This window comes from Tasmannia lanceolata, unplaced genomic scaffold (genome assembly GCF_043159265.1).
Source record: "Tasmannia lanceolata isolate RefF3 unplaced genomic scaffold, GAP_Taslan_0.1 ptg000002l, whole genome shotgun sequence".
Taxonomy (NCBI): Eukaryota; Viridiplantae; Streptophyta; class Magnoliopsida; order Canellales; family Winteraceae; genus Tasmannia; species Tasmannia lanceolata.
Window position 1 is genome coordinate 5,926,891 of NW_027518679.1, and position 72,089 is coordinate 5,998,979.

At 44.9% G+C, this 72,089-nt stretch overlaps 2 protein-coding genes across 2 annotated transcripts; both read left to right on the forward strand.

The window, feature by feature from the left end:
* The first annotated feature begins 12,260 nt into the window (after positions 1–12,260).
* Positions 12,261–13,554, forward strand: LOC143882291 (uncharacterized). Its single transcript, XM_077385813.1, has 2 exons — positions 12,261–12,789; positions 12,885–13,554. The coding sequence occupies exon 2, from the start codon at positions 12,906–12,908 to the stop codon at positions 13,380–13,382; it is 477 nt and encodes a 158-aa protein (XP_077241928.1). The 5' UTR covers positions 12,261–12,789; positions 12,885–12,905; the 3' UTR covers positions 13,383–13,554.
* A 10,414-nt stretch (positions 13,555–23,968) lies between these two features.
* LOC143887722 (uncharacterized) lies at positions 23,969–24,748 on the forward strand. Its single transcript, XM_077391887.1, has 2 exons — positions 23,969–24,261; positions 24,349–24,748. The coding sequence occupies exons 1-2, from the start codon at positions 23,969–23,971 to the stop codon at positions 24,746–24,748; spliced, it is 693 nt and encodes a 230-aa protein (XP_077248002.1).
* The last annotated feature ends 47,341 nt before the right edge of the window (positions 24,749–72,089 follow it).

Consider the following 72,089-nt stretch of genomic DNA (forward strand, 5'->3'; position numbering starts at 1 on the left):
AAGATATATCAATTAAGCTCATATAATCTAGATACAAGGAATAAATCAATGAATTGAGGTATCTAGAATGAATGTCAATGATATAACAGTTGAGCACAACCTCTAAACTAACACATTCACTAATTAGTTTAAATGAGATACTTTGGAACCCAAATCCCTTTGGTTCCATCTAAATTTGTTTGTGGGAGTGTATCTTTTCTTATCCAAACAAACTTGTTAGATTTTACAAATCTAAGCTTACACCTAGATTTGTGACGTCCAAATCTACCACAATAAGTACGTGGGTAATGATTCGTAGATGAGGAACAAATAGAATCACAAGACTTTGAAATTGAGCAAATATGCTTATATTTTTCTTCTTGTAGTCTTTGATTCTTAATAGAGAATTCTTCATTTTCACAAATATATATATATTTTTCGAGAAATTCAATGTTAGTGTTTTCAAGGCTTTTAATTTCTTTCTCAAAGGCATTGCATCTTTGAAATAAGTCAACATTTTAATTATAAAAAATATGCTCAATTGACTTAATTTTCCATTTCTTTTCAAACTTTCATTTATTTCCAACTTCAAATTTTTCAATTTGAATTTCAAAATTGGAAATTGAATGTTTGAAAGAACTTTCTTTTGCAAAAGATTTTTGTGAAGTCTCTTTTTGTCTAGAAATTTATCATTTGAAAAGTGACAAATATTTTTCTCAAAAGTGTTTTCTAATATAATCCAAATATCTTTTACATTGATGCAATTTGAAATATTATAAAAATTGTTTGGAGTTAAACCATAACATAATAAAATCATTGCCTTTGAGTTCTAGAAAAATACTTTTAAATCATTTTCAGTACATTTCCTTGAAAAAAAATTCCCTCTTCAATGACATCTAGGATGTCAAAGTCTATGGATTTGAGATAGGCTTTCATTTGCACTCTCCAGGCTCTATAATTCGTTCCATCAAAAAATGGAAGAATTAGAGCGGATCGACCTCTCTCAAAATCCATTTGGATTGTCATGGATCTTTTCTCTTGTAGGTTTTAATCAAAAACCTCTTTAAGAGCCTAAGCTTTGATACCAAATGAAATACAGGTGTGAGAACCCAAGAGGGGGGTGAATTGGTCAACTAGAAATTTTAGGCTTAATTAAGGGAAGATTAAAAATTAATCCATTTAATTAAGCACTAATTAGTCTAACCCTTGTTCAAATAGGTATATCAATAAAAGCTAGGATTTAGACTTTCTAATCATTCACATTTAACTATCCCTTGTCCAAATAAATATTATAAATGCAATTAGGGTTTATACATTTAATTCAAGTGCATTTACTAACCCTTGTTCCATTAAAACAATAAATAAGTTAGGGTTAGAGATTACCAATCACCACACGTGCAAGAGAAGGAAACGAAGAGAGAGAGAGACAATGAACACAAGATTTAAGTGGTTCGGTCTATCACAAGACCTACTCCACTATTCACGTCCACGCGTGAGTTCCACTATCTCGATCCTCCTTCAAGCCCGGATCAATGAGCCATTACATGACCAAGCTTTTCCATTCTCAAGGGCCAAAGCGAAGACCATCTGCACGAAGCCTTACAAGGGATAATCCCTCTTACATGTCTTCACCTTTCTTCACGGGCTGAAGAGGAGACCCTCGTCTTCACCTTTCTTAACGGGCCGAAGAGAAGACCCTCTTCTTCATAATTCTTACCGGGCCGAAGAAAAGACCCTCAATGAAGAACAAATAAAAATAAAAACTCTCATGTCTCTTGATAGGCGGATTACAACTTTAAAAGCTCACAATCACTGCAAGAAAATACAAATGTAAAGCCCTACGGAGTGCCTCCTGATAAGATGTAGAAATGAAAGATTAAAGAGGTTTTTACTTTTGAAATAAAATGTTGAAGCTCAAAGAGAAATGGGATTCGATCTTTCTCAAATGTTCAAAAACCTTGTAGAGATATGTTTTAATCATGTATATATAGTGTATTTGAAAATATGACCGTTTGGGGTAAAACTATAAATAACTGGCTTGAAAAAGTTAAGCATAAAACACCCCAACGACTAGTTTGCTCGACTGCGGCAGTCGACCGGGGTACAGCGGTCGCCCGCCCCTATCGAGCGCCCTTTTATATTTTTAAATTCCTTACCATCGCGGTCGACCGGCCCATGGCGGTCGTCCGGCGAGGGCTACTTGTTCGCACAAAAATTTAGCTCAGAAACCTATCTCGGTTGACCGACCTACGGAGGTCGCCCGCCCAAATCATGCTGCAAATTTCTATTTCAAATAGAACTATTCCCGGGGTCGCCCGGCTTGCCCTGGTCGACCAACCCGATAAATTTCGAGATGTCCTGGGATTCCAGGTATCATTCCGCGGTCACCCGGAATATTCCGCTCGACCGGCCCTGTGTAAAATTCTATTTTTAACTTTAAAGTTCATGGGCTTTTTGGCCATGGTCTTTGGGCTAAAGTCCTAGGTTTTCAAACACATTTTAGGGTGAGTTAATGGTTTTCAAAGATGTCAAAATTTAAGTATGAAAACCATTTTGAAAACCTTTTGAAAGTGCATTTAAACATAAAATCAAGAGGATTCTAAATACATTCTAAAAATAAGAACCATGAGTCTTCTTGGAATATCTTCACTCCTTTGCACTTTCTTGGACTTCTTCAGCTTGAGGTGAACTTCTTCAACTTGTCTTGCTCTTGTGACATCCTCCAATCTTCACTGCATGTTGTAAGGTACATGAGGAGTCATCATGGCATGTTCAACTCCAAGCTCCTTCTTGACACTTGCTTAGGAAAGTTGTGGGATCTTCATGTTGAGCTTATTGACTTGCATATCTTCAAATGCAGATGTCTCCAATGTAGGTGCAAGCTCTTGGTACCTTTGCTCCTTCATGTGTTGTGAAGAGTTGTGTAATGTCGATTATGACATAAAATTCCTGTATACAACCCAACACCTCAAAGCAACACATCAGTCCATAAATGATAATCCATTTAGTTTGCTAGCATCAAAATAAGAAGGTAAGGCGAATGATTAACCCATGGGAATCCTTGGGCTTACACTAATTTTGGTGGAGGCTTGGAAAGAGAGAGGAGAACACAAGTAGCAGAGGGGCGGAGAAGTGAGGCTAGGGACTCTGCTTTCTTTTTTTGAACCATATCCCAGGAGTCTTCGGCAGACAAAGGATAATCCTTAAAGTTTTCCATGGAGCCAGAGGTCTCAAGAGATGCAAATCTATTGTCATGGATGAGACTTGATTGAGTAGAGTTAGACCCAGGGGCGTTTACTGATTTATCACACGGAGCTGGGGGTTCAATGGCTTCACAAACATCAGCAAGCTTTATGACTTTAATCTCAGCATCAACGATTTCTCTGATTTTAGGTTTCCAAACTAGCTTGGTCGACATTTTCTGAATTTCAGTATTATAGCTGCAATTGTCAGTGCTATGACTAAAGTCTTTCTAATGGATGGAGGGCGAAGGCTTCCAATCATATTCGACAAGTTGAATATGAGATCTAGTTGGAGATTCAATTGTGATAGAATCTGGGAGGTTCTTCTCAACATTTACTTGAACACAAACCCTGGCTACATCAAACGAGTGGCTTCTACTGTGTGTGAATCCATGTAAAGAGGGCGGCCAAATTTGCTAGCGATCTTGCTTAGCCCTCTATGGGTCCAGAATTTAAGATGGAGCCAAGGGAATTTTATCAAAATCGGAATCTCAGTTAGCTTTGCTCTTTCTAGCTTCACTTCTGGCGTCCATTTTTGAATAATCAGAGCTTTCCCTCCAATCGACTCTCCTCCTGAAGGGGGAGAATGAAGAACCTTTAAATAGTCTTCAGTTGAGAGGAATTTGAAAAGGAAGAAACCATTGCTAGGAGCAAATAGCTTGAAATCACCCATAAGGTTCCATTTGCATTGGAGAACGCTTTTGAAAGAGACAAAATATGGACATTTACCAGGAAAGTAGCCCACAAGTGAGTTGCTCCATTTGTTCTCAACCTCTAAAAAATCATCATCTTTAAGAATCACCTTTTCTTCCTCCACATCGGGACCATCTTCATAAAAAAATCCAGTTCAGTGGGTACTAGGGAGGGGTCATGATTTGTGAATAACTGCTTCCAAGGGGAGGAGACCCCTTCAGGGACCATCTTTTTTTCATCAGAATTAGCAACTCCCTGCTTCTGTGATTCAAGTTTCAAGACATGGATCCCTTCTTCACAGGTTTTCCTTAAGACACTGTGTTGAAATTTATGTTGAGAAGATATCTCAATTGAGGGAGGTGGGATATAAACCAAGACAGGTACTTTTTCCTAGGATTCAAAAGAGGATGGATGGGAATTCTCCGAAGAAAATGCAAAGGTTCTCTGATCATGAGAAGGGCTAGGAGTGTGTTTATCAGAGATGGGAGGAGAACTGGGCTTGTCCCCGTCAAATAAACGCAACAAACGGCTCCAAAAAACTCAAAGGGATGAGAGAGTTATGTTCTGTTTAGTAGCAACATGGAGGTATAGAGTAAAACATCCACAACTCTCTCATTTTTAGTCCAAATCAAATGAAATCTGTCTCTATCTTCTCATCTTGAAGTTTTCTTTGAAACGCAACAAACTACACCAAAGAAGTCAAAGCGATGAGAGAGTTATGGTCTATTTAGTAAAAACATGGGGGCATTAAGTAAAACATCTAACACTGTCTCATTTTAAATCAGAATCAAGTCAAATCAGTCTCTATCTTCTCTTCTTGATGTTTTCTTACAAACGCAACAAACAGATCCAAAAAGTTAAAGGGGTGAGAGAGTTATGGTCTTTTTAGTAACATGGGCCTATAGAGTAAAACATCATGAACTCTCTCATTTTAGGTCAAAATCAAATAAAATCAGTCTCTATCTGTTGATCTTGAAGTTTTCTTTCAAACGCAATAAACGGGTCCAAAAAAGTCAAAGGGATGAGAGAGTTATGTTCTGTTTAGTGAAAATATGGAGGAAAAGAGTAAAACGTCAATAACTCTGTCATTTTAAGTCTAAATCAAATGAAATCATTCTCTATCTTCTTATCTTGATGTTTTCTTTATAACGCAACAAACAGCCCAAAAAAACTCGAAGGGATGAGAGAGCTATGGTCTGTTTAATAACATTGAGGTATAGAATAAAACATCCTTAACTCTATCATTTTTAGTCCAAATAAAATGAAATCAGTCTCTATTTGCTCATCTTTGAATTTTTTTAAAATACAACAAACTGCACCAAAAAAGTCAAAGGGATGAGAGAGTTATGGTCTGTTTAGTAAAAACATGGGGGTATAGATTAAAACATCCACAACTCAATCATTTTAAATCCAAATAAAATGAAATCAGTCTCTATCTTCTCATCTTGATGTTTTCTTACAAACGCAACAAACAGCTCCAAAAAAGTGAAAGGAATGAGAGAGTTACGTTCTATTTAGTAAAAACATGAAGGTACAGAGTAAGAAATCCACAACTCTCATTTTAAGTCCAAATCAAATGAAATCAGTCTCTATCTTCTCATTTTGATGTTTTCTTTCAAACACAACAAACGAATACAAAAAAGTTAAAGGGATGAGAGAGTTATGGTCTGTTTAGTAACATGGAGATATAGAGTAAAACATCCACAACTCTCTCATTTTAAATCCAAATCAAATGAAATCAGTCTCTATCTTCTCATCTTGATGTTTTCTTACAAACGCAACAAACTGCTCCAAAAATGTTTTTGGGATGAGACGGTTATGGTTCGTTTAGTAACATAGAGGTATAGAGTAAAACATCCATTACTCTCTCATTTTCAATCCAAATCAAATGAAATCAGTCTCTATCTTCTCATCTTGAAGTTTTCTTTAAAACGCAACTAACTAGACCAAAAAAGTCAAAGGGATGAGAGAGTTATTATTTGTTTAGTAAAAACTTGGGGGCATAGAGTAAAACATCTACAACTCTCTCATTTTAATTCCAAACCAAATCAAATCAGTCTCTATGTTCTTTTCTTGATGTTTTCTTACAAACGCAATAAACGGATCCAAAAAAGTTAAAGGAATGAGAGAGTTATGGTCTACTTAGTAACATGGGCCTATAGAGTATAACATGAAGAACTCTCTAATTTTAAGTCAAAATCAAATAAAATCAGTCTATATCTGTTGATTTTGAAGTTTTCTTTCAAACGCAATAAATAACTCCAAAAAAGTCAAAGGGATGAGGGCGTTATTTTCTGTTTAGTAAAAGCATGGAGGAATAGAGTAAAACATCAAAACTCTCTCATTTTAAGTCCAAATCAAATGAAATACGCAATAAACAGCTCCAGAAAAATGAAAGCGAAGAGAGAGTTACTGTCGTTTTATTTTATTTATTTATTTTTGTTGAGTAAGCTGGGGTTAGGCAGGACCCCGACCAGATATATAAAATAAATAAGGAAAATATACATGAAGCGAGATAACAACCCCCTTACAAACAAGGGGGGACAACAAAGCAACCACACAAGGCTAAGCAAACAAAGAAATAGCACAAAACGAAGGAAGGACCAACATAAGAAAATTAAACCCAAGACAGCTTGAAAGAACAAAAGGCAGATAACAAACATAACCCACAACACACAATCTGGACAAAACGATGCCAAACCAGACATAAGCGAGACCAGGGGCCACAGCCAAAATCCTCTCAAATCTTGAATTTTCCAGGAATGAGACCCTTGAAGGCTGAAGGAGATCTTAGACCAGGTAGGGAGGGAACGAAAGGGGAGGATTTTCCCTTCCTCTTTGGGACTAAATGCCAAGAGTCTCTATTGGAAGAAGACGGAAAAGATGGTGAATCCTTCATTGGATTGTCCAACAGACCATTGGTACAATCCATATTTGAGATCTGATTCCTCTCTTCCTCATCAAGAACAGAGTATCTGTTAGATTTGCTAATTGATGAACTCGGCTCAATTTTCCCTGATGATTCTCTACTGCCATTGCAAGGAGGAAGGGAATGATCTTGAGGGGTCACAGAATCTATGGCACTTTCATTTTGAACATACTTGATACCATCTTCGACCTTAGATTTTTGGATAGGTCTCCAAATTTTTTTAAACCGCTCATCCACTGGATTTGGGGAATGATGAGAACAATCCTCTGTAGAATGACTAAAATCAATGCAAAAAGAATAGGCCCTTGACTTACATTCCTAAAGTATTTTTTGAAGTTCTTCTTCTCCCTATGAAGTTTTAAGATTTGTTGAATCGGGCAACTGCTGACCGGCATTTATTTTAATGCAAATCCTTGAAAAATTAAACTTGATGCCTTGGCGGTGTAGGTATCCGTGTATAGTGGGGTTCCTATCAAGCTTGCAATCCTACTAAGACAGTGACGGTTCCAAAACTTCAAATGAAGACCTGGTGATGGTGTCTGAATCCGGGTCTGCGATCGCGCGGTCGGTAGAGGGCCTCCGCGGGGTCTGCAATCACAAACAAAGGGGGTCAGGGGGTCCGGGGTGGGTCCCGGACGACCACTTCGACACCCAAGTCAGATCCTTCGACCAATCAATATAAAGAACAGAGAGAGGGGGAAGGGAGTTTCGATCAGGGTTACCAGGGGCAGCACGCGGGCTCTTTTCTGGGTGTGTGAGTGAGTGGGTCGGAGGGGACTAGCAGGGAGAATAGGATCGAGCTCCTAGCCTCCTCTGTTGTTTCCTCGCCTCTTTTTCGGTGTCGCGGAGCGGGGAATCGGTTCCCTCGTCCTTTCCTCTTTCTTTTCCTCTTTTCTTTTCCTCCTTTCTTTTCCTCCTCCCTCTGCAGGGCCAACCTCCCTCTCCTTTTAAAGGGAGGTGTGCGGCTCTTTTCATCATTATGGAGGGAAAACCTTCCTTTGCAGGATTGGGCCGTCCCTCTGTCTTGCCGGCGCGCGTGGCCATTTCCTTTCATAATTTGTGATGATGAGGTCTGGACGGCGAGAGGGCGACACGTGTCATGAATGTGTGATCTTTGCCGTTTTCCAACGCCATTCTTCATGATGGTTGGGCTCTGCTCGTGCATGGATGACACGTGGCGATATCTGGGAGCGTAGCCATATTTGTGCCCCATCATAACTCCCCCTTACTCCTTTGGTCCATTGAATGGGCCAAGGGAGTAACATTTTGTTTGAGTGAAGTCATGATGAGGGTATTTACGAGGGCTCCGGGGTACGAGGAGACGTGCCGTTTTATCCGGCGGCTGTCCTCGGGAAGCGGTAGCGTCGTTAGGGAGGTCGCGTTGTTTCGAGGCACCAGGATTTCCTTCCCGAGTTTTTAAAAGAAGGGAATTATCCTGGTGCCTTTTTTTGTGGCTCTGCGTCGTTCTTCTTCTCTCCTTCTCAGTAGGGGTTCTTTTCGTGTCTTTTTTAGCAACATGTCTGGTTCTTCTTCACGAGTTAGGGGCAATGCCCGTTTCCTCCAGGAGTCGTCGAGTGACCCTGACTTGTCCTCCAATCCGGGGGAGGATCTCGTGGGTCGTCGGAAGAAGGCTAGGAGGGGCCCAGGTCCTTCCTCGGGCTTCCCCCCCCCTTCGTATTTCCTCCTTGCCTAGGGAGGACAGATTGTCTCGGTCTCGCGTCGCCAGGGAGTGGTCGTTTTTCTCTCGAGTCTATCATCAGGGAACGGAACTGTGCGGCCGTGTTTCGAAGATGGGCAAGGAGATCGAGGACTTGAAGCGGGAGAATGAGGTTTTACAGAAAAAGGTTCACCTTCTCAACGAGCAGCTGTTGGAATATGAGGTAGACCCCCTGCTGGACACCTCTTGGGAGGGGGAGGGGAACCCTTCGGGAGAGGAGTCGTTCTCCGATTAAGCTTTGGGTTTCCTTATTTTTCTGCGTGCTCATCCCTTTCTTTGTCGGGGATTTCTCAGGCCTGCGTGCCCTGTGCTGTGTTTTCTTGTTTCCCTTTCTTTTTTGTAGGCCTGTGGGCCAGGAGGATGTGAATGGATGATCTTTATGAATTGGTGCCGTGTCCTTTTATGCTGTTTTTTTTTTCTTTTTTTTTTTGCATTTGTTTGATAGGGATTATCTTTGTGGTAAGGAATTGCGACGTTCTGACGGAGCTTGCGAGGGGTTCCGAGCCTTTCTCTGGCGCTTTTAATCTCGTTTGCTCATTGTGCTTGCGCACCGTGGCCTTCGCATCTGGGCTCCGGGCCTCGTCCTTTTCTCCCTTTTTTTTGTGTAAGTTTGTGCTCCGGGCCCCAAACCTGCGTGGGGTCGGGATAGCGGTGCCTGTCGACTTCGTATGGTCTTGTTGTTTCCCCTCGCCTTTCTTTATGGAGTTTAAAATTTATATAGGTGTGGGGGGCGACACGCGACGTGTTCTGGGAATAGCGCCGCCTTTATGTCACTTCATGATACTACTTTTAGTTCATTGATTGGTCCCGGGGAGCGGGCTTGCTTGCCTGGCCAGAGAACATTGTGTCTAAGGCATTTATGGGAGCTTTGGGGTTCGAGAGGATATGCTGTCTCGTCCGGCGGTTCCTTCCCGAGGAGTTGCCATTCAGCGGCGCCGCTTGATCATTCAATAGGAAACGAACACGCGGATGGCTACCGCTTCATTTTCCTACCCCAGGGCTCCCCATAGGGTTTTATAAGGGGTGAGCTCTTCTGCAGATTGTCTTTGTCCTCCGTTTTTTTTTTTGTTTTTTTTTTGCTTTCTTCCGGCCTTTCTTTGCCAGAGATGTCGTCGTCTTTCCAGGGTCTATCCATCAGTGGTGGGGGGAGAGTCTCTACCGAGGGGAGTCCTCCCAGCAGTCCCGAGGGTAACCCCGACGGGTTGGGGCCCCTGCAGACGTTTCCTGAGAGAAACCCGCCTCCAGGGTTTTCCCCTCGTTCTCCCCTTCTTCCGTTTCACGAGGGGGAGTCCCATGAAGCTTTTGTCCATCGCCACCGGTCTTTTTTCTCCCATGTCTATCGTAGGGAGATGGCGGTTTGCAGTCGGATGATTGACATGGAGCAGGAGATCGCGGCTTTGCGGGCGGAGAATGAGCTGTTGAGGAATCGGGTGCGCTGGTTAAATGACCAGGCCCGATTCGCTGAGAATCGCACCTGGGGGAGCTCTTCGGAGGGAGAGCAGAGTGATAAGGAGCTCTCTGATGACGAGAACTCTTTTAGCGGCCAATCGCTCTGAGCAGGAGGTGGCGGGAGGAGTAGGGTTTCGGAGGGAGCTTCTTCTTCTTTCTTTTTTGTTAGGGGCCTTGGGAGTCCAGGCCTGCGTGCCTTATGTCTTTATTCCTCCCCTCTCTTGTAGGCCCGTGGGCCAGAAGGAAGTAGTTTATGAATGGCTCTCTTTGTTTTTGTTTCCTTTGTCCGTTTGTTACAATCTTATATCTTATGTTTGCCTTCTTCTTGCGTGTTTTCCACAATCTTATGAACGTGGTTTTTTCCATCTTGCGGAGATGTATGCCGGACCCTTTTGACGGGTTCTGAGCCTTTTCCTTATGAACGTGGTTTTTTCCATCTTGTGGGGATGTATGCCGGACCCTTGTGACGGGTCCGAGCCTTTTCCTTATGAACGTGGTTTTTCCCATCTTGTGGAGACGTATGCCGGACCCTTGTGACGGGATCCGAGCCCTTTCCTTATGAACGTGGTTTTTTCCATCTTGTTGGGATGTATGCCGGACCCTTGTGAAGGGTTCCGAGCCTTTTCCTTATGAACGTGGTTTTTTCCATCTTGTGGAGATGTATGCTGGACCCTTGTGAGGGGTTCCGAGCCTCTTGCCATCGAACGCGGTTTTTTCCGTCTTGTGGAGATCTATGCCGGACCCTTGTGACGAGTCCCGAGCCTTTTGCCATCAAACGTGGCGGGGGTCTATGAATGGCTTGCTGGGGAAGTTACTTCGTGGCTAGGGGTAGAGACGTCCTTTCCGTATGGCGCTTCGACTTACGGCGGTTCCCTTGGGTTTCCCAATCGGCGCCACGTGTTCATGTCCCATCGGATATAGAAAGGGCGGGAGTTGAAACGACGCGTGTCTAAACCCTAGCCCTTTTAAAGCCTTTTTGGGGATTTCATTCTTTACTTTATTGCTTCGTCTTCCTCGGGTGAACGGGATTTCCTTCGCGGCGATTTTTTTTCACGCGTTGCTTATTCACCAAACTTTTTCCGGTGAGTTCCGTATCTTTTATTTCATCCACGATTTGATAGTTTACGATGTCTGTTGCGACTGTACCTCATAGCCCTTCTTCTGAGTCGCTGGAGGTGGTGGAGAGGGCTCTGCCAAGAAAAAGGAGGCGGTTATCTTTAGAGGGTGGGGGCGTCGTTTCTGAGGATGTACAGCAGCCCAAGGAGTTGAGAGATAGCTCCAGGGCCCTCTGGGTCATCGGTGGGGGCCGCTCCCTCAGAATCTCTGGCTCGAGTTTTTTCTACTCGTGAGGCGGAGGCTGGGGATATTCGGTCTGGTGCCGTTATTTGCCCCGGTCGGGTGGCGTGTTTCAGGAACGCTTTGGGAGAAGGGGCGGCGGAGAAAATTAGGAGGGAGTTCCACATTCCCGATGATTATGGGATTAGGGTTCCTTCCTTTGTAGAGAGTGTTTGCGGGGGTACCACTGAGGAAGAGGTAGCTTTCTACGTGGAGGCTTTTCGGACGGGGGTTAGGTTCCCGCTCTTGGACATTATAGTAGAGGCCCTTGAGTTTTACCGGGTGGCTCCCTCCCAACTGGCGCCTAATAGTTGGCGTACTCTCTTGGCCTTTGTGGCTAAGGCGGGCCTTCACAGGGTTCAACCTACCCTTCCGCTGCTCCGGGCCTGTGTTGCCCTTAGCCCGTTGGTGAAGGGGGAGGACAGCTGGCTATATCTGACCCAGCGTCCTCGGGTGAAAATGGTGGCGAATTTGCCTTCCTCCATCAAAGGGTGGAAGGAGGAGTATGTGTTCATCACCCCTCCGTTGGACGCTGGCTGGGGCTTTCCTCGCTCTTGGAAGCGCTCCGTTGAGTGGCGAAGGAAGTCCCTCTCCGACGAGTCTGACTATAGCAAGTTTGACTTGGGGAAGCTCTCCTCCGGGGAGGCTATCGACGTTTCCGAGTTCAAATGGGAGAGGAGCCTGAAGAGGCTGGGCTTCCTGGGAGTTGTGGAGAAGAGGGCCCGTTGTACGGGCGAGGGAATGGGGGAGAGTTTCGCCAGTCCTCGTGGTGAGCCCCTCCCCTCTTTCTCTCTTTCTGTTTCTCCTAATTTATTTTATTTATTTATTTTTTTTTGGTTGCTTTCCCTCGTTCTGAGCAGTTGGTGTTTTCCCGTTTTTTTTTTTTGGCAAGAGGTATGTCTTCTTCCGGTGACGCTGGGAAGGGAAAAGGGGTAGCGGTAGTGACGAAGGGTCTGACGAGTCAGAAGAAGATCCCTTCTGATTTCATGGCCGCGGCCAGGTTGGGCCGGTGACAAGCAAAACTCGCGACATCCGTGTCTTCTAGCCCCCCTGTTCGAGCGATCGGAGAAAAGGGGGCGGCTAGGCTTTTTCCCTTGGAGTCGGAGCCGTCCGCCAAGAGGGCTGCCTCTTTTGGCGCTCGACAAGGTGATGTTGTTCGCGTGACGCGTCCTCCTGTCTTTGCGGAGGACGTGCCGAGTCGAATGGAGGGGGCGGTTATGACCAAACTTCCTCTGGAACGAGTGGTGCCTCCTCCGCAGAGCTTCCAGGCGCAATGAGAGCTGTTTAAGCCTGACTGGAAGATCGGTGTCGAGGATAGCGTTCTTGCGAATCCCCGGGTTGGGGTGGAGCTGGGGGTGACAACCGCCTTTCCTGGCGACGAGGCTGAGTTGGAGGGCTATGATCGCAGGGCCCTTGGGGCTCAGTATTTTCAATCAACATCTTGCGTAAGTACCGGGCGACCGGTTTTCTGTTTGTACGTTTTTCTTTTTGTCATTTGGAGAACGCACGTTGGAAATTTTCTGATAGGTTGCTTTTGCAGTCCCAGAGCTATGCCAGGAGGATGGTGCAGTGCCTGCTCGAGGATGAGGCTGAGATAAGTGCCTTTGCGAAGCGAAACCGGCGGCTAAGTGAGGACTTGGACAGAGCCCGGGCGGAGAGAGCGACCTTTGATGATACTGTCGCTCAACTTCGGGAAGACCTCTGGAAAACCATGGAGGGGAGAAGTCGTGCGTCGGACAAATTGGCAGTGGCCCGGCGAACACATGCCCGGGAGCTAGCAGAGACGCGGGAGGAGTGGCGTGGCTCAGAGGAGTTCCTTAAGGCTGCGGCTGCGTTCAGCGTGGATGTTGAGATTGATGCTTTTGCTGAATGCCGGCTGCGTGTCCACGAGGTTGATCCTTCCTTTCCCCTGGACAAACTGATGCACGAGGCTGAGGCCGATCCTCCGTCGATACTAGCAGAAGCACCGGAGCTGGTCGATGAGGAGGTGGCTGCTCTGGTGGATCCTGTAGTTACCGAGGCCTCTGAGGGCTCTTAGTGATGCCAGGATGTCTTTTGGATCTTATATTTTACCCTCTTTTTTTTTTGTGGGTCTGTAATAACTTTTGAATTCTCCTTCTTCTTCTCTTCTTTTCTGCTTTCTTCTTCTTCTTTTTTTATATATACACGGTGCGCTCTAGGTTATTCGAGCCTTTTGAATTTTAATCTGATCGTCGAGAATGTTCCTGGTGCACCCCGTGGGGTGTCTTTTTTGCGGAAGGACTATCTTCCCCTCGAGTGATCAGTTCGGGGTTAATGGGTCCCGCCTGCCCTTTTAGGGGGAGGTCTTTTCTTCATGGGGAGTGTTTTAGGGTATTCTCAGGGGGATTGGCCCCGATGCTACCTCTGTCTCGCTCCCTGTCTTCTTTCGGGTCCCTCGTTTATCATGGGCCGGAAAGTGGAGATACGTATGTCTTAAGTAGAAACGCTATTCCATTGATTCGTTTAAGGAGAAAAGATACATCTTTGCCTCTAAAGACATAAAAAGAAACAAACAAACATTCGTCATGCTTTTAAAGAAAAGCACGGAGCTTACCTTGTTCTTTTACTGGTAAAATTCTCAGAGGTTGTCCATGCTCCAACTTCGAGGGACTGGGGTCCCGTCGAGACGTTCTAGCTGGTAGGCCCCGGGCAGAGTGCTCGAACGACCCTGTAGGGTCCTTCCCATTTAGGTGCGAGTTTTCTGATGTTGCGGGGGTCGGATACCGCCGTACGCCGTAGTACGAGGTCTCCGGGTTTTACCGAGCGCTTTCTTACCCCGGGCGTTGTAGTACCGTGCAACCTTTTGCTGGTAGGAGGCGGTTCGGAGAAGGGCTTGCTCTCTTTTTTCGAGCACGAGATCGAGGGTGTTCCGGAGGAGCTTGGAATTTCCCTGTTCATCATAATTCGCGGTGCGGAAGCTGGGGAGGCCAATTTCCAACGGAATGACCGCTTCGGCCATCCTTGATAATGCATCTGCTCGGTTGTTCATGTCCCGTGGTACTTGGAGGATCTCTACCCCTCCCATTCCCTGCAGCTTTTCTTTTACCTTATGGAGGTATCTCTTCATTCTGGGGCCCTTGGCTTCGTATACGCCGTTCACTTGGTTGACGACGAGCTGGGAGTCGCATGGACTTTTAACTTTCCTGCGCCGAGCTCCGCGGCTAGACTTAGTCCTGCCAGCAAGGCTTCGTATTCAGCGTCGTTGTTGGAGGCTTTGAAATTTAACCTGAGGGCGTATTCCAGTGTGAATCCTTCTGGGTCGTGGAGGACCACCCCCGCCCCGTGCCCTTTTTGGCCTACTGAGCCGTCAACGTGCAGGGTCCAATGAACCTCGTCGCTTTGTTCCGCCACGTTTTTGCTAGCCGTCTGTTTGGTGGGGCCGTCGCCGTTTTCCGTTGTCGCTGGTTCCTCGGCCAGGGCCGTGGATTCCACTATAAAGTCAGCGAGGGCCTGGGATTTAATGGCTGGTCTCGGGCGGACTTGTACGTCGAACTCTCCCAACTCAACGGCCCAACTGACCGTCCTACCCAAGGTCTCCGGTTTCTGGAGAATTTTCCTCAGGGGTTGGTCGGTGAGAAGCACAATGGGGTGGGCCTGGAAGTAGGGGCGGAGCTTTCGAGCGGCGCTGACGACTGCGAGGGCGAATTTATCTATGTTTAGGTACCAGATTTCTACACCGTGGAGAGTCTTGCTCACGTAGTACACCGGGTGTTCCTTTTTGTCGCTTTGTTTGGCCAACACCGCACTCACTACCGTGGGGCTGACGGCCAGGTATAAAAATAGCTCTTCCCCCGGCTCGGGTTTGGCGAGTACGGGCGGTGTCTGAAGGTATTGCTTCAAAGAGTTGAAGGCCTCTTGGCAGGCCGGGGTCCATTCGAACTCCCGTATGTTTTTTAATTGTTTGAAGAAGGGTTGGCATTTTTCTGCCGATTCGGGCATGAATCGGCCGAGGGCCGTGATTCGACCTGCGAGCCTCTGTACTTCTACCGCTGTTGCCGGGGGTTCCATGTCTAGGATGGCTTGGATCTTTTCGAGGTTGGCCTCGATCCCTCTCTGGCTGACCATGAACCCCAAGAATTTTCCGGAAGTTACCCCGAAGGCGCATTTCGCGGGGTTGAGCTTCATTTGGGCTCGTCGTAGGGTGCTGAAAGTTTCCTGAAGGTCGGAGATGTGTTTGGAGGCTTCCAGACTTTTTACCAGCATATCGTCGACATACACCTCTACGTTTCTTCCGATTTGTGCTTGGAACAGCTTATTTACGAGCCGCTGGTAGGTGGCGCCCGCATTTTTTAAACCGAAAGGCATAACAGTATAGCAGTAGACGCCCTGATCGGTGATAAATGCCGTTTTCGGGATGTCTGGCTCGTGCATTTTGACCTGATTGTAGCCTGAGAACGCATCCAAGAAGGTGAGAAGTTCGTGTCCGGATGTGGCGTCGATTAGTTGGTCTATGCGCGGCAGGGGGTAGGGGTCCTTTGGGCAGGCCCTGTTTAGGTCTGTGAAGTCTATACAGGCCCGCCAACCTCCGCTAGCTTTCTTGACCATGACGACGTTTGACAGCCACTCGGGGTACTGGATTTCTCTGATGAACCCGGCTTGTAGTAGTTTTTCCACTTCGGCCTTTATGTGAGTTTGAGACTCTATCGCGAAGTTCCTTTTTTTTCTGCCGGACGGGTTTAAGGGCTGGGTTCACATTTAACTTGTGAACGGCCAGTTCCTTGGGTATCCCGGGCATATCCTTGGCAGACCATGCGAACATGTCTTTGTTTGTTCTGAGAAAGTAGATCATTTGATCTCGCAGGGGGCCTTTTAGCAGGGAGCTGATCCGGACTTGTCTCTCCGGTTGATCTTCGGCTAGGGGGATGGAGTCCAGCTCCTCGGCGGGCTCTCCTCTGATTGTGCGGGCCCGCTGCCGGGGATCTTCACTACCGATCGTGAAATTTTCGGCCGGGGCGGTGGTTCCTCTCAGGCTTGCTGCGTAGCACTGGCGTGCTATCATTTGTTGTCCCCGAACCTCCCCTACCCCGGTTGGAGTGGGGAATTTCATCTTGAGGTGGGGGGTGGAGACTACTGCTCCCAAATCTCTTAGAGCAGGGCGTCCAATGATGGCGCTGTAAGTGAATGGTATATTTATGACCAGGAAGGTGGTCAGGATGGTTTTTTGGAGGGGGTACGTCCCGAAGGTTACGGGTAAGTCGATCTTGCCGTCGACCCGTACGGACGCACCAGAGAACCCGTAGATAGAGTATTCCGCGGGTCCCAGCCTTTCTTTGCCCAGTTTCATTTCTTCGAAAGTCTCGAGGTGTAGCACGTTGACGGAGCTTCCTGTGTCCACCAGGATTTTTCCTATATCGAAGTTGGCGACGACCAGTCTGATGACCAGTGCGTCGTCGTGCGGGACTTGCAGCCCGTCGAGGTCTTCGTTGGAAAAAGTGATGATCTGGTCTTGTAGGGGTGGATCCGTTCGGGCCTTTTTAGAAGGCATATCCATGGAGAATATTCGTTCCGCGTATGCCCGCCTGCCGGCGGTTGTCGGCCCTCCCGCTGCTGGCCCACCCGTGATGATATTGATTTTCCCGATAATGGTGGGCGGCTGTTCGCGGGCCTGTGGTTGCTCGGGGGGCTCCTCTTTCCAGGGGCGCTGGTGGCAGTGCGCGTCGCGTCTGCTTCGGGATCGGCGTCTGCTTCTTGTGCGATGCCTGCTAGGGGATCGATGTCGGCTTGTGGATCGGCGACGGTTGTTGGACCGGCGTCCATTGGGTGACCGATGCCTACCTCTGGGCTCGTTGGAGGGATGCTGGACTTCGCGCGAGCTTTTGTCAGGGCTCCTGAGATATTGATTTAGGTGCCCTTCTTCGGCCAACTTTTCCAGTTGGAGGCGGAGGTGGAAGCAATGGTCAGTTTCGTGGCCGTGGTCCCCGTGGAATTCGCAGAATTTTCGAGCGGACCTCTTCTTTGGGTCTGTGGCCATTCTCTTGGGGGGGGGGGGGTCAGGAGACCCTGATCCCTGATGGCCAGTAGAACGTGGGAGAGGGGGAACTTTAGCGGGGCGGTTCCGAGTCTCTCGAAGACGCGGACGGGGTTTCTGCCTGCCTGCCTCTTGTCGGCACGTGGCTTTATGGCCCTTCGGCCGTCGTTTTTCCTTTCATCGGGGCCAGGCTGATTCTGTTCTCGAGCGCAGGCTTCTTCCGCTCGTACGAACTTATCAGCCTTGGCTTCAAGTTCCTGTAGGTCCCGTGGTGGCTTGAGGGTGAGGTGCAACTTGAGATTCGGATCAGTGGTGGCATGCTTTAGTGTGGCGACCGCTATTTGGACGTCCATGTTAGAAAGTTGGGCTAATTCGGCGTTGAATTTCAACATGAAGTCTCTCAGGGTCTCGTTTCTTCCTTGCCGGAGGGCTAAGAGGGCATCCCCTGGATCATGGCGGAGGCGGTTGTTGGCGAACCTTGCGCTGAACTTCCTCCCAAATTCGTGGAAGGATGCGATGGAGTCGGGCTCCAATCTCATGTACCAGTCGTTGGAGGTTTTTCTTAGTAGGGACGCGAAGGCTCTGCACATGAATCCGTCCGACGCGCCTCAGAGCGTCATTACCCTTTTGAAGGTTTGGAGGAACTCGAGGGGGTCTGTGCTTCCATCGTACAGACCGAAGCGGGAGAGGTCTATGCCTGCTTCTACTGGGGTTTTTAAGACCTCCGAGGTGAATGGGGATGCCGTCTCCCTTTCCCACTCATCGAGGATGCCGTGGGCGTAGGGTTTTTTCATTTATAGTTTTACCTCCCGGATCTGTCTTTGTAGGTCAGCTATCGGGTCCACGCCGGGCGGTTGTGCTGATGTTGCCACTTCTTCCGCCCGAGCCAGGGGTGGTTCCTGGAGGCGGGTAGCTTGGACAGGGGGAGCGCGGCTGTTTGTAGCCTGCCTCCCGATGTCTCGTTGGTATCCCCTAGTTGCGGGGGGCAGAGGACTATTGGCTGACAGGGACGGCGTCCGGCGAGTCGGTGCTCGCTTTCGCCGGGGATGGCATTCCCCTGGTTGTTCCTCGTTGCCTTCGCCATAGGCCTCTGTCTGGTCCTGCATTATTGGGGGCCTCTCCGAGGTCGGAGGAGGCAAGCGTTGGAGTAGTTCTCGGCGAAGTTCGTTGAACATTTCCATGGTGGGGACCATCTGCGGCGTGCTAGAGGAGGGTTGGTGTCGGCCCGAGGGCGGTGAGTTGGGTTCTTGGGAGGTTGAGGTGCTGGTTTGTGCGCGTTGAGCCTGGCTTCTGGTCATTACCCCTATTTCTTGCTGTTGGGTGTGGTTTCTCATCGCCATAAGGCGTTCAGTACTCGACGAGTCCCACGGATGGCGCCAATATGATGGCGTCTGAATCCGGGTCTGCGATCGCGCGGTCGGTAGAGGGCCTCCGCGGGGTCTGCAATCACAAACAAAGGGGGTCAGGGGGTCCGGGGTGGGTCCCGGACGACCACTTCGACACCCAAGTCAGATCCTTCGACCAATCAATATAAAGAACAGCGAGAGGGGGAAGGGAGTTTCGATCAGGGTTACCAGGGGCAGCACGCGGGCTCTTTTCTGGGTGTGTGAGTGAGTGGGTCGGAGGGGACTAGCAGGGAGAATAGGATCGAGCTCCTAGCCTCCTCTGTTGTTGCCTCGCCTCTTTTTCGGTGTGGCGGAGCGGGGAACCGGTTCCCTCGTCCTTTCGTCTTTCTTTTCCTCTTTTCTTTTCCTCCTTTCTTTTCCTCCTCCCTCTGCAGGGCCAACCTTCCTCTCCTTTTAAAGGGAGGTGTGCGGCTCTTTTCATCATTATGGAGGGAAAATCTTCCTTTGCAGGATTGGGCCGTCCCTCTGTCTTGCCGGCGCGCGTGGCCATTTTCTTTCATAATTTGTGATGATGAGGTATGGACGGCGAGAGGGCGACACGTGTCATGAATGTGTGATCTTTGCCGTTTTCCAACGCCATTCTTCATGATGGTTGGGCTCTGCTCGTGCATGGATGACACGTGGCGATATCTGGGAGCGTAGCCGTATTTGTGCCCCATCACCCGGGAGACGAATCCATACAGGAATTTCCTAAATGCATTTCTTTTCAAAGGAGATTTCCGGCTCCAAGCGCTGAAGGATGAGTGGTTTACCTCCAAAACTATGCCCAGTATCCTCGAGGACTCGGATACAATCGGCTGGACAAGAGAACTTGAAAAGGAAAAAACCATTATCTAAAGTGAACAAGTGTAATTCACCATTCAGCTTCCATCTTCGGACTAAGCTCTCTCTGAGAGAGAGGAAGTATGGCCTCTTACCTAAAAATTAACCCACTAGGCAGTTAGCCCATTTGTCTTCAAATTCTTGAATCACCTCATCATTGAAAAAAAGCTCCATTTTTTCCTTTTCCTTATCACAAGGGTTGATGAGGTCACAAGGGTTGATGAGGTTGAGGTTGGTAGGGCTGCAACTCGAGCCGGGTTTTACCCGACCCGCATCGACCCGACCCGAAAATAACCTGGGTCGGGTTCAGGTTTCATGGGTTTCAGGTCGAGCCGGGTTGAGCATTCAAAAGCCCGCATGAATCTCGGGTAGAGCCGGGTTTGAAGGGGCCCGACCCGAGTTACATAAGTTATAGTATGTTCATTTTTTTCTATTGTTAGTTAAAAGTTAAAAGTGAAAACCCACGCACCCACTGTTATTATATGTGAGTGTAATTTCTGCTTCTATGAGTTGAGTTGATTCAAGCGTTTGATTCAGCATTGTTTGATGGTAATTACAACATTGTTTGATTACGGCATTGTTTGATTCAAGTGTAGTGTGAGTGTAATTACATCATTGTTTGATTCAAGTGTAATGTGAGTGTAATTTCTACTTCTATGAGTTGAGTTGTCTTGCCAAACAAGAATTTTCCTTAAAAAATTGCGTCAACGTGAAAAAACCCGACCCGACCCGACCCGAGATATTTCTCGGGTAGGGTTGGGTTCTCCAAAACCCGACCCGCCCGACCCGAGTTGCAGCCCTAGAGGTTGGTATCAGCTGGGGGTGACTCTTGCCTAGAAAATAGCATTTTCCAAGGAGTTTTAGGAGGGCCACTGTTAGGCCCAAAATTGGTAACAGATGAGGCAGTGACGAAGGAGCTGATCTGGCGGGTACAAGCTGCTGAACCCATTGAAGATTATACCCTGCATAGAAGTACACGAGGTCAGAAGACCAACCCGGAGTCGTAGCTCCGGACGGGCCCTTCGACACTCGAGTCAGTAATGGGCACGGAAGTGGCAAAACCAAAGTTAAAGATGGTCGTCTTTTTCCTTAAGAGAGAGCCTATAAATCCCAGCCGAGGTCAGACCCACCACTCTACAAGACAAGTCCATCACTCCCAAACTAGACATGCGCAAACAGAGCCGCATCACCGCCACCGGTCACGGTCTCGATCGGTGCAGAGGCGCCAAGCCAAGGAGGATCTCGAGCCCCGGGATAAATCCCGGCGTCGTCAAAGAACCTTAGCAAGCCACTCTGGCTTGGCTGCGAGTCCAACGGTGGAGGAAAGAAACAGGCCGATGAGCCGAGAAGAAACAAGGGCTGACCCAATGCTACGAAAATTCAAGGAGATAGACCACCGAATTGAAGAACTGGCAAAGGACCAGGGCCGGCCTACTTCGAGGACATTCACAAGTAGACCGCCTTTCACTGACCAAGTGTTGCAAGCACCAGCACCCAGGGGATTCAAGATGTCGCAGGTCCCGCAATATGACGGAACCACCGATCCCATGGACCATTTAGAAGCTTTCAGAACTATGATGCTCCTCCACGCCTAGTCAGACGAGTTCCTCTGACGCCGAACTTAGATCCTTCAGCCGCCGCGAATGCACTTCTCGCAGGCGCCAGGTCCAACGATTTCCGGTGATCAGTAGCCCACAGAAATCCGCACTCATTGGCGCTGAAGAATACATATCCATGGAGGAAACACTTGCCGCCTTAGACTCGAACCGGAAGAGAACCTTCGAAGAAAAGAACCCTACCAAGCAACGTAGGGACGATAAGGCTCCAAGAAGAGAGAGAAGCCCCCAGAGGAAGGAGGAAAGTTACATCCCTCTCAACACTTCCAGAAGACACATACAAGCCGCAATCAAGAAGGAGGACTTCGTGAGATGGCCGGCCAAAATGCTCTCCAAGGGAAATAAGAGGGACAAGTCAAAGTACTGCCGGTTCCACAGGAACCACGGGCACGACACCGATGAGTGCTAGCACCTCAAAAAGGAAATTGAGCTGCTGATTAACAGAAGGTACCTGAAGAAGTATGTTAGAGATGACGGCCACAGGAGGGAACGTAGGGAGAGAAGTCCTCAGGGCCGAAGTCCTCGACAATCCCAGCCGCCTCCTGCACGGAATGAATCCCCATCGCCAGCGAGCCCACATCCTGAAATGCACTGATCCCAGCCTAAGGGGGTCATAAACACCATTATGGGAGGACCGGCGGCTGGGGGAACTTCGTCAGCGGCTCGTATATGCGCACCGAATCAACGTCATCCACAAATGCAATAAGAAGATAAAGCAGAAAATGAAATCTCGTTCTCAGACGCAGATCTCGACAACTTGATACTCCCCCATGACGACGCCCTGGTCATAACCATGCTAGTTACAAACTGGGAGTTGAAGAAAATTCTGGTTGATAATGGGAGTTTAGCTGACATCCTATACTATCACGCTTTCAAACAAATGATGATAGTAGATGACCGTCTAAAGCCGACGAACTCAGACTTGTTCGGGTTCTCGGGAGAAGTTGTTAAAGTCGAAGAACAGATCGAACTCCCAGTCCTTGTTGGGGAACCTCCCCATCAAGCTTTCGCAATGATCAAATTTCTGGTAGTGAGGGCCACGTCGGCCTACAACGCTATCTTGGGACAACCTGGTCAGAATCTTGTCCGTGTCGTTGCCTCCGCGTACCATCAAAAAATGAAGTTTCTAACGCCAAGTGGCGTGGGTGAGGTCAAAGGAGATCAGCCACAATCTAGAGAGTGCTATGTCATGGCACTCAAAGGCAAAAATGCGTCAGAATCATTACCGATTGAGCTACTCGATCTGGGAGATGAAGCTCAAATCACCGTAAATGAACTAGCCGAGGACCTAGTCACCATTCCTCTATACTTGGACAATAGCGAGAAGATTGTTCAAATCGGCTCCTCTTTGGGCAGCGGCGCTCGACAGGAACTCACCCAGTTTCTGAGGGACAATGCAGATGTCTTCGCGTGGGCCCCCGCAGACATGCCTTGTATAGACCTTGAGGTCAGTATGCACAAGCTCGGCGTCGATCCAACTTGCAAACCAGTAAAGCAGAAAAGAAGACATTTCGCCCCAGAGAGGTGACAAGCAATCAAAGAGGAGGTGGAGAGGCTCTTAAGGGCCGACTTCATCCAAGAGATCCAATACCCGGACTGGCTCGTAAATGTCGTTATGGTAAAGAAATCCAACGGGAAATGGAGAACTTGCATAGACTTTACTGATTTGAACAAAGCCTGCCCTAAGGACAGCTATCCACTCCCCAAAATTGATCAATTGATAGATGCCACCGCAGGTCACGAACTGCTGAGCTTCATGGACGCCTTCTCCGTAGACAATCAGATCAGAATGTACGAATCGAATATACAAAAAAATCCTTTGTAACGGATCAGGGAACGTACTGTTACCGCGTCATGCCTTTCGGTCTGAAGAATGCCGGAGCAACATACCAGAGGCTCGTAAAGAAGCTCTTCAAAAAGCAAATCGACCACAACATGGAAGTTTATGTAGATGATATGTTGGTTACGAGCCAGAGCTCACAAGATCATGTCTCCGACCTGAAAGAAACGTTCCAAGTTTTGAGGGAGCATAACATGAAATTCAACCCAACAAAATGCACGTTCGGTGCTGGCGCTGGAAAATTCCTCGGGTTCATGGTGAGCAGAAGAGGAATCGAAGGGAACCCTGAAAAAATCAAGGCGGTAGTGGAGCTCACTCCACCGAAAACCATTAGGGAAGTGCAGCGCCTAACCGGAATGGTGGCCGCATTGCGGTCAAAGGAATCATAACAGCACCCTGGACACCAGAGTGTCAATTGCGTTTGAAGAGCTGAAGCTGTACTTATCCTCCCCACCGTTGTTAACAAAGCCAGAACCGGGAGAAGAGCTAATACTGTACCTATCAGTGAGCCTGATGGCCTTAGCAACAGTACTTATTTGAGAAGAGCACAACCAGTAGAAACCAATCTACTATGTTAGAAAGGTCCTGCATGATGCCGAAAGCAGATACCAACGAGTTGAAAAGTTGGCATATGCCCTCGTCACGGCGGCCAGAAAAATTGAGGCTGTATTTCTAAGCGCACACAATAAAGGTCTTGACGGATCAGCCGCTCAGATAGATTCTCCATAGACCGGACACCTTAAGATGACTTGTGAAGTGGGCCATAGAACTCAGCGAATTTGATATTCAATACCTGCCCAGGCCGGCGATAAAAGCTCAAGTGTTGGCCGACTTTGTTGCGGAATGCACCATGCCCCTGCAGGATGTCGCCTCAGAAGCAGAAACAATCTAGCTTCCAGGTGGAGAGGAGCTAACTACACCTAGGGGCAAGCCCAAGCCGAAAAGGAACCCATGGCTGAGGAAATTGCGACTCCATCTGAAGGACAGAATTCGCTGCAAGATTTGCTCTGGGAATTGTATGTGGACGGATCCTCAAACAAGCTAGGTAGCGGAGCTAGCGTGTTCCTTACCGGGCCAGGAAACTTCGTCCTGGAATATGCGGTGAGGTTTGGGTTTCGCGCATCCAACAACGAAGCAGAATATGAAGCTCTCATCCCCGGAATGAACCTAGCAATCCAAACCCATGCCCAAAGACTAAAAGCATACTGCGAATCCCAACTGGTCGTCAACCAGTTTCAAGGAACGTATGAGACCAGTGATGAGTGAATGATCAAATACCTGGCAGAAGTCTGCCACCTGCCTGACAAATTTGAAAACTTTGAAGTCGTCAGGGTCCCAAGAACGAAAAATACGAAGGCAGACGTGCTATCCAAATTAGCAGCCTCAGGTTACACCGCTCTCGCGAATATATGCATGGAGTTTCTGAAGAAGTCTAGTATTGAGAACGAGATCGTAGAAGTAATGCAGGTCGACAACGAGCCATGTTGGATGGACGAGATCATCGATTATTTACAAAGCGAGAAACTTCCTGAAGGAAAGAAAGAGGCACGCAAAGTGGTACAGAGAGCAGTAAGATTTTCCCTCGACGGTGAGAACCTATACAAAAGGTCATACAGTCTCCCCTACTTGAAATGCCTCCGGCCAAGCGACGCCGCATATGCCTTGCAGGAGACTCACGAAAGAATCTGCGGGGAGCACTTGGGGGGCAAGGCCCTGGCCATCAAATACTGATAAGAGGCCTATATTGGCCGACCTTGAAGCAAGACGCGCTGAGCCTATTTTAAAAGTGCGAAAGATGTCAGAAATTCTCTCTCACCATCCACCAACTTGCGGTACCCATGGCTCCGATCATCAGTCCACTCCCTTTTGCAGTATGGGGATGGATATTCTGGGCCCTTTTTCCACCGGCCTCCGGAAGACGTGAATTTTTTGTAGTTGCTATAGATTACTTTACCAAGTGGGTGGAGGCCGAACCTCTGGCCCAGATCACGGAGCAAAACATACAGACCTTCTTCTAGAAGTCAGTAGTTTGCAGATTTGGGACACCCCACTTTTGATAACGGACAACGGCAAGCAGTTTGACTGCCGAAACTTTCAAAAATTCTGCTCGGATCTGAAAATCGAACAAAGATTCACTTCGGTGGTGTACCCTCAGACGAATGGGCAGACTGAAGTTACGAACAGAATCCTGCTCCAGGGGATCAAGAAAAGATCAGATGAGAAAGCAGGTTGGTGGGCTGATGAACTTTACCACGTCCTATGGGTGTATCGTACCACCCCGAACACCGCGACGGAGGAGTCGCCCTTCAACCTGTCTTTCGGAACTGAGGCAGTAATTCCTGTTGATGTCAATGTCCCATCTTCTAGAGTCAGCAACTTCAATGAACAGCTCAATGAGGACGGACTCCGTGCGAACTTAGATTTGTTGGAAGAGATCCGAGAAGAATCCTGAATCAGAGTGGCGGCCTACAAGCAGAAAGTGTCCAACTATCATGACATGAAGATACGCCCTAGAGAATACCGCGGGGGCGATCTAGTCCTGAGGAAGGCCGCTGTCTCTCAGCCAAAGAGGGTAGGCAAACTCCCCCCGACCTGGGAGGGGCTGTACCGAGTGAAAGAAATCATACGCCCAGGAAGCTACAAACTGGAGACACTTGACGAGCACCTGCTGCCCCACGCATGGAACTTGAAAAACCTTCGAAGATACTTCCAATAGCCTACCACCTTCGAAGGTCCAAGAGCGGATACCATTGTAATTGCGCTTGAATTTTTGGATAATGAAAAAAGATACTCTTTTACAAGCTCCGAGTTCTTCGGCTCAGATGATATAAGTTGCTTGGTTCACCCCGGCTCGTCTCCAAAAAGACTGGAAGTGCACTTCTGGTCGGGAACAGACCAGGGTAGAAAACCAACCTTGAATACAAATCCATGTTATACAAGTTGGATATAAGCTGCTTGGTTCACCACGGCTCGTCTCCAAAAAGACCGAAAGCGCACCTCTGGTCGGGAACGGACCAGGGTAGAAAACCAACCTTGAATAAAAATCCATGTTATACAACTTGGATATAAGCTGCTTGGTTTACCCCGGTTCGTCTCCAAAAAGACAGGAAGCACACTTCTGGTCGGAACGACCTAGGGTAGAAAACCAACCCCGAACGAAAATCGAAGTTCCCAGACTCAGATATGAGCTCCCGAGCTGAATTTTTAGTTTGGCCTAAAGACTTAGGAAACTAACCGATTTAGTTAAAGCAGAGACGAACACAAGCCAAAGCAATAAAGGAGACTTGGAAAATATAACCTCTATTCATAAAAGCCCAGATGGGCAAATGCACAAAAACTGGGCCTCTGAGGGCCATAACAAAAAAAAATGGGACGAGAAGGTCAAGAATCCTCGCGGCTGCCGCCCCGCCGAGGGTCGTTCGCCTCTGAAGCGTCCACGACTAGAAGGGCGCTCTGCTCATCCGCTTCCAAGACCCCCGGCTCAGGCAGGATAATGCCGTCCAGGACGACATTTGAATTAGTCCCCTTGACTTGCTCAAGGCAGTCTGTAAATCCCAACTTGTAGGACTCGGTGGACAGGTTAATGAGCTCGTCTTCTTTTTCCTGCAGGGCCTTCTTCTGCCTATTTTGGGCCCTCTCTCTCTCTGCTTATTGAGGGCGTCGAGGGCCTTCTCCCCTTGGGCGGCCATTTCTTCATTTAGCCTCCTGATCTCTTGGTCCCTCTCATCAATGGACCTTTTCAGCTCCTCGGCTTCCTGCTTCAGCTTGCCGATTTCAGCCCCAGATCGGGTAATCGCTGTGGAGAAGCCCCGGCTCTTCTCGCAGATGTCATTATAGTAACATCCGATCTGCGAATAAAAGGAAAGGATATGAATAACAGGCCAGGAAGCGAACGGGTAGGAGCTAAACTAAAAATTAGAGTACCTGGTAGATTAAAGAGAGCATAGCCTCCTCAGCCGTGCCCGGAGGCTCGTTCAGAACCTTAAGCTTGTCCTTTTTCAGCAAGCCCTGATGACTATCGCCCTAGCGACCCGGCTGCCCCCAGACCGGTGTCGCTCTTCTGAACAACCCACTTGGGGCGAAAAACGTTGTCCGCGGGCCGTGCAGGGGTAGACGAAACGCCGGGGACCACGTTCTGCCCGGATCCATGTCCTCGGCCATAGGCACCAACGATCTTCACTGTTGGCCTACTCCCTCAGGGCGGTGCGTCTTGGACTGGTGCAGGACTGGAAGTTTAGGGGGCCTTCCTTTTATGGCGCCCGCCAAAAGCATTCTGTCTCACCTTCTCCGGTGCGGATTGCTTCTGCATCTCTGAAATTCACCAAGAAAAACAGGCATCAGTAACGACGAAATAAAAAGAAAGCTCAGAAATAAGGCTAGCCTAAAGTCACCTATTTGCCCAGGTCGCAGTACTAATGCCGAGCCCGACCAGGATCTCTTCCCTGGAGAAATCTGCACAATGAATCAAGCCCTCTCGTTGCAGCTCCTCACATATTTTGGCAAACGTGAGCTTATCCTCGCCCTCCAGGAGCGGCTTGCGACTAAACACAAGCGTGTCGGGGGTGGACCATTTTAAAGGAACCGGCTAGGGCCCAGTAGGTTCACTGTCCTCGACATAGAGGAGCCTGTTTTTCCAATTATGTATGGAGGTCAGGATGCCAGTGATCATCTTCACCTCCGGACGCTGGCTGGTAAAGATCCAACCTCCGTCCTTATGCCTCTTCAGATGTGCTCACATACGAAATAGCGGTATGGACAAGTTTCTTTGTAGACGACCTCAGACTACGTACATAAAGCCGACCAGCGTTCTCCACCAGTTCGGCGCAACCTGAGCCAGGGCCAGGCCATAATATCGGAGAACCGCAGCAAAAAAGGGGTGTAAGGGAACCTAAGTCCGGCTATTAGGGCATCCTCATAAATACAGACATCGGTACTATCGTTGCTAGCCCTATCTCCTTCTATTGCCGCTCTCAACCTGAACCGCTCAGGAATGCAATACTTATCCCTGATCTCCCCTAGTTTGGACTCATCAAGGATGTTCTCCTCATAAAGAGCCCCAATATTGTACTGAGGATTGGCGTCCATCCGAGCCTCAGCTATGACCTCTGCAGCCCGCCCCGGAATGAAGGAGGTGGATGCCTCGGCAATATAGCTCCCCTCACTCGCCTCTACCCAACAGGGGCTATCCGCTCGAACTGGGGTGGTGTTTAAGTTTGAAATCACCTCATCCCCACTATCTAGAAGCTCGTCAAGGGCAACTACATCCCCCTAGAGCTGGCCATGTACGGGCCGGGAATTCTGGTCGGATTAGATTTGGTCCTCTCCGATTAACTGGACCCTGAACTGCTAGCAGAGGCGGATTCCCTCAAGGACGATCTAGAGTCTGACTCAGAACTAAAACTACAACCGGACATCAAGAATACGAAAAAAAGAAAAGCCAGTCAAATAAAGGAAAGACGTGCTAAAAAGAAGATTACCGGTTCAAAGGCACCTAATTGAACAACGACCACGACCACAAAGCTAATCGCAGACCCGAATAGGCAGAACAGAAGCGAGGCGGAGGGAAAGTAAAAGTGAAAAGTGAAGAGTGAATGGGTAAGTTACCGCTTCTTATAGCCATGAAGGCTTGAGGCGGTTCAGATTCGCGAACCAAGGGCCTCCACGTGTCCCTCATTAATGACGCAGGGTACACAACGCGAGGCGACGCGTATGTATAAGTACGGGAATATGTATAATATGTACGTGTATAGTGTATGTATGTACTTTGTATGTATATGCATACAACATGGGTATGAAAAATTGTCCAAGTCTTTGATATGGCGTCCAAGCCGGCCAGGATATGGCGCGTGTATAAAACGACAAAAATATGGTCGTCGCAAGCCGGCCAGAATATGGTGCGTGCATAAAACGACAAAAATCTGGTCGTCCCAAGCCGACCAGGATATGTCGCTTGCACAAAACAACAAAAATCTGGTAGTCTCAAGCCGTCAAGGATATGGTGTGTGCACAAAACGACAAAAATCTGGTCGTCTCAAGCCGGCCAGGATATGACGCGTGCATAAAACGACAAAAATCTAGTCGTCCCAGGCCGGCCAGGATATGGCGCGTGCATAAAACGACAAAAATCTGGTCGTCTCAGGCCGGCCAGGATATGGAGCGTGCATAAAAGGACAAAAAACTGGTCGTCTTAAGTCGGCCAGGATGTGACGCTTCATCCCGAACCTCGACTCATTCAACCGCTCAGGAACGCAACCACTCATGCTTCTCCAAGTCACTACAATGACTTGGAGAACCGGGGGGCAAATGATGGGGTATAAAAAGCCACATCAAATTAGCTGTCGACACGTGGCTCCCGAAGGGCCCACCATGAAGTTGACACCAGCCCTAGGGGTAGTCTGGTAATCTACCAAGAGCACGTAAAATCAAGTCCACACATGGGCCGACACCTGTCCCGGGGTAGGTAATTCAACCACCCCAGAGTTCCCACTATAAATAGCCTTCACCCATGCTAAGGTGAAGGGACCAAATTCCTAAGGAAAATGACTATCTTTAACTTTGATTTGCCACTTCCGTGCCCACTACTGACTTGAGTGTCGAAGGGCCCGTCCGGAGCTACGACTCCGGCTTGGTCTTCTAATCTCGTGTACTTCTGTGCAGGGTATAGTCTTCAATCGGTTCAGCAGTTGGTACCCGCCAGATCAGCTCCTCCGTCACTGCCTCATATGTAACCAATTTTGGGCCTAACAGCCACTACCAATTGCAAATTTACCTTTCGATGCCAATGACAATCCATTTAAAGAGGCACTGATATTAGCAGGGAATGATGAAAGCTGAATTCCATCAGTGCCATTGGCATCATGTTTCAAGCAAGGTTTAAAATTTCGATTTCAGTACCGGTTTTGGACTTCCGAAAAACTGAAATTTTGGTCGAAATTTGGTACTCACGTTCGAAATTCCGAACAAAAATTTCGCCGAAATTCCAAAATTCCGGCTGAAATTTTGTAACGCTTTTTAAAAAAATAATAATAAAAGGCATTTTCTCGAAATTTCATACCGCAATTACTGAAATTTTGGACCGAAATTCCTAAATTTCGGCCGAAAATTGGCAAATAGTGAAATTTCTAATTTCGCCAAATACAGGTTTCGGTCCCCACCGAAATCTAAAACCATGGTTTCAAGGGAGGGATACTGATATGGGACTTGTTAAACCCGAAATTGGAGGAGATAACTGGATATTTTTCTTCTCCAGGGAGCTTCAACTGACCAGATTTGGCACAAAGAATGGACCCCACAACCTCACCTTCTATCTCTGAGGGGAGAGGAGCTGAGTGGGAAATTTTTAGGGTAGTGCTGGCTGACTCCACTTTATCATTTGAGCTATCCCCTGTTTTAGATGATGTATTTCTAGAGGTGTTAGGGGAAGGATTCCCTTCTAGCAGAGAGGGAGAAGAGATATTTTCATTGAAAATGAAAGTCATAAAGGTACCAGTTCTGAAAAACCCATTCAAATTGAACTCTCCCGCCCAGGTTCTTTTTCATAAAAGTCTGCAATTAAGGTCAATGATCTGGGTAAGGAATGTGAATCATCTTTCCTGTCTCCCAAGAACATCAAGGCTCAGCAGTTTGAGGGTCCCCCACTTGGAATAGAACCCTCCCCTCGATTATCAAGCAAAGAGGATGAAAAAAAAAGAGCAGATATTTTCATCCTCTTTGCTTGATAATCGAGGAGAGGGTTCAATTCCAAGTGGGGGACCCTCAAACTGCTAAGCCTTGATGTCCTTGGGAGATGGGAAAGATCATTCACATTCCTTACCCAGTGACCTTAAAGGCAGACTTTTGTGAAAAATAACCTGCGCGGGGGGGGGGGGGTTCAATTTGAATGGGTTTTTCAGAACTGGTACCTTTGAAGGTGGCAAACGGGCCGTGCCAGCAGAAAAATCAGGCCCGGAAGGGCCCGCGGGCCGGGCACAGAAGGGTTCACGGGCCGTGCCGGGCCAATTTTCTCCAAGGCGAGCACCCCGCCGGGCCGGGCCCGGCCCGTTCAATTAGCTTTTGGGGGTATTCTCGAGTTTTTAAAAAGAAAAACACTTCTTTTTTTAAAAAAAAAACGTATTTTTTAAAAGGGGCATCCGGGCTCGCGGGCCGTGCCTCGCCGGGCCGCGGGCCAGCACGGCCCGGCCGGTTTGCCACCTTGAGGCACCTTTTTTACTTTCATTTTCAATAAAAAGGCTTGCTCTTGTTGGAGAAGTCAAATTTCCAGTCATGTGAATGACGGGAGCAGTTAATGCGCTGATAATACTGTCAGTTACTACACTTATTCACCCCTATGACCGGCAGTAGGTGGATGCTTTGGGTGGTTTTTTCAATGGAGGCATTTAAGACCATCAGAGGCACAAGTCTAGGAGAGGAAGAATTTCCAGCCAAACAAAGGACAGGTCTTGCAGAAGCCTGAGGCTTTTTGAGATCTTTTTCCATGAATGCATTTAAGGCTAATGAATGCTCTGATCCAGCTATTTTCTTGTGGCTAGAGGACTGATTTCTAACCAAAAGAGAAGTACTTTCTTCAAAAGAAACCAAGGTGGATTTGGAGGCGGTTTCACCCAAAACTAGATTTGGTGGTATTGCCCAAAACCAGATCTTGGTTTTCTGAACCAGAGGAGGGGGAACCTGGATTCGGAGAATTATAGTTAATGAGAGATTTATCTTTGGTAGGTGGCAATGGGGAAGCCGTTAAGCTGTTCACTCTGTCCTCATAAGAAGAGAAAATATCTTGGTCAACAGTAATAAGATTTTGAAACATGGCTTTGGCTTTCTTTCTGCTTATTTTATTTTTCTTTTTCTTCTGGGAAGAAGTTTCCTTCAAATTGGCAGAAGCCGAAAGAGATGAAGAAGATGATTCTGGGGTGTGGACCCCGATCCGAGGACGGTGCGGAGGGACGCGAGATCCCTCCTGCGATCCTCTAGATCTTCCACAACGTGAAGGGAGAGCTCTGCCAAGGAACTCTCGAAACTGCTGCCACCCTCACAGCATAGCATGAGTGGCGATATAAAAAGAAAGAGATATGTCTCGATCCGGAGCCAAGGCTCGAAACCGAGACATACCTGAAAATAACTCAGAGTCGCCATCCATGGACAAGCCATGGAACCAAAATAAATGCTCTGTTTGCAATGGATAACCAGAGATACAAAAGGTCCGTGCCTGATGACGAATGGGGAAGGGATTAGGCGCCCCCAATTCGCCCAAGTGCAAGCACCTGGTCTCTTATGCCATTTATTATTAACTCCAAAGAAGTTTGGGTAAAAATCATGTGAAATGGGAACAATCCTCGGGATTCGTCTACCTAAGCATGCATTTCCTGAGGATAAAATAATAAGCACACATAAAATAAAATGAAAGATGTGTCACCTAAGCATAGCTAGATTATGAGTGACATGCCTAATGGGTGTCTAAGTTCTGATGTGCAAACACATGCAAGCTATAGCTAAAAGGTATAGGATCAGTACTAGAAAATAAGAAAAACACATCAAAACACACAATAACAATACGACAAATCCTAAGACTCTAAATTATTAGCCCGAGTCCTCGGATGGTCTGGTATTCATCCAAAGAAGCCTACGTATCCCCGCCTCCACGAGAATCAAGACAACGTAGTTCTTCGTACCTATTCTAAGCTAGGATGCCTAAGATACCTAGACCTCTATCCTAGACTCGATCTAAAAGACCGGACTAATTATTAAAGCTTCTTGAACGATTATTTAAATTCCAGTGAATTGTAGATTTTAGGACACCCTATATGTCCTAGCTAAATGCAGGTTAGCCCTAAGCTAATGCAGGTGGTTCCTACAACCTATGTGTAACTAGGCTCTGTGTCCTAAGGAAAACCAAGGGATCGCTAACGTATCCACGACCTAGTCATCAGTCGGCGATGTGAATCGCCAACTGACCGGACGGAGGCGCTCCTATAACTCTAGGACAGACCCCTAACTCTAAAACAAGCACACAGCAAACAAACAATCAAACAACCTATCAAAAGAAAAACCCTAACTCTAAAACTCTCTATCTAGGAGAAACTCCTAACTCTAGAGGAAGATCTTCCAATCTGTGGACCCCGATCCGAGGACGGTGCGGAGGGATGCGAGATCCCTCCTGCGATCCTCTAGATCTTCCACAACGTGAAGGGAGAGCTCTGCCAAGGAACTCTCGAAACTGCTGCCACCCTCACAGCATAGCATGAGTGGCGATATAAAAAGAAAGAGATATGTCTCGATCCGGAGCCAAGGCTCGAAACCGAGACATACCTGAAAATAACTCAGAGTCGCCATCCATGGACAAGCCATGGAACCAAAACAAATGCTCTGTTTGCAATGGATAACCAGAGATACAAAAGGTCCGTGCCTGATGACGAATGGGGAAGGGATTAGGCGCCCCCAATTCGCCCAAGTGCAAGCACCTGGTCTCTTATGCCATTTATTATTAACTCCAAAGAAGTTTGGGTAAAAATCATGTGAAATGGGAACAATCCTCGGGATTCGTCTACCTAAGCATGCATTTCCTGAGGATAAAATAATAAGCACACATAAAATAAAATGAAAGATGTGTCACCTAAGCATAGCTAGATTATGAGTGACATGCCTAATGGGTGTCTAAGTTCTGATGTGCAAACACATGCAAGCTATAGCTAAAAGGTATAGGATCAGTACTAGAAAATAAGAAAAACACATCAAAACACACAATAACAATACGACAAATCCTAAGACTCTAAATTATTAGCCCGAGTCCTCGGATGGTCTGGTATTCATCCAAAGAAGCCTACGTATCCCCGCCTCCACGAGAATCAAGGCAACGTAGTTCTTCGTACCTATTCTAAGCTAGGATGCCTAAGACACCTAGACCTCTATCCTAGACTCGATCTAAAAGACCGGACTAATTATTAAAGCTTCTTGAACGATTATTTAAATTCCAGTGAATTGTAGATTTTAGGACACCCTATATGTCCTAGCTAAATGCAGGTTAGCCCTAAGCTAATGCAGGTGGTTCCTACAACCTATGTGTAACTAGGCTCTGTGTCCTAAGGAAAACCAAGGGATCGCTAACGTATCCACGACCTAGTCATCAGTCGGCGATGTGAATCGCCAACTGACCGGACGGAGGCGCTCCTATAACTCTAGGACAGACCCCTAACTCTAAAACAAGCACACAGCAAACAAACAATCAAACAACCTATCAAAAGAAAAACCCTAACTCTAAAACTCTCTATCTAGGAGAAACTCCTAACTCTAGAGGAAGATCTTTTGAAAACAAGATTTTAAAGGTTTTTGAAGAAAGTTTAAACTATTATTTACAAAAAGTTTGGCTGGACTTGGGATATGTATCCCAAGCTGCACTACGTACCTCGTGGAAGAGGATCAAGCCACCGTAGTTCGAAACGAACTCTCAAACTACGCTTCTAAAAGAAACACTCACACTTCAGATTTTTTAAGGTTTTTTATATTTTCAAATGTTTTTGATATTTTTAAAGTTTTCGAATGTGTTTGGATTTTAAAGCTTTTCCAATGCTCGGGACCTTTAGATGAATTCACTCTTAAAGGGAACACGCAAGAACAACCACAAACTAGGGCAAAGCCCTAAAGCAAAAGGAGAAACCCTGAATAAGCAACTAGCGTCTCAAAGAGACAAACCACAACAAGAAAGATAGCGTCCCAAGAAGAGAGAAAACGATCCAAGATCCCAAGCAAGCAAAGCTCTAATAAGACTGAGTTAGCCTCTAATCAAAGCGAAGTAATCAACAACTCTAAAGGAGAAACTCCGAACTAACAACACTAAAGAGGGGAACAAATGAGTCAGAGACTCTCAAATAACACTACCGAGTCAAAGACTCACTCTAAAAGAGGATGCCACTCTAACATGAGGCTAGGTAAGCCTCCTAAAGGGGAAACTCTCTACATGAGACAAGGCTTGTCTCCGAGACACAAATGACGTAAAAAGGAATAAGAGACCCTGTGCATATTTGGCAAAAGTAAAACACCCAGCCGGGCCGGACAGCTACCTAGCCCTAGGGTGCAACAAATGTGCAACCCAATACCCATAAGGGTAGGGGTATGAAGCCAAGCCGAGTAGGATGTTCTCCCAAAACCAAACGACACACAAAGAGGAGGTTAAGCAAGAGAATGAGACTGGACAAGTCTCCTATATACAAAGGAGGGGTATGCTACTTGGACTGAGCAAGTCCCCTAAGGATGGGCTTGGGCTAGCGCCTTCATCGCCCTGATACAAGCATTAGAATCAATATAGGCTCAAAACAATCTAAAAAAATAGAAAAGGTAAAATTTCCACCTAACATGTAATTTTCACCAAAAATGGTCAAAAATGCCAAACAAATCATGGGAATGATTCAATATACGATTTGTGACTTGCTAGCAAGCTCAAAACATCCCAAACACTCATTAAAATTGAATAGAGCTCATGTTGTCCATGATTTTCAAGAAATAGCACAATTATGACATATAGTGTGAAAAATGCAACTTTGCACCGATTTTTGGACCCCTCAAACATCAGAACCATCAAAAACTCTACCAATCAAAATTGTAGATCTCAGTATGAATGACATTCTCTCAGTTGATCAGTTCGTTCGGATCTGGCCAGAAGTGGCCGGAAAATGGCCTCTTCCGATCCATCGCCATTAAAAGACATATTAGTGTTTTAACTGAAAGTTCGGGCTTAGTTTTGACACTTAAAAGATCGCTTCTGGAAAAATTCACTCAAGGACAAAGTATTAGAAAATCTTGTGAAGAATATTTTTTCTTTGTATGGCTTCGGACGAAACAGATCTGGAATAGCCTAAAAATGGCCAGCAAGCTGCTGTTGCAGAAATGACATTTTTTTCAGAAAAACTGAAGCTTGCAAGTCGTTTTTGACATATTAAAAAGCATTTATGGAAACATTTGCTCAATAAGACAGTTTTAGGAAACATTATAACAAATACTTTTCCAGTTGACAGTTTTGAACAATTCCGATCAGACGCAGCCCAAAAATTACTCGACACGATAATTTCTAAAACACTTGGAACAAAAATATCATTTTGGACTAAACTTTAAACGAGCATAACTCTCTCGTCTTTTGGCCAAATTTGGGCCGCCATATGTCGAACTGACCGGCTCGACGAGATCTACAAGATTGATGATGTTTGCTTTTAAAAGTTTTGAGCATTTGAGATCGAAAAATAAAAAATTCAAAACTAAAGATCACTATACCTATGAGAACACATACACATTCAAACACATACATCTATTTATAGACATGCGCATATATATCTTCTCACATACATTCTCATTCAAACACATAGTCACAAACTCACGTTTACATGCATGCAAACAAGTACACATCCACATACATCTTAGTGATACTATTACTCATCCATGATGTACTCATACAATCTCTATGGAGTAAATTTTTGTGCTAGACAGAGACTGATTTCATAGGCTGAATTACAAGTAACCGGGCTGATTCCATAGCAGAGAACATGGACTAAACAACAAGAGATTGAACCGTCCTTGCATTACGTCAAACTGAATTGCCGAAACTAGGACTAAACCATGAGCTGAAATGTGTAAAAATCTATGACGGAATCATGGGCTGAATGTGCAAAACAGGGAGCTGAATCATGGGTTGAACTTTTGCGAAACTGGGACAGCAACATGGACTGAACTGGGGACATAATTTGTGCTAAAACAGGGGTGAATTGTGAACAGATTTTTGTGCTAAACCTGGCTGAACATAGGGACAGATTTGTGCCAAAACTGGGACAGCAGCATGGACCGAACTGTGGGCAGAATCGTGCCTCAAACTGGGGCAGAGATGCGCTTAAAAATGGGGTGAATCATGGGTGAAAACTGTGCTGAAACAGGGAGCAGCAGTATGGACAGCATTTATGCTAAAACAAGGGCAGCAATGGGGCTGAAATAGAGGTGAATCTGTGCTGAAACGGAGGTAGCAATAAGGACTAGCATCATGACAAAACATGGGCAGCAACATAGACTGGTATTGTGCTGAAATAAGGGCTTACAAGTATCACCACAACATTAGCAACTCATTCCCCAACAGCAGGGGTAACAAGTGCCACGCAATCAAGGATAGAACGCAACAATGGCAAATCAGCAACTAGCACCAAAATTTTGAAATTCTGCCCAAAACAATCAACTACAATATAAAAGCACCAACAAGCAACTTGGCTAGTTGTCCATAATCATTGTCACCGTACACTAACATCCACAAATATAAAGAGAAGTGCTATCAGTAGACGAATATTCGTCTACTGATGATGGAGTCAATGCTCAAAGAAAACATGACATCATGTCCAAATCCTTTGGGGCCATTTAACAAACAATATGTGAGCCCAAACTTGTACTGCTGATGGTTACTAATATTTGAAAGATAAACTGGAACATAGGCAGCATAGATGTTGGACCCCAAAACTCATATTCATCACCATAATTGTAGAAAAAATCACAATTCCATGAATGATTTCAGACAAAACAAACAAATTTCCACCAAATGAAAGAGACAAAAGAGGCTCTGTAAATAGAGAATTAGATTTAAAACCTAAATGACCAAATCAGTGCTCAAGGAAAGTAATAGCAGATTTTTTTTTATAGTTTAGCTGAAATCCAACCAGAATATAACCTGAGTACGGCTGGAGAAGACGATCCTTGTCGGAAAATGATGTGAGGAAAGGGATAATGGGGATTTTTGTGAAGTGAGAAGAGGGTTTGATGGTGAAATCGGTGGCTGAGATGGGGATTATGGGGCGAAGGTGGTTGTCGGCCGGATTTGGGTGAGATGCCCGGAGAAAATGGTTGTGAAGGTGGCAAAAATGGTTGGTGGTGGTGGAAATGGGTTTTGGGGTGAAGAAATAGTCGGTGGTGGAGGTGGCTGATGGGAAGTAGAGGTGGTTTTGGGTGAAGAAATAGGTGGAAATGAAATGGGTTTGGATGGAAATGAAATGGGTTTGTAGGTGAGGTCGGATTTAATGGTGACGTGAAGAAGAAGATGGTGAAATGGGTTTGCAGGAAGGAGAAATGGAGGGTGTGGCTGCTGTTGGTGAAGACAATGGTGGCTAAGAGAGGGGGTTTGATGGAGGTGGCCGGTGATGGGCGAAGGATGGTCGGATTCCAGCAAGATTGCCGGAATCAATGGAGGTGGGTGGCTGGAAAACAAAAGGTCGAAAATGGAAGAGGGTTTGGGTTTAATAGACGTGGTGGTGCGGCTGAGATGGTGGAAATGGAAGAAGGTGAAGATGATAGTGGTGGTGGTGATCGGTGGATGGCCGGTCGGAGATGGTTTTTGGAGATTTTAAAAAAGAAAATAATGGGGGTTTCAAGGGAAATGGAGGTTTGGTGAAGATGGGAACATGGTGGCTGAAATGGGGAAGAAGATGGTGGATGGCGGTTCAAGGTGTGGCCGGGTTTAATGGAGGTTGGCCGGCCGGAGTTGATGGTGGATGATCGGAGGTGGAAAAGAAGAAGAAAATGGGTGGTTGCTGGCCGTCGGAGGAGGTGGCCGGCCGATCGGAGCTTCGGCACCATTGCCGGAGGAGAAGCACCCTCTCTTTCTCTGCAAATCCTTCTCCTCCTCTTCTTAATCCCTGAAAATCTCAGATTCAGATCTGAGATTTTCTCAAAATCTCAGATCCATATCTGAGATTTCTCCTTCTCAATTTTTTTTTTTTTTAATCAAAAACGAAATGATAAATTTGACCCCTCTAATCTACCCGTGGACAACCCCCTTTAAGATGATTCACCCTCCCTTTCTGCATCTGTACTACGCACATTCTCTCGGCTCGTTGGCTAGGTGAATGGGTTCAAATCTCGACGAAATTTTGTGAGGATCTGGACGGGACCCTAATCTACGCTGGGGTTAAATTTGGGGCACGTACTCACTCATTGGACAGGGTTTTGCACAATCAATACGAATTTGGGTCTGGTCAAAATGGGGTGTCTACAGATGCCCCTCTTTGGCAGAGCGTGGTTGTCACGCAAATGGCAAAGCTGAACAGACGACGCATTTTGACTGACCCGAAAGCAAAGCAAATTTTTGGGTTTTCAGTTTTAAAACGATATTCACAAAGGTAAAACTCTACCAACAATAGGGAGATAGCCTCTCATCGACTCTTAACTCGGCAACTACGACATCTCAAAGAGATAACCTCTCACTAATACTCATGACTTGGCAAAACATACTATATTGGTGAAACTACTTTTCGCCTCAAGCATTCAAAACAAAGGGGAATCTGCTTTCAAACAAGCATTCTAAATCAAAAGAAACTACTCTTATCTCAAACAATCAAAATCAAAAGGAAACTACTTTTCCGACAAACAACATAAACACGAGAAACTACTTTTCTCCAAAATCTCTATCTCTGAGAAACTACTTTTCTCTTCCAAAAACTTCAAATAATTGAGAAACTACTTTTCTCTTTAAGAATTCCTTCCAATCCAAGGGGAAACTACTTTTCGCCCAATCTTCCAAATCATGGGGAAACTACTTCTCGCCCAATCTTCCAATTAACGGGGAAACTACTTTTCGCCCAAACTTCCAATTCCAAGGGGAAACTACTTCTCGCCCAATTTTTCAATCAACGGGGAAACACTTCTCGCCCAATTTTTCAATCAACGGAGAAACTACTTCTCGCCCGATCTTCCAATTAAAGGGGAAACTACTTCTTGCCCCAAACTTCCAAATCATGGGGAAACTACTTCTCGCCCAATCTTCCAATCAACGGGGAAACTACTTCTCGCCCGATCTTCCAATCAAAGGGGAAACTACTTCTCACCCAAACTTCCAAATCATGGGGAAACTACTTCTCGCCCAATCTTCCAATTAACGGGGAAACTACTTTTCGCCCAAACTTCCAATTCTAAGGGGAAACTACTTCTCGCCCAATTTTTAAATCAACGGGGAAACTACTTCTCGCCCGATCTTCCAATCAAAGGGGAAACTACTTCTCACTCAAACTTCCAAATCATGGGGAAACTACTTCTCGCCCAATCTTCCAATTAACGGGGAAACTACTTTTCGCCCGATTTTCCAAATCAAAGGGGAAACTACTTCTCGCCCAATTTTTCAATCAACGGGGAAACTACTTCTCGCCCGATCTTCCAATCAAAGGGGAAACTACTTCTCACCCAAACTTCCAAATCATGGGGAAACTACTTCTCGCCCAATCTTCCAATTAACGGGGAAACTACTTTTCGCCCAATTTTCCAAATCAAAGGGGAAACTACTTTTCGCCCAAAAACCAAAACCAAGGCAAAACTATTTTTCACCAAGCAACAATTAAACAGGCCACTACTTGGCACCTCACCGATTAATAATCAAAAGATTTTTTTTTTTTTTAAAAAAAAAAAAAATGCCCCTTGTTTGGGTTTAACAAAGAAAGAGATTTTTTTTTTGGCCCAAAGGGCTTGCAGACATGATTGATAGGTTTATCGATCTTATATCGAGTTCATTGATAGCATAGCTATCTCCTGCCGAAAATAAATGGGAGTGCATGATCATTGCTGAAGACCAGACTCAAAAAAAAAAAAAACTTGATAGAATTTTCAGGTATTGACTCTTTTAAAGAGAAGAAAAAGCATTCTGCTAAGATTTTGAAGATTGCAAAAATGAATTCTAGACTCCGCCGGGGACTAGATTTTCTGAAATATTGACTCTTTCAAAGAATGAGTTCAATTTAGAAATTTGGAAGTTTAGCTCATGAGATGTGCTCAAGCTTCTCTTGCTTCTATTTGCCGAAAATATTTATCTCAATTATCTTGTATTTGATATCTTTTATGACGCAAGTCATAAAAGATGCCCCTAGTATGATGTACTTCCATGACAGGATTCATAAGAGAGCAAAACCAGGATTAGAAAGAAAAGTTTAGGCGTGCATGGGTTCTTTCTTCGGTATATGGGTAAAAGGATATCCGTAATGGATGAGTCTGAAAAAAATTTCTTTCATTCATTGCTCACTAATTGAGGCTTTGATGTCTCTGGCAAGTTTGAACAAAATGTCTCTTGCCCTTTCCTTGATTTCGAAACCAGGATCTATTCTGAATTTTCTTCATATTTCAAAAGGTATACTCTCGCTCTTCCAGTGCCAAACACTTCGGACATTTAGAGAGAAAAGGATAAAAATAAGAAAAAGACTTCTAAAGACTCAATCAAAGAAGACTCAAATTACTCAAGGGACTTGACTCACTTTTGATTCACCCTTAGACAAAATGTGTTATTTTATTATGGTAAGGCTAGCCACTCTTAGAGTACTCTAAAAAACCATGTCAAAAGGCTCTAGTTTCCTTCATCGGGACATCCGTCATGGTTATTACCCCCTCCGGATTGCTCAGTTTCAATGCCCCTAGTTTAAAAAGAATATTAAAGCAAGTCTCACTGACACTACTCGAATTCCGGGATCCTGTCCTGATTGAAGACTACTTCTCCATCTCCTTGATTTCTCTCTTCACAGGAAGTCACAACTATTGCCTTTCAGCATTCGGTCTAAAAGACCACTTGTCTCAACTTTTGCTTGCACTAGAAGGACTTTCTAGGAAGGCTTAGGTTCAAAAGGGGTGGGATATTTAAAGTTCAAACGATTTGGACCGAATCTGGTCTAGCCAGACTACCTACGTACCCCAAAAATGGAGGATCAGGCCCGCGTAGTTCGCTTAAGGATTTTTCAAAGAATGGTTTAGCATTTAGCTTCAAAATTTTAAAAAGGATTTTTATCCCAAGGTATGACCGAACTTGAATTAATCAAGTTGCCTACGTACCCCTGAAGAGTTAGGGATCAGGTCCGACGTAGTTCGGGTGCATAAATGCCCCGGGTTTATAATGTGTTTGAAAAGAAACATTGGCTTTAAATTGTTGGCCCAAAGGGTTCTCAAAAGGATTTTAAAAACGTTAGGATTTTTTGCTATTAAGGCTCAAACGTCCAATGAGGGCCTCCTGATGTATTTGATGTACAAGCTCTTTTGCTTAAAGTTCAAAGACTTAGAGAAAATTTCCAAGTGTGACAACATGTCAGGCAAAACTTCAACCACTGTGCTCCACTCCCATCTTAAAAATCTTAAATTTATGCTCAAGGTTCCACAACTCCTTGTCTCTTCTTTTTTTTTTTTTTTTCTTTTCTTAGGACTCAAATTTATCATACAACTTCTTTGCCCGAAAGTCTTCTCTCAATATTTCATCAGCTCCACAGGATGTCTGATGTTTCACTCTTTTAAAATCTTCACTTTCAACTAGATGTCTAAAGACGATGAAGTCTTACTTTGCTCAACGACAGGGCATTCCCCTGGTTTATCCTTATAGGATCAAGCAATACTACCTTAAACCCCTCTAAACAGGTTTATCAATTCTTTGCGCTCCTCGGGAGATAAAGTTTTGCCACTCCATCTTTCTCGAGTTTTGAATTTCGATACCACTATCAATGGCTTCGATTTCTTCTTCAAGTGGCTATGCTCGACGCTCTTCCTCTCGTTTGACCATCTTTCAGATCTCGAGGTGAATTTCGTCTGCATTCTCATCCGAGAAGGGGGTCTTTAGTTGTTTTAAACATTAAATCCAAGCGTGGATCATAAAAATTTGAAGATACGAAACCAAATGCCTAATTGGATTGAAAACTTTGAAGTACCAGATGACTCACAGACACTCCTCTATGGGCTTTACATTTGATTTGACAGAAGATAAAACACTGACTCTGAATACTAAAGACTTAACAAACACGACACACTCTTTCTTTCTTTTCTTTTTGACACTATGACTCACCAACTTTCAACCTAGGAGTTCGTATAAACTTCACAAAGGACGAATCTTGAAATAAGATACTTGACATATGACTCTTGAAACATAACACTTGAACAGAGGCGAGGACTTAGCACTGAAGTTCACAAGTAGCACGCCTTCCTCCATGTTAATACTGGCTAAGGAGTTCGACCCTGGTTCAGAAACCTTGGAAAGGGTGGTCCTCTGAAGTCCTATTATCAGCCATTGGATGAACCTCTGGTAATTCAGACAAAGAGAGTAAAGGTATTCTCGATGTAATGGGATGATCAACTGAGTTTAGATACCGAAGATGGCCTAGACCAAGCAGGTTTCAATTGGTTATCTCTTTTGAGGGTGATAATGATAGTTGCTCACCTTAAGAATCACCGAAGTGGAGGTTAAAACACTAGGTTAAATGAATGATCATGGGGATAAAATATCCTCTGCAAATAGAGACAAGAATAATCCTGAACATGTTTGAATTACAAAACAGGTAAGTCAATCTATGAAGGTCAAAGAAAGGTAGGCACTGATAGCATGACCTATACCAATAGGATCTCAAAAAAAATCTTCAATTTATCCCTTTAAGTCTTTCTGGAATATGACTGCTCTCATTTGGGGTATGAAAAAAATTAAGAATGATAAACACCCCTAATCTAAATGAGCTTCGATCTCAGCAACAATCATGCACTCAAAGAATACAGGTAAGATCAAACTTTTCCATCAATGATTTCGATATGATCCAAGGGTAAAAGATATATGATAGGTAAACATTGATCAATGAAAAATCAATGGCTCAGATAATAGACCATGGCCATAAGAATGACAAAAGTAGAGTCAAGGGCCAGATCTAAAATCTGAATGATGGGTATCAACAACTGTACGATCAATATGATCAGAAATGATAGATCATGGTCATAAGGACAGCGAATGAGCTATCGGCCAGATCTCAAGATGACACAGGTAAGGATCTAATCCTACTGAACAATGTATATATGGGAATCAAGACAAAGTAGACCGACTCCAAAGGATAGCAATCATGCTTAACATGTTTTGCGAAAAATTCGGCAGCACAACGGCTATACAAGAAGATCGAGGTAAGGCAAACTCATGGTTTAACTAACTCTAAAGGATAGCGGTCATGCTCAAAAATATTCTGGACAAAATCCGGCAGCATGACGACGCTAGAAAGGATTCCCACCACTCAACCAAAGGTATATGAATAACGGTGGTAAGATAAACTCGAAATATGGTTACCAAAGAAAGGTGACCAAATGAAGGACCGACCAAAGGTGAGAACATATGACAACGGGTCAAATCCTATAAACAACAGATCGAAGGACAGATCATGGCCAAGGTAATGGCAAGCAAAAGCCACTTACCAGATCTAGATCTGAACAGAGAATGGATATAACCAATTGAAATGAATAAGGAACTCTAACTAAGAGGAGAACTCTAATACACATAATCAGTATATATAGGTATATACACATACACACAAATCCTAACCAGGGGCACCAGCCCTAATTCTAATCTAGCGGAGTCAAGGAAGTCTCAACTCAAGACAGACTTGTGAGTGAACTAGGACCGTGCTGTAGCCATATAAAATGAGATACCCTAGTCTACAAATGGGGCAAAGCTCCTAACTCTAGGCTCTACATGTGTGAGCAACACATGCTCGACCTTATATGAATGCAATATACTTATATAAACATGGGTACTTCCTAGTTGGGTTTCACTAGGTCAGTAAGTATATACATAATATATAAATCAAAGTAGGGCTCCGGACTCAATCTATCGGGTACTATGCGTATGAAACATACTTAATATGTATAACAAAAGTACGCCCAATGTTATACATAGTATGCTTCATTGCTCATCGGCTGCTGTAAACACAAGTACGCCCAGTGTTTACGGCTGCAGCACCGGCGCATAGCTTGGAAATAGATTCAACAGTACCATCAGGGTGTAATGACATCCCAGTCGGGCACGCATTGAATCTATCCCGTGGAGCCAATAATGAAAACAAATAAAAAAATAATGAAAGGAATAAAAAAAATATGATAATGCATGATGTGCAGTGTGTGAATCCCTTGTTTTAATTACGCACCTATCTGGTGCCCCTGGATTCTAACGATAGAGTTCCCACTTAAAATGATTTTAGCTCAAATTTCTCCAAAGTTAGCAAAAATGGCATTTTAACAGAGTTAGGCAATGTTTCAAGAACTCCCCAGCAGAGTCGCCAATCTGTGGACCCCGATCCGAAGACGGTGCGGAGGGACGCGAGATCCCTCCTGCGATCCTCTAGATCTTCCACAACGTGAAGGGAGAGCTCTGCCAAGGAACTCTTGAAACTGCTGCCACCCTCACAGCATAGCATGAGTGGCGATATAAAAAGAAAGAGATATGTCTCGATCCGGAGCCAAGGCTCGAAACCGAGACATACCTGAAAATAACTCAGAGTCGCCATCCATGGACAAGCCATGGAACCAAAACAAATGCTCTGTTTGTAATGGATAACCAGAGATACAAAAGGTCCGTGCCTGATGACGAATGGGGAAGGGATTAGGCGCCCCCAATTCGCCCAAGTGCAAGCACCTGGTCTCTTATGCCATTTATTATTAACTCCAAAGAAGTTTGGGTAAAAATCATGTGAAATGGGAACAATCCTCGGGATTCGTCTACCTAAGCATGCATTTCCTGAGGATAAAATAATAAGCACACATAAAATAAAATGAAAGATGTGTCACCTAAGCATAGCTAGATTATGAGTGACATGCCTAATGGGTGTCTAAGTTCTGATGTGCAAACACATGCAAGCTATAGCTAAAAGGTATAGGATCAGTACTAGAAAATAAGAAAAACACATCAAAACACACAATAACAATACGACAAATCCTAAGACTCTAAATTATTAGCCCGAGTCCTCGGATGGTCTGGTATTCATCCAAAGAAGCCTACGTATCCCCGCCTCCACGAGAATCAAGGCAACGTAGTTCTTCGTACCTATTCTAAGCTAGGATGCCTAAGACACCTAGACCTCTATCCTAGACTCGATCTAAAAGACCGGACTAATTATTAAAGCTTCTTGAACGATTATTTAAATTCCAGTGAATTGTAGATTTTAGGACACCCTATATGTCCTAGCTAAATGCAGGTTAGCCCTAAGCTAATGCAGGTGGTTCCTACAACCTATGTGTAACTAGGCTCTGTGTCCTAAGGAAAACCAAGGGATCGCTAACGTATCCACGACCTAGTCATCAGTCGGCGATGTGAATCGCCAACTGACCGGACGGAGGCGCTCCTATAACTCTAGGACAGACCCCTAACTCTAAAACAAGCACACAGCAAACAAACAATCAAACAACCTATCAAAAGAAAAACCCTAACTCTAAAACTCTCTATCTAGGAGAAACTCCTAACTCTAGAGGAAGATCTTCCAATCTGTGGACCCCGATCCGAGGACGGTGCGGAGGGACGCGAGATCCCTCCTGCGATCCTCTAGATCTTCCACAACGTGAAGGGAGAGCTCTGCCAAGGAACTCTCGAAACTGCTGCCACCCTCACAGCATAGCATGAGTGGCGATATAAAAAGAAAGAGATATGTCTCGATCCGGAGCCAAGGCTCGAAACCGAGACATACCTGAAAATAACTCAGAGTCGCCATCCATGGACAAGCCATGGAACCAAAACAAATGCTCTGTTTGCAATGGATAACCAGAGATACAAAAGGTCCGTGCCTGATGACGAATGGGGAAGGGATTAGGCGCCCCCAATTCGCCCAAGTGCAAGCACCTGGTCTCTTATGCCATTTATTATTAACTCCAAAGAAGTTTGGGTAAAAATCATGTGAAATGGGAACAATCCTCGGGATTCGTCTACCTAAGCATGCATTTCCTGAGGATAAAATAATAAGCACACATAAAATAAAATGAAAGATGTGTCACCTAAGCATAGCTAGATTATGAGTGACATGCCTAATGGGTGTCTAAGTTCTGATGTGCAAACACATGCAAGCTATAGCTAAAAGGTATAGGATCAGTACTAGAAAATAAGAAAAACACATCAAAACACACAATAACAATACGACAAATCCTAAGACTCTAAATTATTAGCCCGAGTCCTCGGATGGTCTGGTATTCATCCAAAGAAGCCTACGTATCCCCGCCTCCACGAGAATCAAGGCAACGTAGTTCTTCGTACCTATTCTAAGCTAGGATGCCTAAGACACCTAGACCTCTATCCTAGACTCGATCTAAAAGACCGGACTAATTATTAAAGCTTCTTGAACGATTATTTAAATTCCAGTGAATTGTAGATTTTAGGACACCCTATATGTCCTAGCTAAATGCAGGTTAGCCCTAAGCTAATGCAGGTGGTTCCTACAACCTATGTGTAACTAGGCTCTGTGTCCTAAGGAAAACCAAGGGATCGCTAACGTATCCACGACCTAGTCATCAGTCGGCGATGTGAATCGCCAACTGACCGGACGGAGGCGCTCCTATAACTCTAGGACAGACCCCTAACTCTAAAACAAGCACACAGCAAACAAACAATCAAACAACCTATCAAAAGAAAAACCCTAACTCTAAAACTCTCTATCTAGGAGAAACTCCTAACTCTAGAGGAAGATCTTTTGAAAACAAGATTTTAAAGGTTTTTGAAGAAAGTTTAAACTATTATTTACAAAAAGTTTGGCTGGACTTGGGATATGTATCCCAAGCTGCACTACGTACCTCGTGGAAGAGGATCAAGCCACCGTAGTTCGAAACGAACTCTCAAACTACGCTTCTAAAAGAAACACTCACACTTCAGATTTTTTAAGGTTTTTTATATTTTCAAATGTTTTTGATATTTTTAAAGTTTTCGAATGTGTTTGGATTTTAAAGCTTTTCCAATGCTCGGGACCTTTAGATGAATTCACTCTTAAAGGGAACACGCAAGAACAACCACAAACTAGGGCAAAGCCCTAAAGCAAAAGGAGAAACCCTGAATAAGCAACTAGCGTCTCAAAGAGACAAACCACAACAAGAAAGATAGCGTCCCAAGAAGAGAGAAAACGATCCAAGATCCCAAGCAAGCAAAGCTCTAATAAGACTGAGTTAGCCTCTAATCAAAGCGAAGTAATCAACAACTCTAAAGGAGAAACTCCGAACTAACAACACTAAAGAGGGGAACAAATGAGTCAGAGACTCTCAAATAACACTACCGAGTCAAAGACTCACTCTAAAAGAGGATGCCACTCTAACATGAGGCTAGGTAAGCCTCCTAAAGGGGAAACTCTCTACATGAGACAAGGCTTGTCTCCGAGACACAAATGACGTAAAAAGGAATAAGAGACCCTGTGCATATTTGGCAAAAGTAAAACACCCAGCCGGGCCGGACAGCTACCTAGCCCTAGGGTGCAACAAATGTGCAACCCAATACCCATAAGGGTAGGGGTATGAAGCCAAGCCGAGTAGGATGTTCTCCCAAAACCAAACGACACACAAAGAGGAGGTTAAGCAAGAGAATGAGACTGGACAAGTCTCCTATATACAAAGGAGGGGTATGCTACTTGGACTGAGCAAGTCCCCTAAGGATGGGCTTGGGCTAGCGCCTTCATCGCCCTGATACAAGCATTAGAATCAATATAGGCTCAAAACAATCTAAAAAAATAGAAAAGGTAAAATTTCCACCTAACATGTAATTTTCACCAAAAATGGTCAAAAATGCCAAACAAATCATGGGAATGATTCAATATACGATTTGTGACTTGCTAGCAAGCTCAAAACATCCCAAACACTCATTAAAATTGAATAGAGCTCATGTTGTCCATGATTTTCAAGAAATAGCACAATTATGACATATAGTGTGAAAAATGCAACTTTGCACCGATTTTTGGACCCCTCAAACATCAGAACCATCAAAAACTCTACCAATCAAAATTGTAGATCTCAGTATGAATGACATTCTCTCAGTTGATCAGTTCGTTCGGATCTGGCCAGAAGTGGCCGGAAAATGGCCTCTTCCGATCCATCGCCATTAAAAGACATATTAGTGTTTTAACTGAAAGTTCGGGCTTAGTTTTGACACTTAAAAGATCGCTTCTGGAAAAATTCACTCAAGGACAAAGTATTAGAAAATCTTGTGAAGAATATTTTTTCTTTGTATGGCTTCGGACGAAACAGATCTGGAATAGCCTAAAAATGGCCAGCAAGCTGCTGTTGCAGAAATGACATTTTTTTCAGAAAAACGGAAGCTTGCAAGTCGTTTTTGACATATTAAAAAGCATTTATGGAAACATTTGCTCAATAAGACAGTTTTAGGAAACATTATAACAAATACTTTTCCAGTTGACAGTTTTGAACAATTCCGATCAGACGCAGCCCAAAAATTACTCGACACGATAATTTCTAAAACACTTGGAACAAAAATATCATTTTGGACTAAACTTTAAACGAGCATAACTCTCTCGTCTTTTGGCCAAATTTGGGCCGCCATATGTCGAACTGACCGGCTCGACGAGATCTACAAGATTGATGATGTTTGCTTTTAAAAGTTTTGAGCATTTGAGATCGAAAAATAAAAAATTCAAAACTAAAGATCACTATACCTATGAGAACACATACACATTCAAACACATACATCTATTTATAGACATGCGCATATATATCTTCTCACATACATTCTCATTCAAACACATAGTCACAAACTCACGTTTACATGCATGCAAACAAGTACACATCCACATACATCTTAGTGATACTATTACTCATCCATGATGTACTCATACAATCTCTATGGAGTAAATTTTTGTGCTAGACAGAGACTGATTTCATAGGCTGAATTACAAGTAACCGGGCTGATTCCATAGCAGAGAACATGGACTAAACAACAAGAGATTGAACCGTCCTTGCATTACGTCAAACTGAATTGCCGAAACTAGGACTAAACCATGAGCTGAAATGTGTAAAAATCTATGACGGAATCATGGGCTGAATGTGCAAAACAGGGAGCTGAATCATGGGTTGAACTTTTGCGAAACTGGGACAGCAACATGGACTGAACTGGGGACATAATTTGTGCTAAAACAGGGGTGAATTGTGAACAGATTTTTGTGCTAAACCTGGCTGAACATAGGGACAGATTTGTGCCAAAACTGGGACAGCAGCATGGACCGAACTGTGGGCAGAATCGTGCCTCAAACTGGGGCAGAGATGCGCTTAAAAATGGGGTGAATCATGGGTGAAAACTGTGCTGAAACAGGGAGCAGCAGTATGGACAGCATTTATGCTAAAACAAGGGCAGCAATGGGGCTGAAATAGAGGTGAATCTGTGCTGAAACGGAGGTAGCAATAAGGACTAGCATCATGACAAAACATGGGCAGCAACATAGACTGGTATTGTGCTGAAATAAGGGCTTACAAGTATCACCACAACATTAGCAACTCATTCCCCAACAGCAGGGGTAACAAGTGCCACGCAATCAAGGATAGAACGCAACAATGGCAAATCAGCAACTAGCACCAAAATTTTGAAATTCTGCCCAAAACAATCAACTACAATATAAAAGCACCAACAAGCAACTTGGCTAGTTGTCCATAATCATTGTCACCGTACACTAACATCCACAAATATAAAGAGAAGTGCTATCAGTAGACGAATATTCGTCTACTGATGATGGAGTCAATGCTCAAAGAAAACATGACATCATGTCCAAATCCTTTGGGGCCATTTAACAAACAATATGTGAGCCCAAACTTGTACTGCTGATGGTTACTAATATTTGAAAGATAAACTGGAACATAGGCAGCATAGATGTTGGACCCCAAAACTCATATTCATCACCATAATTGTAGAAAAAATCACAATTCCATGAATGATTTCAGACAAAACAAACAAATTTCCACCAAATGAAAGAGACAAAAGAGGCTCTGTAAATAGAGAATTAGATTTAAAACCTAAATGACCAAATCAGTGCTCAAGGAAAGTAATAGCAGATTTTTTTTTATAGTTTAGCTGAAATCCAACCAGAATATAACCTGAGTACGGCTGGAGAAGACGATCCTTGTCGGAAAATGATGTGAGGAAAGGGATAATGGGGATTTTTGTGAAGTGAGAAGAGGGTTTGATGGTGAAATCGGTGGCTGAGATGGGGATTATGGGGCGAAGGTGGTTGTCGGCCGGATTTGGGTGAGATGCCCGGAGAAAATGGTTGTGAAGGTGGCAAAAATGGTTGGTGGTGGTGGAAATGGGTTTTGGGGTGAAGAAATAGTCGGTGGTGGAGGTGGCTGATGGGAAGTAGAGGTGGTTTTGGGTGAAGAAATAGGTGGAAATGAAATGGGTTTGGATGGAAATGAAATGGGTTTGTAGGTGAGGTCGGATTTAATGGTGACGTGAAGAAGAAGATGGTGAAATGGGTTTGCAGGAAGGAGAAATGGAGGGTGTGGCTGCTGTTGGTGAAGACAATGGTGGCTAAGAGAGGGGGTTTGATGGAGGTGGCCGGTGATGGGCGAAGGATGGTCGGATTCCAGCAAGATTGCCGGAATCAATGGAGGTGGGTGGCTAGAAAACAAAAGGTCGAAAATGGAAGAGGGTTTGGGTTTAATAGACGTGGTGGTGCGGCTGAGATGGTGGAAATGGAAGAAGGTGAAGATGATAGTGGTTGTGGTGATCGGTGGATGGCCGGTCGGAGATGGTTTTTGGAGATTTTAAAAAAGAAAATAATGGGGGTTTCAAGGGAAATGGAGGTTTGGTGAAGATGGGAACATGGTGGCTGAAATGGGGAAGAAGATGGTGGATGGCGGTTCAAGGTGTGGCCGGGTTTAATGGAGGTTGGCCGGCCGGAGTTGATGGTGGATGATCGGAGGTGGAAAAGAAGAAGAAAATGGGTGGTTGCTGGCCGTCGGAGGAGGTGGCCGGCCGATCGGAGCTTCGGCACCATTGCCGGAGGAGAAGCACCCTCTCTTTCTCTGCAAATCCTTCTCCTCCTCTTCTTAATCCCTGAAAATCTCAGATTCAGATCTGAGATTTTCTCAAAATCTCAGATTCAGATCTGAGATTTTCTCAAAATCTCAGATCCATATCTGAGATTTCTCCTTCTCAATTTTTTTTTTTTTTTTAATCAAAAACGAAATGATAAATTTGACCCCTCTAATCTACCCGTGGACAACCCCCTTTAAGATGATTCACCCTCCCTTTCTGCATCTGTACTACGCACATTCTCTCGGCTCGTTGGCTAGGTGAATGGGTTCAAATCTCGACGAAATTTTGTGAGGATCTGGACGGGACCCTAATCTACGCTGGGGTTAAATTTGGGGCACGTACTCAATCATTGGACAGGGTTTTGCACAATCAATACGAATTTGGGTCTGGTCAAAATGGGGTGTCTACATGGGGGCAAAGAGGCAGATATCAGAGGTGATTTATCTGGACTTTCACTGGAGGTAACATCCAAATGGGTTTTGATGAGGTATAAAAGACAGCAGCCAGTTAGCTGTCGACACGTCGCCCCGGGATGGCCCACCACAGGCCCAACTGTTGCACAAGGGCAATCTGGTAATTTCCTGAAGAGTAGGTAAATTTAAACCTATAACAGGTCGACACCTGTCCAGGGGTAGGTAATCCAACCACCCCAGGTTTTCCTCTATAAAAGGCTCTCCAGGGCTCAGAATCGAGGGTAATAACTTCTCAACTAAACTCTTAAAAACTCGCTCTGCACTCCTGCTCATACTGACTTAAGTGTCGAAGGGCCTGTCCGGAGAAACGACTCCGGGTTGGTCTTCTGACATCGTGTGCTCTTGTGCAGCACTCAGCTCCTTCACTTTGGTTCCGCAGGACTCAGCTCCTTCACCTCAGCCCCACGGGTCCTCCAGCTCAGCTCTTACGTCATTGCCGTATCTGTTACCGATTTTAGGCCTAACAGATTGGCGCCATCCGTGGGACCGCGAACTAAAAGCTGTTCAAATCCCCTTACAAATGGCAGGACGGAGGAATGCTCGGGTACCAAATGCACGGACTACCCGAGCCGTGCTACCTCGCAGGACCCGGAGAGAGCGAATCGCCTCGCAGGTGGTTGCTCCCTCTGCCACAGCAAAGCAGAGTCCACCTCATTCGGAGCATCTCAATCCCACACCCACTCCGGATCAAGTTCAAGCTCTTTTTCAACAGATGACGGCCCTTTGTCGGTCAATACCAACAGCTACTCCAAGCGCCTCCCTAACATCCTCCGGAAGCTCCACGACTCATACAGGAAAGGTCGAACGCCCACAGGGGAGAGTCAGCACGCCACGGTGAAGACCAAACTCACCACTCAAGGCAAGTCAATCACTCCAGAGTCGGGCATGCCCATACAGAGCCTCATCATCGCAGGAGGTCACGGTCCCGCTGCGCGCGGAAGCACCGAGCCTAGGAAGATCACGCACCGCAAGAAAAATCCCGGCCTCGTCGAAGGAGTTCGGAAAGTCAGTCCGGCTCCGCGGCGAGCCAATTGGTGGAGAGAAACAAATCGTTGGACCGAGCAGACAGAAGAGCTGATCCAATGCTACGGAGGATCGAAGAAATAGACCACCGTATTGAAGAGCTGGCAAGAGATCAGAGCCGGCCTGCTGCGATGAAGTTCTCAAGTAGAACGCCGTTCACCGACGATGTTATGAACGCCCCAGCACCCAGGGGGTTTAAAATACCAACCGTCCCACAATATGATGGGACCTTTGACCCTGTGGACCATTTGGAGACGTTCAGAACAATGATGCTCCTCCACGGCGCGTCTGATGGCTTCCTCTGCAGAGCATTTCCAACCACACTGACCGGTGCGGCCCGTGACTGGTACTCTAGGATCAAACCGAACTCCATCAGCAACTTCGAAGACTTCGGGGATGATCTGGTCCGCCATTTCATGAGTAGCCGTAGGCCAAGGAAAACAACAGCATCCTTGATAGCCTTGCGACAGGAGGACAACGAGCCTCACGACACAGACGAATGCTGGCAGCTCAAGGAAGAAATCGAGCTACTGATTGGTAGGGGCTACTTGAAAAAGTATGTCCAAAGTGATGGCCACCGAAGAGAGCGCAGACAGAAGAGTCCCAAGGACCAGAGCCCTCGACGGTCACAGCCGCCCCCTGCGAGGAACCAATCTCCTCTGCCATCCAGTCCACAACCGGAAGCACAACGATCCTAGCCAAGGGGGGTCATCGGCACGATTATAGGCGGACCGGCCGCCGGAGGCACATCATTTGCTGCTCGAAAAGCATAAACACGCCGAGTCAACGCCGTGCACACATGCAGCAAAAAGATGAAGACAGAGAATGAGATCTTCTTTTCAGATACGGATCTCGACAACTTGATATTGCCACACGACGACGCCCTGGTCCTGACAATGCTCGTCGCGAACTGGGAGCTGAAGAAAATCCTTGTTGACAATGGGAGTTCGGCCGATATCCTTTACTATCATGCTTTCGAGAGAATGATGATCGGAGACGACCGTTTGAGGCCGGCAAACTCCGATTTGTTCGGTTTCTCAGGGGGAGTCGTGAAAGTGGCAGGACAGATTGAACTCCCAGTCCTCGTCGGGGAGCCACCCTGTCAAGCCTTCGCGATGTCAACTTCCTGGTAGTGAGGGCCACTTCGGTCTATAACGCTATCTTGGGACGACCCGAGCAGAACTTGATTCGCGTCGTCGCTTCAGCGTATCACCAGAAAATGAAGTTCATAACACCAAATGGCGTGGGAGACGTCAGAGGAGACCAACCACAGTCCAGGGAGTGCTATGCTATGGCACTCAAGGGCAAAAATGCGGTGGAATCGCTGCCGATTGAGCTACTTGATCTGAGAGACGAAGCCCATGGGACTCAGCTCACCGAAGACCTCATCTCCATCCCCTTACGCAAAGATGATAATGAGAAAGTCGTTCAGATTGGCTCCTCTCTAGACGGCAGCACCCGGCGTAGCCTCACCCAGTTTCTTCAAGACAATGCAGACGTCTTTGCATGGGCTCCCGTTGACATGCCCGGCATAGACCCGGAGGTCAGCACGCACAGACTTGGTGTTGACCCAACCTACAGGCAGGTGAAACAGAAAAGAAAATATTTCGCCCTCGAAAGGCGGCAGGCGATAAAAGAAGAAGTGGAGGCTCTTAAGGGCTGACTTCATTCGAGAAATTCAATACCCGGACTGGCTGGCAAACGTGGTCCTAGTGAAGAAGACAAATGGAAAGTGGAGGACCTGGGTTGATTTCACTGACCTGAACAAAGCCTGTCCCAAGGACAGCTATCCGCTCCCAAAAATCGACCAGCTCATTGATGCCACCGCAGGTCACGTATTACTGAGCTTCATGGACGCATTCTCCGGATACAATCAGATCAGAATGTATGAGTCAGATATACCGAAGACTTCCTTTGTAACAGATCATGGGACATACTGCTAGGATCACAATAAAGGTCCTGGGCTAGCGATCAGCCGCTCAGGCAAGTTCTCCATAGGCCGGACACCTCAGGATGACTCGTAAAATGGGCAGTGGAGCTAAGCGAATTCGACATCCAGTACGTGCCTAGGCTAGCGATAAAGGCTCAAGTGCTAGCAGACTTCGTGGCTGAATGCACCATCCCCCAGTAGAGCACTGAACCTAAAATTGTCCAAACCCCGGCTGTGGAGAAGGAAACCACAACTGAGGAGCGAAAAGAAGATGGGACTGAAGCAGAAATCATCCCAGTACAGGCAGAACAGGATCCATCGACCGCCGAACCGCTCTGAGAAGTATATGTGGACGGATCCTCGAACAAGGGTGGCTGTGGAGCAGGTTTGGTTCTCACCGGGCCTGACAACTTCACTTTAGATTACGCCCTAAGGTTCGGATTCCGCGCGCCCAACAATGAAGCTGAATATGAGGCCGTCCTTGCCGGAATGAACCTCGGACTCCAGACCGACGCCGAAAGGCTGAAAGCATACTGTGACTCCCAGCTGGTTGCAAACCAGATTCAAGGGGTCTATGAGGCCCGCGACGAACGTATGATCAAATACCTCTCCAAGGTCCGCCAGTTAGCCAGTAAGTTCAAAAGTTTTGACGTCATCAGAATCCCCTGAACAGAAAACACAAAAGCAGATGTGCTGTCTAAGCTGGCTGCATCCGGATACACCTCTCTCGGGAGTATATGTATGGAGTTTCTACAGAAATCCAGTATCGAAAATGAGGCTGCTGAAGTAATGCTGATGGAACACGAGTCCTGATGGATGGATGAGATTATTGAATACCTGCATAGTGGAAAACTTCCTGAAGCCAAGAAGGAAGCCCGCAAAGTGACACAAAGAGCAGCCCGGTTTTCCCTCAATGGTAAGAACCTGTACAAAAGGTCGTACACCCTCCCATACCTAAAATGCCTCCGGCCAAGCAACGCCGCATACGCTCTGCAAGAGACACACGAAGGCATTTGTGGGGAACACCTAGGGGCAAGGCCCTGGCAATCAAGGTGCTGCTGAGAGGACTGTACTGGCCAACCTTAAGGCAAGACGCACTGGATCTGGTCAGAAGGTGCGAGAGATGCCAGAAATTCTCCCCTACCATCCACCAACCTGCTGTGCCTATGGCCCCAATCATTAGCCCACTCCCCTTCGCAGTATGGGGGATGGACATCTTGGGCCCCTTTCCACCGGCCTCCGGAAGACGCGCGTTCGTAGTAGTGGCCATTGACTATTTCACCAAGTGGGTGAAGGCCGAACCTCTAGCCCAGATCACAGAGCAAAATGTGCAGAACTTCTTTTGGAAGTCGGTGGTTTGCAGGTTTGGGATCCCCCGAGTCTTGATAACAGACAACGGAAGACAATTCTATTGCCGAAACTTTCAAAAATTCTGCTCTGACTTGAAGAACAAACAGAGATTCACTTCGGTAGCGCACCCTCAGACGAATGGGTAGACAGAAGTAACGAACAGAATCCTGCTTCAGGGAATTAAAAAGAGGCTGGACGAGAAGGCTGGCCGATGAGCAGATGAACTTTATCATGTCCTGTGGGTGTATCGTACTACCCCTCGCACATCAACGGGGGAGTCACCATTCAACTTGTCCTTTGGCACGGAGGCCGTGATACCCGTCGATGTGGGCGCCCCGTCTCCCAGAGTCACCAACTTCAATGAGCAGCTCAATGGAGATGGATTCCGCGCAAACCTCGACTTACTGGAAGAAGCCTGGGAAGAGTCCCGAATCAGGGTCGCCGCCTACAAGCAGAAAGTGTCCAACTATCATGATTTGAAGATACGCCCCAAAGAATTCCGAGCAGGGGATCTAGTCCTAAGAAAAGCTGTTATCTCCCAGCCGAAAAAGGTCAAAAAACTCTCCCCGACCTGGGAGGGGCCGTACCAAGTGGTAGAGGTTATTCGCAAGGGGAGTTATAAACTGCAGACGCTGGAGGAGTACCTATTACCCCATGCTTGGAACTCAAAGAACCTCCGAAAATACTATCAGTAGTAGACCGCCCGGTGTGAAAGTGACTTTGTAAATATATATTGAATGTGAATGATAGAAACTCTTTTGCAAATCTCCTCACGCCACTTGGAAACCCAGTTCACTAAAACTAGGGTACTCGCTGCTTGGTTCGCCACGGCTCGTCTCTGCAAAGATCGGGAGCGCACTCCTGGTCCGGAACAAGCCCGAACAGCAAAAACCAAAGCCACTTGGAAACCCAGTTCACTAAAACTAGGGTACTCGCTGCTTGGTTCGCCACGGCTCGTCTCCGTAAAGACTGGCAGCGCACTCCTGGTCCCAAACAAGCCCGGACAGCAAAAACCAAAGCCACTTGGAAACCTAGTTCACTAAAACTAGGGTACTCGCTGCTTGGTTCGCCACGGCTCGTCTCCGCAAAGACCAGGAGCGCACTCCTAGTCCGGAACAAGCCCGGACAGCAAAAACCAAAGCCACTTGGAAACCCAGTTCACTAAAACTAGGGTACTCGTTGCTTGGTTCGCCACGGCTCGTCTCCGCAAAGACCGAGAGCGCACTCCTGGTCCGGAACAAGCCCAGACAGCAAAAACCAAAGCCATTTGGAAACCCAGTTCACTAAAACTAGGGTACTCGCTGCTTGGTTCGCCACAGCTCGTCTCCGCAAAGACCGGGAGCGCACTCCTGGTCCGGAACAAGCCCAGACAGCAAAAACCAAAGCCACTTGGAAACCCAGTTCACTAAAACTAGGGTACTCGCAGCTTGGTTCGCCACGGCTCGTCTCCGCAAAGACTGGGAGGGCACTCCTGGTCCGGAACAAGCCCAGACAGCAAAAACCAAAGCCACTTGGAAACCCAGTTCACTAAAACTAGGGTACTCGCTGCTTGGTTCGCCACGGCTCGTCTCCGCAAAGACCGCGAGCGCACTCATGGTCCGGAACAAGCCCGGACAGCAAAAACCAAAGCCACTTGGAAACCCAGTTCACTAAAACTAGGGTACTCGCTGCTTAGTTTGCCACGGCTCATCTCCGCAAAGACCGGGAGCGCACTCCTGGTCCGGAACAAGCCCGGACAGCAAAAACCAAAGCCACTTGGAAACCTAGTTCCCTAAAACTTGGGTACTCGTTGGTTAGTTCACCTCGAACGTCCGCCCGAAACATTCTTGGCCCACAATGTTAGAATCAAACAGTATTAGCCGGGGGCAGACAAGTAGAGAATGGACAACAAAACGCAATTTCTATTCATGGAAAAGTGGGGCCTCGAAGGACCATTACAAAAGCTGGGCCTCTAAGGGCCATTACAAAAATAGGACCTCTGAGGGCCAATACAAAAAGTACCCAGGAAGGAAAGAATGAGAGCTCAAGACACCCCGTGGCTACCACCCCGTGATGGGTCTGCCTCTGGGACCTCTGCAGCAGCGGTGGTGCCCGGCTCGTCGTCGTCAGGCACTATTGGGTCAGGGAGAACTAAGCCTGTCAGGCTCACGGCCGGGTTGGATTCCTTGACCTGATCAAGGCAATCAAAGAATCCCACCTTGTAGGATTCGCTGGACAAACTGATAAGTTCGTCCTCCTTCTTCTGTACGGCCTCCTCGACAGCTGCAATCTGCCTCTCCCGGGCTCTTTCCCTCTGTGCGTTGAGAGTCTCAGCGGCCTTCTTCTTCTGGGCGGCTAACTCATCCTTGAGCCGCTGATTCTCATCCTGGAGCCACTGATTCTCCGCGTTCCTCTGTCCGATGGACCTTTGGAGCTCTTCTACCTCCCTCATCACCTGCCCACTCTCCTCCTCTGGCCTGGTTATTGCCTCGGAAAACTTCTTACTCTTCTCCCGGAAGTCGTTGTAGTTCAGTCCGATCTGCGGGCAAGTGTTAACACAAGAAAGCAAAACAAAAGACAGAAACAAGCATACGCACGGGCCATCTTACCTGGTAAAGGGAAGAGAATATGGCCTCATCGGCCGCAGCTGGAGGTTCATTTAGAACCTGGAGCTTGTCCTTGTGGAGGAGAACTTTGGTGACAATCTCCGCAGCTACCCGGCTCTCACCAAGGCCAGAGTCGCTTTTCTGAATGGCCCAGTTGGGCCGAAAAACATTATCTCCAGATCTCGTAGGGGGAGGACGGGCTCCGGTGGATGTTCCACCCGACTTCGAAGATCCTGTTCCCCGGCCGTAGGTGCCAACCAGCTTCAATGTAGTCTTGCCTTTGGGGAGCGGCGTGTCCCGGGGCGGAGCAGGACTCAAAATCTCCGCGGCTTTCCTTTTCTGGCCCTGCTGGGCCCTTCCAAAGGCTCCTTGCCTCACTTTCTCCATCTTTGACTGTTTCTGCATCTCTGAAAGTCAACATAGACGAACAAAACCAGTCAGAAGGAAAAAGAAGAGAAAAAGGAGTTTAAAAGCAAGACTAGCCACATACGTGCCGGGGTCGCAGTACTAAGGCCAAGCCCGACCAGAACCACTTCCCCAGAGAATTCCGAACAAAGAATGAGGCCCTCACGGTCCAGCTCCTCACGGACTAGGGCGAACGTTCTCATATCCTTGCCCTCGAGGTACACGAACCCGGTAAGCGTCCTCCACGAGTTCGGCACTACCTGAGCCGGAGCCAGCCCGTAATATCGAAGGACCGTGGTGAAGAATGGGTGCAGAGGGAACCTGAGCCCGGCCCTTAATGACTCGTCGTATATACAGACGTCGGAGCTTTCGTTGCAAGCCCTATCTCCCTCTATCGCGGCCCTCAGCCTGAACCTTAGGGGAATAATGTACCTATCCCTAATGTCTCCCATCCTGGACTCATCAAGGATATTCTCCTTGTAAAGAGCCCGTACGTTGTATTGAGGATTGGCGTCCATCCTGGCCCTAGCTACGACCTCAACGGCGCGGCCCGGGAGGAATGTTGTGGACGCCTCAGCGGCGTCGCTACCAACACTCGCCTCTGCTCGGAGATAACTATCCGTCAGGAGCGGAGTGGTGTTCAAATCCAAAATCACCTCGTCCTCACTACCTACGACTTCTACACTAACACCAGGACTTGCCATGTTTGGCCCAGGAGTCCTGGTCGGATTACTTTGGGTCCTCCCCGACGAACTAGACCCTGAGCTACTGGAAGAGGACTGCCCTGAACCGGACTCTGAACCGGACTCAGAGTTACTACAGGACATGAACGCAAAAAAAAAAAAACAAATAAAAGACGCGCTCAAGAAGATTACCGGACCGAACAGAGAAGAGCTCCTAAAATCCGCGAACGACCACAACCTCGAGCTAACCGAGCCGAGCAGGCAGAGCAAGAGAGAAAGAAAAGGAGGAGAAGGGTGAAAGTAAAAAGTAAAAAGTGAGAAATGAAGGGTGAAAACCTCCTTTTATAAAGCCTTGACTAAGGCAGTTCGCATTTAACGAAGGGCACACACTTCGAGGGCCCTTGTATGGTGCCACGTGTCTTTCATTAATGACGGACACACACTTCGAGGCAAGGGCGTAAGCAAATACGCGCGTATATCCGAGGGGCTAAGGGACATCCGTAAGGTGTTCGTGTACAGATTAACTTCTAAAGCGAATGTGCCCATCAAGAAAATCTGTCCGGCCCAAGCAGGACAGAATACGCTACGCGACAAAATCAGTCCGGCCCAAGCAGGACAGGATATGGCGCCATTGCTAAACGACAAAAATCAGTCCGGCCCAAGCCGGACAGGATATGGAGTAATTGCTAAACGACAAAAATCTGTCCGGCCCAAGCCGGACAGGATATGCGCAATCGCTAAACGACAAAAATCAGTCCGACCCAAGCCGGACAGAATACGCTACATGACAAAAATCAGTCCTGCCAAAGCCGGATAGGATATGGCGCAATTGCTAAACGACAAAAATCTGTCCGGCCCAAGCCGGACAGGATATGGCGCAATTGCTACGCGACAAAAATCAGTCGGGCCCAAGCCGGACAGGATATGGCGCAATTGCTAAACGACAAAAATCAGTCCGGCCCAAGCCGGACAGGATATGGCGCAATTGCTAAACGACAAAAATCTGTCAAGCCCAAGCCGGACAGGATATGGTGCAATCGCTAAATGACAAAAATCTGTTCGGCCCAAGCCGGACAGAATATGGCGCATCCGCTACGCGACAAAAATCTGTCCGGCCCAAGCTGGACAGACTGCTTCGTCGGACAAAATTTTCGGACTGATTCCCAGGCCGGGCAGACAAAATTTCCGGACTGATTTCCAGGCCGGATAGACAGATTTTCCGGACTGATTTCCAGGCCGGACAGACAAAATTTTCTGACTGATTTTCAGGCCGGACAGACAGATTTTCCGGACTGATTTCCAGGCCGGACAGACAAAATTTCCGGACTGATTTCTATGCCGGACAGACAGATTTTCCGGACTGAGTTCTAGGCCGGACAGACAAAATTTCCGGACTGATTTCCAGGTCGGACAGAATGGATTTCCGGACTGATTCCGCAGGCCGGACAAAAGGCTTCGCCGGACAGACTCCCCCCGATCAGGAATGTAACTCACCACACTTCCCCAAATCACTACAATGACTTGGAGAATTGGGGGGCAACTGATGGGGTATAAAAGACAGCAGCCAGTTAGCTGTCGACACGTGGCCCCGGGATGGCCCACCACAGGCCCAACTGTTGCACAAGGGCAATCTGGTAATTTCCTGAAGAGTAGGTAAATTTAAACCTATACCATGTCGACACCTGTCCTGGGGTAGGTAATCCAACCACCCTAGGTTTTCCTCTATAAAAGGCCCTCCAGGGCTCAGAATCGAGGGTAATAACTTCTCAACTAAACTCTTAAAAACTCGCTCTGCATTCCTGAGCATACTGACTTGAGTGTCGAAGGGCCTGTCCGGAGAAACGACTCCGAGTTGGTCTTCTAACCTAGTGTGCTCTTGTGCAGCACTCAACTCCTTCACTTCGGTTCTGCAGGACTCGGCTCCTTCACCTCGGCCCCTCGGGTCCTCCAGCTCAGCTCTTACGTCACTGCCGTATCTGTTAGCGATTTTAGGCCTAACAGGTTTTATCATGAAGCCCAGGGGACCAGTTGATGTTGAGGTGGCAGAATGGCTGAAGGGAAACTTCTTCATCCGAGCCATTCCTATTCGTGGAAAGGGAATCCTCATGATGAAGGGCAAAAGCAAAGAAATCATCCATGCTAATAGGGCAGAACGGGAAATGACGAACTAAACTGAACTGGATCAAACCTGAACTGAACTGGAAGTGATGAACTGAAATGAATATTTACCAGCAACTAAGAAACTGAACCGAACTAAGAAGAGGAAAAGCAATGGCATAAAGCAATATCTGCCCTAAAATCAGAAATCTAAAAAGGTACCCGGAATGATAAACTGAACTAAGCTAAGAAAATCAGCTAGCCAATATCAGGTTCGAGCTTATCAGTAGAGAGACAAGGGGAACAAAGAAGATCAAAACATCATCTGCTTACATTACGGTCATTTTATTAACATGGAGATATTGAGTAAAACATCCACAACTCTATCATTTTAACTAAAAATAAATTAAAATCAGTCTCTATTTGTTCATCTTCAAGTTTTCTATAAAACACAACAAACGGCCCCAAAAAACTCAAATGGAAGAGAGAGTTATGTCCTGTTTAGTAAAAACATGGAGCTATAGAGTAAAACATTCATACATCTCTCATTTTCAGTCCAAATCAAATGAAATCAGTCTCTATCTCCTCATCTTGAAGTTTTCTTTGAAACGCAACAAACTACACGAAAAAGGTCAAAGCGATGAGAGAGTTACAGTCAATTTAGTAAAAACATGGGGGCATAGAGTAAAACATCTACAACTCTCTCAATTTATATCGAAATCTAATCAAATCAGTCTCTATCTTCTCTTCTTGATGTTTTCTTACAAACGCAACAAACGGATTCAAAAGTTAAAGGGCTGAGAGAGTAATGGTCTATTTAATAAGATGGGCCTAGAGAGTAAAACATCAAGAACTCTCTCATTTTAAGTCAAAATCAAATAAAATCAGTCTCTATCTACTGATCATGAAGTTATCTTTCAAACGCAATAAACGGCTCCAAAAAAGTCAAAGGGATGAGAGAGTTATGTTCTGTTTAATAAAAACATGGAGGAATAGAGTAAAACATCAATAACTCTCTCATTTTAAGTCCAAATCAAATGAAATCAGTGTCTATCTTCTTATCTAGATGTTTTCTTTAAAACGCAACAGACGGACCAAAAAACTCAAAGGGATGAGAGAGTTATGGTCTGTTTAGTAACATTGAGTTATAGGAATAAAACATCCATAACTCTCTCATTTTCAGTCCAAATAAAATTAAATCAGTCTCTATTTGCTTATCTAGAAGTTTTTTTAAAACGCAACAAACTGCACAAAAAAAGTCAAAGGGATGAGAGAGTTATGGTCTGTTTAGTAAAAACAGGGAGTATAGAGTAAAACATCCACAACTCTCTCATTTTAAATCCAAATAAAATGAAATCTGTCTCTATCTTCTCATCTTGGTGTTTTCTTACAAACATAACAAATGGCTCCAAAAAAGTGAAATGGATGAAAGAGTTACGTTCTGGTTAGGAAAAACATGAAGTTATAGAGTAATACATCCACAACTCTCATTTTACCTCCAAATAAAATGAAATCTGTCTCTATCTTCTCATCTTGACGCTTTCTTTCAAACGCAAGAAACGGATCCAAAAAAGTTAAAGGGATGAGAGAGTTATGGTTTGTTTAGTAACATGGAGGTATAGTGTAAAACATTCACAACTCTCTCATGTTAAATCCAAATCAAATGAAATCAACTCTCTATCTTCTCATCTTTATGTTTTCTTACAAACATAATAAAAAGGCTAAAAATAAGTAAAAGGGATGAAAGAGTTATGTTCTATTTTGTAAAAGCATGGGGGTATAGTGTAAAACATCCACAACACTCATTTTAAGTCCAAATCAAATGAAATCACTCTATATATTCTTATCTTGTTGTTTTCTTTGGAACGCAACAAACTGCTCCAAAAAAGTCAAAGGGGTGAGAGTTATGGTCTGTTTAGAAACATGGAGGTATAGAGTAAAACATCCATTACTCTCTCATTTTTAGTTCAAGTCAATTGAAATCATTCTCTATTTGCTCATCCTGAAGTTTTTTTTTAAAGTGCAACAAACTACACCAAAAAAGTGAAAGGAATGAGAGAGTAATGGTCTGTTTAGTAAAAACATAAAACATCCACAACTCTCTCATTTTAAATCCAAATGAAATGAAATCAGTAAAACATCAAGGTGTTTTCTTACAAACACAACAAACGGCTCCAAAAAAGTGAAAGGACGAGAGAGTTTTCTTTTTGTAAAAACATGGAGGTATAGAGTAAAACATCCACAAATCTCTCATTTTAAGTCAAAATCAAAGGAAATCAGTCTCTATCTTCTCATCTTGATGTTTTCTTTGAAACGCAACAAACGGCTCCAAAGAAGTCAAAGGGATGAGGGAGTTATGGTCTGTTTTGTAACATTGAGGTATAGAGTAAAACATCGATTACTCTCTCATTTTGAGTCCAAATCAAATGAAATCAGTCTATATTTGCTCATCTTGAAGTTTTCTTTAAAACGCAATAAGCTGCTCCAAAAAAGTCAAAGGGATGAGAGAGTTATGGTCTGTTTAGTAAAATGGAGGTATAGAGTAAATCATCCATTACTCTCAAATTCTCAGTCCAAATCAAATGAAATGAGTTTCTATTTGCTCATGTAGAAGTTTTCTTTAAAACGAAACAAACTACACCAAAAAAGTCAAAGGGATGAGAGAGTTATGGTCTTCTTAGTAAAAACATGGGGGCATAGAGTAAAATATCTACAACTTTCTCATTTTCTTACAAACATGGTTTTAAATTTCGATCAAAATCCGAAATTTCGGGTTTTTGTGGAGACCGAAACCGAAACGGCACTTACCCGAAACATGTAATTATGTCAGTCGAAATTTCGGAATTTCGATCCAAATTTCGTTATTTTTGAAATTTCGTGAGAAATTTTAGGGATTTCGACTATTTTTTTATAATATTTAATTATTTTGTAATTATCGGGAAATTTTGATCGAAATTACAGGGATTTCGACTGAAATTTCGGGGATTTTGATAACGAATTAAATATCTTTTTATTTGGCCGCCGGATTTTGAGCGAAATTTGGAAGTTTCGGTCCAAATTTTGTTTTTTGTGGGGTCTGAAACCGGTATCAAAACCAAAATTTAAAACCTTGCTTACAAAGACAACAAACGGCTCCAATAAAGTAAAACGCATTGAGTTATGTTCGTTTTTGTAAAATCATGGAGGTATAGAGTAAAATATCCACAAAGCTCCCATTTTAAGTCGAAATCAAAGGAAATCAGCCTCAATCTTCTCGCCTTGAAGTTTTCTTCGAAACGAAAGAAACGGCTCCAAAAAAGTCAAAGGGATGAGAGAGTTATGGTCTGTTTAGTAACATGAAGGTATAGAGTAAAACATCCATTACTCTCTCATTGTCAGTCTAAATCAAATGAAATCAGTCTCTATTTGTTCATCTTGATGTTTTCTTTAAAACGCAACAAACTACACCAGAAAAGTCAAAGGGATGAGAGAGTTATGATATGTTTAGTCAAAACATGGGGGTATAGAGTAAAACATCCACAACTCTCTCATTTTAAATCACAATCCAATGAAATCCGTCCCTATCTTCTCATCTTGATGTTTTCTTACAAACACAACAAACGGCTCCAAACAAGGGAAAGGGGTGAGAGCGTTATGTTCTGTTTTGTAAATCAAATGAAATCAGTCTCTATTTGTTCATCTTGATATTTTCTTTAAAACACAACAAACTACACCAAAAAAGTCAAAGGGATGAGAGAGTTATAGTCTGTCTACTAAAAACATAGGGGTATAGAGTAAAACATCAACAACTCTCTCATTTTAAATCCAAATTAAATGAAATCAGTCTCTATCTTCCCATCTTGATGTTTTCTTACAAACACAATAAAAGTCTCAAAAAGTGAAAAGGAAGAGAGATTTATGTTCTGTTTTGTAAAAACATGGAGGTATTGTGTAAAACATCCACAACACTTCTCATTTTTAGTCCAAATCAAATGAAATCAGTCTCTATCTTCTCATCTTGATGTTTTCTTTGAAACACAACAAATGGCTCCAAAAAGGTGAAAGGGATGAGAGAGTTAAGGTCTGTTTAGTAACATGAAATTATAGAGTAAAACATCCAGAACTCTCTCATTTTAAGTCAAAATTAAATAAAATCAATCTCTTTCTTTTGATCTTAATGTTTTCTTTCAATCGCAACAACGGCTCCAAAAAGGTCAAAGGGATGAGAGAGGAAAGTTATGTTTAGTAAAAACAAGGAGGTATTAAGTACAACATCAATAACTCTATAATTTTAAGTCCAAATCAAATGAAACTAGTCTCTGTGGGACCCGATCCCGCGAGAGGGGTGGGGCGCGAGCCGCCACGCACTCTCTTGGTCTCTCGTACCCATGCGATTGGCGTGTGCATTTTTATTATTGATTTTAATTCATCTTTTATGTGAACTTGGGATCACTAAGGCAATCCGAATTCATCACAAAAGAGACTGACAGAGTCGCCACCTAGATGTGAGATCTAGGACTCGTAATTAACCAGAAATCTAGACTTGCTACCTGGTTACAAGAATGGAAGGTATGGGGATTTATCCACCACATGCACCATTCTTGCCCGATAATCGGTCTTCGATTCCAAAAGCTAACTCTTTAAATTTATTTTAAATGGCTCATTCAACTCTCTGTTAATGTGCTAACTACGGGACATGCATCCTATGATCTAATTTCAATGTGAATCCTAAATGTGTATCTTGATTTCTTAATTTGTCTGGATTCAATCTAAGTGAAAGTTCTCCTAAAATTCTATTTTCATGGAAAATCCTAAGTGATTTGATTAAGCATTTACAAGAAAATTAATATACAAAACACCACAATTTGTTGTAGTGCCGACTCGCGGTTGGTATGCCATCAGACATCCAAGCTGCCTACGTACCCAAGCCTCACTGGGATCAGAGTCGACGTAGTTCGGTGCACCTAAGCTAAGCTACTTATGCCTAACTCAACTAAGACACCGACCTAGACGGGATTGACTGTTTGAACAGTTTTAGGAGAAGTTATTTAATTCAAGTTGAAGATTTTATTATCCTAGGATTTCATCTAAGATGCTATATGATTCTTATCTAAATGCAAGTTGTTCCTTAGACTAATGCAGGTTAGCCTACATCCTAGTTCACTAGGCTTGTCCTAGGGAAAGATTGGGTGACTAGTGTAACTACACTTATGGTACGGTTGCTATCCATAGCAAGCGTCCGTGATGAGGCTGGACTCCTAACTCTAGGACTCCCTAAAACCTAAGACTCCCTGAAACCTAGGACACGACCTGACACCAGTGTTCCTAAATTGGGCTCTAATGGTTCCTATATCGGAAACCATAATCCAATGGTTCCGAAAGACTCGAGACAAATCGATTCAAATTCTTGAAGTTAATGAATTTCAGATTTCAAGGATTTTCAGTTTCTGGACATTTAAGGATTACCAATGGTTCTAGGGTTCACCAATTTCGGCCTCGAATGGCATCCAAGGAAGGGAATCGTGCGCTCTTTCCTTGTGCAATTTAATACTTAGGTTATAGCATCTTATTGCCTGGCATATCTCAGGATTTTCGTGGACAGTCACCTCGGAGCCAACAACATGCTATAGCTTAAATATTCAAATTGTCAAAGATCGAGTGCAATAGGGATACGATTATGGATGCACTAGCCATTTTTCCAGGGAAATCTAAAGATCCTAAAATTTCTGTTTTAATGGATTAAGGAGTTAATATGTGACAGAGATTTAAGGTTCTTTAAAGATTTTCAGATGATTTTCAATTAATTTCGGATTTTCAATGAATTTTATCAATTTTAAACGTATGAGTGATTTTACAAGTGAAACTGTTGCAAACGAATTCGAAATGAGTTGAAACTTCTACAGTAGCAAGATATGATGAAATGTAGCTTACTGAAATTTTTTTACAGATTTTTATATTAAGCTCATATTTAATTTTGATTTAACAATTAATTGACCAGATTGCAAAAATAATACGGAAACTACTAGAAATAGAAATCTAAATTCAATGAAATTTCTACAGAAATAAGATATAAGTAAATATAGTATGCTGTAAGATTTTCATGAATTTTAGAAACTATTTACTATCAGTTTCGGATTTTTTAATTTTCAGACCAGAGTATGAATTAACACTACATCCCATATGAAACAAGATCTAAATCACTTGAAAATTTTACAGAAACTAGAAATATGGAATATAAGACTACTGTAAAAATTGTGAGAATTTTATCTGTGATCTAATGTCTGTAAAAAGTCTCCCAAAATCTGATAATTTTCAAAGAAAACATAAAATAATATACCAACCAAATCCAAATATTCTTAAAAATTCATGGTAGAATGTATCAGCATTAAATTATTTTCCCACGAAATTTTATTAATTTTGGAATTCGTTTAGTATATATTTTATTTTTCTTCGTCGAAAAGATATTTTTGAAGATTTTTCTATTTTTAAAACACGATTTTCGAGAAAATTACGATTCCGGAAAACGTCCTCCAACCTTGTTCTGATGTGATGAACACAAGAAAATTTTAAAATTCTAAAAAATAGATCATCCTGAGATGGCTATTTTTTTGAATTTCGTAATTTCTCAGCCAATATTTTAAATAAAATATCACTCTTCATTCAAATTTTCAAAAACCTTTGATCTAATGTTCGATCCGATCCGATAGTTATTTTAGTCTATTTAAGTAGAACATTGTATTAAATTTCGGGAGGAAACAGATTTGAATCACTCATGCAGATCATGATTTTTAGCACACACATATAATATTCATTTAAATTCAATTAAATGTTTAAAAATCATGCAAAAATATAAAAAAATGCCAAATCATCCGGGAAAAATCTGAGAATAGTGTACTAACCTGTGATGGAAATCCTCGCCGAATCCGAGAGCCGAAAAATCCGAGAAATCCCGCCGACGCTGCGATCCTACCCGCTTCCTTCTTCTTTTTTCTTTGTTTTCTTTGTTTCCGTTACTGCCGAGAGAGAGATTGATGGAGAATGAGAGAGAGAGGCCAAGAGAGAGAGAGAGAGAGAGAGAGAGAGAGAGAGAGAGAGAGAGAGAGAGAGATAGAGAAAGAGAGAGTAAGAGAGATAGAGAGAGAGAAAGAGAGAGAGAAAACAGTAGAGAGTGAGAAAGAGAGAAAACAGAGTACACGTATACTCTGTTTTCACGTTTTTTTTTTTTTTAGAAAATGAGCGAGCTAGGGAGAGAGCTTGAGGGAGATCGAGAGAAAGAGTGAAGGGGAGAGGGCAATGAAGACCGAGAGATGGGGACTGTTGAGAGATTGAGAGAGAGCATGGGAGAGTCACTCGTCTGTTTTTCGAGAGATAGAATGTACGAGAGAGGTTGTGAGGGAGTGAAATGAAAAGATTGAGCATGGAGGAGAGGAAACAGAGGTTGAGTGGGGTAGTGAGGAATTAACCGAGGTGGTGAGAACAGAACGAGAGGTTAAGGGAGAGGGAGAGAGGTGAGAGTGGGCCGTGAGATGTGTGGAGAGATGAGAGTGGGCCGTGAGATGTGTGGAGAGATGAGAGGGGAACACAGAGGGATCCGAAACTCTGCTTTTCAGTTGCTTTGTGAAACAAGAGAAGAATGATAATCTATCTTTCTGTTGGAATAGAGTGAGGGTGGAGAGTTTGGAAGCCACCTTTCGGCTGAAACAGAGAGAATGCCGAAAGTTTGAAAGAAACAGAGGCTCTGCAATTTTACTCGGATGGAGACGGGTCCGAGCGATCCATCCTCTCCCTCCTCTCTCTTCTCCCTTTTCTTTTCTAGGCCCCCAGAGAGAATTGGTATTGTCCCTCAAAATTAGAACCAGCCTTGATAAAAAAAGAAAATTTCTCTTTTAAGAGCCTCTCCCTGTTATAGTTTTTTCTTCCCTTGCCTTTTTAAGCTGCTACTCTTCTTCCTTTTTTTTTATATTGAATCCCCTCTTTCCATCTATATCACCTCCTCTAATTACCCGAGACAACCATGATTTTTCCTTTTATCCTGTTTCTTTTTTTAGCTCTTTTCTTAATAATCGATTGAAAATATAGAAAGCTTGGCTGCTGTTTCTTTTTTTTTCGATTTTTTTTTCATCCATTGACATCATAATTGGCATTATACATACATGTATTTATATATATCAAAGGTAATTGTTGCCATGCCGGGTAGGTTATTGCTTCCATGATTTCTATCTTTAGCCAAGGCATTCATCCTCTTGACATTAATATAGGAATGGACTCAACTGCTTAGATAAAAAACCCATAACTTAAATGGACGTCCATATCTTCCCCTTTTGGCAATAGTGGGCCCTTCTTCTTTTATTTAATAGATGATCAAAATCGTCCATTTGCCGGGTTACACATATGTGGTTGTCCCTTTAAATCAATTTTGTAGGCTTATCTGAACCTCCTGTTAATGGCTCGCATTGCCCCCAAAAATGACGATCCTCTAGATGATCCAATTCGTCCATTTGATTTGGCCGCAACATAAATGAGTGGCTCCCTTGAAATTATCTCCGTAAGATGATCTGAACTACCTAATTGATGGGTCACAACATGGATGGTCATACCCCACAAATCGACCATTGGATGAACCAATCTGACCGATTAGTGGGCCGCAATACCAATGGGTTGGGCCCTCAAAATCATTTTTCATGGGATAACCTGAGCCAATAATTTATAAAGTTATGCCTCAAAGCTATTTCCGAGAGTTATCCGAACAATTCAACTTGATGATCGCAACAAAATTTGTTGTTAAAATGACTTCTCTGGGATCTTGATTGTTCCCCTGATGGTTATCTTTAGGCATTAGATCGAAGTAGGTTCGAAACTCATTTTTCACTAACAATATGCGGGCCCCCTGTTGATCCAAATTTAAACAAATATTCAATGCGGGCCCACCGACAGGTCCAAGCTCTCCCTTGCTCGGATTCTTGTGAATAACCCCTCTCAACACTTAGCGGAAAAATGCGAAACATGGCGGAAATGATTGAAAAAGATCGAGAAAGCATAAAGGACGGACACGGGATTGGAAAACACTGAAAAAGAGATAGCGAGACACTAACTTCTTTGTTGATTAAAAGCGGAGCAAAATGGGGTGTCTACAGTCTCGATCTTCTAATCTTGATATTTTCTTTCAAACGCAAGAAATGGCTCTAAAAAAGTGAAAGGGAAGATAGAGTTACGGTCATTTTAGTAACATGAAGATATAGAGTAAAACATGCAAAACTCTTTCATTTTAACTCAAAATCAAATAAAATCAGTCTCTATCTTTTCTTCTTGAAGTTTTCTTTCAAACACAACAAATGGCTCATAAAAACTCAGAGGGATGAGAGAGTTATGTTCTGTTTTGTAAAAACAAGGAGGAATAGAGTAAAGCATCCATAACTCTCATTTTCAGTCCAAATCAAGTGAAATCAGTCTTTATCTTCTCATCATGAAGTTTTTTTTGAAACGCAACAAACTACACCAAAAAAGTCAAAGAGATGAGAGAGTTATGGTCTGCGTAGTAAAAACATGGGGGCATAGTGTAAAACATCTACAACTCTCTTATTTTAAGTCCAAAACAAATCAAATAAGTCTCTATCTTCTCTTCTTGATGGTTTCTTACAAACTTAAGAAACGGATCCAAAAAAAGTTAAAGGGATGACAGAGTTATGCCCTATTTAGTAACATGCGACGATAGAGTAAAACATCAAGAACTCTCTCATTTTAAGTCAAAATCAAATAAAATCAGTCTTTATCTGTTGATCTTG

Excerpts from the sequence above, each read along its gene's own strand:
- LOC143887722 (XM_077391887.1), top strand. The coding sequence starts at position 23,969 with ATGGCTGAGGAAATTGCGACTCCATCTGAAGGACAGAATTCGCTGCAA. Across the intron at positions 24,262-24,348 it reads GTCAACCAGTTTCAAGGAAC|GGTCCCAAGAACGAAAAATA; the intron begins GTATGAGACCAG and ends TGAAGTCGTCAG.
- LOC143882291 (XM_077385813.1), top strand. The coding sequence starts at position 12,906 with ATGGTGCAGTGCCTGCTCGAGGATGAGGCTGAGATAAGTGCCTTTGCG.